This window comes from Miniopterus natalensis, chromosome 6 (genome assembly GCF_054644295.1).
Source record: "Miniopterus natalensis isolate mMinNat1 chromosome 6, mMinNat1.hap1, whole genome shotgun sequence".
NCBI classification, from domain to species: Eukaryota; Metazoa; Chordata; class Mammalia; order Chiroptera; family Miniopteridae; genus Miniopterus; species Miniopterus natalensis.
The window spans coordinates 36840739-36894851 of NC_142086.1; the positions used below are offsets into that span (position 1 = coordinate 36840739).

At 36.4% G+C, this 54113-nt stretch overlaps 2 protein-coding genes across 2 annotated transcripts; one reads left to right on the forward strand and one right to left on the reverse strand.

Annotated features, from left to right (window-relative positions):
- Window positions 1–327: 327 nt before the first annotated feature.
- ATG3 (autophagy related 3) lies at window positions 328–24962 on the reverse strand. Its single transcript, XM_016200211.2, has 12 exons — window positions 24713–24962; window positions 21831–21872; window positions 18178–18227; window positions 14994–15064; window positions 13595–13702; window positions 9784–9833; window positions 7198–7279; window positions 5539–5573; window positions 5129–5284; window positions 4287–4414; window positions 2251–2319; window positions 328–597 (listed from the first exon to the last, which is right to left on the reverse strand). The coding sequence occupies exons 1-12, from the start codon at window positions 24782–24784 to the stop codon at window positions 516–518; spliced, it is 945 nt and encodes a 314-aa protein (XP_016055697.1). The 5' UTR covers window positions 24785–24962; the 3' UTR covers window positions 328–515.
- Window positions 24963–25320: 358 nt separating this feature from the next.
- Window positions 25321–44815, forward strand: SLC35A5 (solute carrier family 35 member A5). The gene is made up of 7 exons (XM_016200212.2): window positions 25321–25537; window positions 26319–26465; window positions 30965–31063; window positions 32409–32542; window positions 35035–35102; window positions 41253–42033; window positions 43383–44815. Exons 2-7 carry the CDS (start codon window positions 26336–26338, stop codon window positions 43449–43451), a joined length of 1281 nt encoding a protein of 426 aa, XP_016055698.2. The 5' UTR covers window positions 25321–25537; window positions 26319–26335; the 3' UTR covers window positions 43452–44815.
- Window positions 44816–54113: the final 9298 nt, after the last annotated feature.

Below are 54113 nucleotides of genomic sequence, written 5' to 3' on the forward strand. Positions count from 1 at the left end.
AAACAATCAGGAAACAAGATAAGTAATAGCACTTAGCATATTTCCTGGCACACAATTAAGTGCTTCATAAATATTATTAGCAGATAGGAGTCTTGGGAAAAGGTAAGAGGAAGAACAAAGAGGAAGAGAAAGAAGGGAAAGTCAGTCTAGCATGCAGTATTTTCTAGACTTTGTTCTCACACTATCACACGTTTAAATACCTTCCTCATAAATATGAATCAAAAATATTTTTATCATCATTCTGTATGAGATACTTCTTTACTTAAAGAGTTGTTATGTAAGGAAAATACTGTACTACCTTTTGATAAGAAGCAAAAAAAACCCCAATCTCTTTACACTCATTTTTATTAAACAAATAAGGCTGGTAGTGGAACTTTTTTATTTAATGCATAAACGTATAAGTCCCTTTATTAGAGAAATTGTACATACTGGTGAATATGGTCAATGGTCACATCTAAGGGTTAATTCTTTAAAAATCAGAACCAATGATTAGGATAGACTGTATGCTCTCTTCGTTACATTGTAAAGTGTCTTGTGTAGTCATATTCTATTGTTGGAATGACAGCTTGTACAAATTTCAAGAAAATTAGGAGATACCTAAAGGTCTTTGCTAAGGAAAATAGATTGGTAAATAGCTCTATGATTTAACCTAACATTGTAATTATCTATATTATTAAGCAATAATTTCTCAGAAAAAATACAAAAGACGAAATCTTAAATAAAGCATATTTTAAAAATTCACTCATGCAAGCTTGTGTCTAGTCCACATGAGGCTCTCTATAACTTTCCATTCCCATTTAATATTTGAATGTGAAAATTATTGATGAGTAAGAGTTCAAGCCCAATTATTTTGATATAAAAATAAAGACAAGGTTGTCCATGTTTAAATGACTAAATCATGGTCCTTTTACTGCCTATAAATTTGCTTGAGTATGTTAGAAAATGAGATATGGTAACGAATATAAAAGCACTGAAGCAAAAGGGAAAAATAATTAAGTGGAAACCCTCCATAAGAACCAAGTCTAGGTTAGTGTATATATATGTACTTGCCATAGATCCTGTTAAATTGGACTATCTTTTATAAAATCCTGAATTTTTTCGTATGTTCCATTGTACTTAGAAACATTAAGAGCTTAATTTCTTACTGGGGGAATTGATGACTCAATTTTAAATTATATATGGAGTCTTCCAAGTTGCTACCTAGCCTCTTAACAAGAGATGAATACTCAAATTATGCATAATAGGATTTCAGGAATAAATCTGGTTTGGACCAAAAGTTCTTGGTTTGTTTCAATACCAAATCAGTTCAATTTACCTCTGAGAGATACACTTTATTTGCAATGCTTAGGTTATCTGCAGTTCCAAGGCAGGATGGACCCCTTAGTCTACATCGAACACCAAGGGCATGAACCACCACATCTAATATCAATCTAGCACCAAACTAATTCAAGCTCTTTGGCATCAAAATCATTGACTTTGGCTGCTTTAGATGAATCCATACTATGGGGAAATGTATTTCAGGATTCAGAAGTTTACTTAATTTAATCATTGTGATAACCCCAGAAAACTGAGTTAATCCCAGAAGACAATCATAGTAAGATACAAGAAGGGTGCTCTTCCTGTAAAAAATGAAGAAGAAAAATGAAAAATGGTGTGGGGGGAGTGAAAATACTGTATTTTAATATCTGAAATATGCTTCATGTGCTTTACTTTTTAAATAACCTATTTAAGTTGAATTTTTGCTTCAGAGAGACCTCAGACTGCCACAACTCAACTCTACTTTTATCTGAGGGGAAAACACATTTTTGATATCATGTTAAATTGGAAATATGCTTAGGGAAAAGGTACTCATGTGTTATCTTCTAAATTAGTAGAGTACTCATCTTTCATTAATAAATTATGCCCACTGAGTTTCTTTTTCATCAGGAGCAATGGCTTTTTATTCATATACTCTTAGCCATTGCCTCTTCAACAAACAAGCATTTGGCAAACTTGTTTCAGTCTCTGTAACAAGGCAGAGCTAACTGGTACACACAGGGACATGTATTAATAAACTGAACAAGACGGAATAGTCACAATATGACATATTCTAAATAAATTACAGACTCCCACTAAGACTTACAGATATGAGAGGCTGGAACAAGTTATAGGCACTGTGCCATTAAGGTTAAACTAAATCTATCCCCCCCCCCCCAAAAAAAAAATCCTAGGAGCCAATTTGCCACTAATCACATAAACAGGTAAGGATACATATGAACACCAAGTTCTCCCCCTCCTTCTGCAACGGTCTCAATGATTTTCTTCATCACCTCAGCATGCCTAAAAGCAAAAGAATAAATCTTATGAATATAGATTAGACCAAAATATGAGTTTTTGTTTATAAAGAAATCTTATTGTCAGTGAATTAGTTTTAATATATAATAGTTACATTATAAGACATTCTCCCTACTCCCCAACAAGTCAGAATGTTGAGTCATGAAGATAGTTTTATTGGAGGGGGGTAATATTAAAAAGCTCTGGTAGTCACAAATGAACACAATGGCACAAGTTAGCTTTCCCATAATGGGGGCAGAAAGCTGGGGAGGCTGGGGGAGGAGAAAACCAGAGAAAGGAAAATCATGCCAGGACAGAACTGCAGAGCAAGGGCTGTCTGCTGAGAAACAAAAAAATCAGACCATGTATGGTAACAGCTGGTCAAAAAAAAGGGAGAGATATTTATAATGCTGTGATTTTCACTGTTTAAATATTTAGCTGAGAATAAGCCAAAACTAAATTTTAAAAAAGCTAATTGGTCAAGAAGTGTATATTTTTTCTTTGTCCTCATTTGTACTGTAAAATTTATCTGATTCTATTAAAAAATATTTTTGGCTTTCTATAGAGAATGATATTTATCTGAAGTTTTTGTCCTATCCACAAATCTTTTCATAGCCAACTGGTGTGCTATACAAAAGAGTAATTGCCTGGGCACGTAAATGGAGAAAAGGACAATACACAAAAGTAATGAATGATCTTTTATATGACCCTGGCTTAAAAAAATGATGCTTCCAGTTTTATGAATATAACATTCATAACAGAGGCACTGAACTTAGAAGATGAGAGTAAATGTATTAACTCTGAAGCTATGAAGGCATAATGTGAGGTGAATAAAGGCAAAGCCTAAAATGTCCTTGAAGTCTCATTTTACAGACCCTGAGATTTTTTTGCCATATTTACATTTTATTCCATAATATAGTCATTAAAATGTTTAAAATTAATTTCCAGTTAACTTACTTATCTCTTTTACTGAGTAAAATTTACACCTCAGAAAGAGACATGTCTCAGTTTAATAAGCACTATTCTAAAACCTCAAACTAAAACTCTCAAAAATAATAATCTTTTAGGTTAAATAATTCAAAACTAAAACTAATGAATCATGAATGCCTTTTCACAGCAATATTAACATTTCTTGACAGAAACTAGAAAAATGTACTAGACTTTCTATGGGATAAAGTTTGAGAATAAACAGGCTGTAAAAAATGAGAAGAAAATATTAAAGAATTTTTTAAAACAAGAATGTTGCATCAAATGAATCAATGGACTATCAGAGTTTTCATCTGAAAAATATTGTTGCAAGAATTTCTCAATTATTTTGTAAAAGTTACCCATTAGAAACAACTAACAAAGAAATTAGCACATAACACCTTTTTTCCTTTTTAAGGAAACTTCTGAACAAATCATGTACATAGATTCAGCTTCACTTATTTGGTTCTGTGAAAACACATTGATATAAAGAAAATCCCAAGTTATAAAATGTACTTGACTTGGTAGGGCTGAAAACTTCTTAACTGAAGAGTAAATGAGACTAGAAAGTTCACATATATAGCTCCCTTCACTAATCGATAAAAGGAGATAAACAGGTCACTTAGAAAAAGCACAAGGTTAACTATACTCCATATTCACAGAAAGATACATCATAATAGAGAAAACCATGTCTAAGTAATATTTTTAATATAAAAAGGATTGTCTAAATTATTCTTGGGAGTTAAAAACAATAGTAAAATCACAAAGATCTATACCATAACTAAACACAAGAACAAAAAAAATTCTTAATGAATTTTGTAATGAAACTTAAAATAAATTTATAAAGTTTTTTTCTTACATATTTAACTAAGTATAAGAACATTATAAGAACATTTCTAAGAAAGACAGAAGAAATTTTCTTTGTATATTCAGTAAATTTTTTTTGTTAGGGCACTACATTTATAAACTCTAATAAATCCATGAAGTACACACACACACACACACACCTGCATGGGTGAACTGAACACATAGGAGGTGGTGGGAGATGAGGGTGATTTTCAATGGTCACTGTTTTCTTCACATGATCTTGACTGATGTCTTCATACATATGCTCAACTGTTAAAGGCTGCCGTTGCTGAAACCACAAAAAATGCTTTGAAATTACCATTTAAAACTTGCAATTCAGAATTCCAGACTATTTAGAATTACAAGATTATTTGGGGGAAAGTTTATACCAAGAAAGGAAGATGGATGTCTGTCTGTCCATCAAGCTATGTGACATCAACCACTACCTAACGTAGTAAAGATCCCACAAAAAGGCAGGTTCACAGTTATCCAAACATTTTATAACTATAATTCATCTTTTAGGCCTATTTTGTTTTATTTTCTTGTTTCCTATTTATAGTCATTGGAATGACAGGATAAACAAGTTAATTTTATTTTAGTTATCCTTTAATTCAATTAAGTGGATGAGTCAAAAAAAAAAGTTTTCTGTCTTAAGGAAAAAAACCACACACGTGACATGATCATTCTGTAATTGCCTACATATTCAATAAATTTAATACAACAAAGTTCAATTTCCCTCACATTTTGAAGAATAAGCTCAGGGACCAAGCAATAAATATGTAACAGATTATTTATGTTTAATTTTTAGTAGTGATGTTGTCACATTGAATAATTCAGAGTTTCTTCAAAATAAGAATCAAGTGCAATATTAACCATAAATTGTAAAGCAAATGATTTCTAAAATTTAAAAGGCCACACTATATATCCATAGACCTAACGATAAAGGAATTAAACCCAAGAATTGAAAGTATTTACATTAAAATAAATTTTTCTTTATTTTTACCTCGTCATAGCCGAACAACCATAGTCGTGGCGTCTGATAATACTTATCGTAAGTGATATAAAGGTCATACGTTCTGGTTTGCAAAATAGCATCTTCGCCTCCAGCATCAGTTTTAGCTTTACAAGCTTCTACTATTTTCCTTGTGTCTAGGGTAGCCTGTCAATAAGAGAGAAAAATTTACAGTCATTAATATCAGTATGAATGTGACACTTTAGAAAAAAATCTATTTTTCTCAACCTATATATTTCTTTTTCAAAAGCACCTATAACTTAAAACTCAAAATGTTTTATGCTATAACTAATGTATACATATGGATAAAAACTTATTTAAAATATAAAGATATTAATAAAAACACTAACCCCCCAAGTTTATTCATTAAAAATTAACTGAAGAAAACTCAATTTACAAACCTCATCTGTTTCCAACAATCCACTTTCTTCATATTCTGTTACAAAAAGCAATAAAAGATTGAGTTCAAAATAATTTCATAAATCAAATTATATATTACTTCAGAGTATCAATGAAAAACTGGTTTTTTGCCTTTGTTTCTAACTGAAGATAATGAATAAATATAAGTGAGCTAATTCGATACACATTTCTAAAGCAGCAGATACTTTACCTGGCAGAGAGCCAGATTGGAGAAAGCATATTAAGGCTTGGTCTGTGCTACAGTCCATTATTAATACCAACTGACTTCATAACATACATAAGGCTATTTATATAACTGCATAAAACATGCTCATTAAAGTCATCAGTGACTTCTACTTTGCTGAATCCAGTGCTATAGCCCCAGTTTTCATCTTAATTGACATCCCTCGGCTTTTAAGATACTGTATTTTCCAGACTTTCCTCTCGCTTCAGTAGCTTTTTCTTCACTATCTCCTATTTGGTTCTTCTGCATCATCTCGACCATTTAAAAACCAAACCAAACCAAAACAACTCTGCAGTAACGAAGGCTCAGTTTTTTGGACCTTGTTCTCTTCTCTATCCACATTTACTCCTTGATAATTTCACTAGTCTCAATGGATTTAAATGCTGATGATTCCCAAATTTATTCCCTGACTACAGGCTTGGGATACCTAACTGCTTAACTTATGGCTTCAACAAATGACTAAGGGGCATCACAAATATCACATGTCCAAAACCAAGCTCCCAACTCCCCCTCCAAAGCCATTCAGTGCTAAAATTTTCCCAATCACAGTTAACGACATCATTCCAGATGGACAATGAAAAATCTTGTAGTGACGCTTGACTATTTTGTCTCTTTTACGCCACATCTATTCCAGCAGCAAATCTTTTGCCCCACCCCCCCACAACCCTCAAATACATCCAGAACTGTTTCTCATAACTTCCAATGTTACCACTTGAGTCTAAGCTACCGCCATGTTTTGCCTAGATTATCAAAATAGTCTCCTGTCATCCTATCCCCCTTTAGTCTATTCTCAACACTGCAGTCACACTGTTAAAATGTTAAATCTCATTATAAGTCACTCTTCTACTTAGAAAAGCCCTCCAGTGGCTTCTCATCTCACTTCTGAGTTAAAGCCAGGACCCTACATGATCTGCACCCAGGTTACCTCTCTGGCTCTGCCCTCACATCTCTCTGAACATAGGAGCCTTCTCACAATATTTTATAAGCCACACATGCTCCCATCTCAGAGCCTCTGCGTTCCCTCCTCAGATATCCAAATAGCTTGTTCACTCACTTCCTTCCAGGCTTTACTCAAAAGGTGTATTAAGGCATATTCTCAATGAGGTTTTTTTGACCAACCTACTTAAAAATTATAACATTCATCTCACTCCCAGACTCCCTTATCCTCCCCTTTATTTTTCTCCCAAACAATTATAACTACTGCAGCAAGTGTTTTGCTTATGTATTGTTTTTTTTTTGTTTGTTTATCACTTTATCTCCAGCACCAAAAGGTATCTGATACATAATGTACTGCTCAATAAAAATTTGCTGAATGTTAAAATTTAGAACTGAACAGAGAATTCTTAATCTGCATAAATTACAAATACTTCCAAATCAATATTCTAGTGAGATTAAAGCAAATCTGGAACACAGATACCTTCCATATCTGCAGCTTCTCCTTCCTCTTCTTCTTCCTCCTCCTCACATAATGCTGAGCAATCTTGAAGTTTTATACTGTCCTTTGAAATTAATTATACTCAAAGTCACTTAAATATGTTCATTAGTTCAAACACTGAGCACCCACATGCCAGCACAGTGCTAACCAGTGAAAATAAGAGTGATAAGATAGCTCTTATCCTCAAGAAACTCCTCCTAAGAGATGACAAACCCAAAAAACAATCATTAAAAGTGATGTGCTAAGTGCTATGACTGAAAAGTATAAGAAGCATTACAGAAGCACCAAGAATCATCTAAGCTAATCACGTAAAAATAGCTGCCAGTGTACTTCCAATAAAACAGTATTTTTAGTTAACCAATTCATTAGTATTAGAAATCAGTTCTGTTAACTTAAACACATAAAGGATTTATAAATCATAATATATTCTAATTTATGAATACACTGGCTGAATTAAGCAATTACAGCTATTACAACACATAAGATTTGTTAGATTTCTTAACTATATTATCACTAGAATGAAAGAATAATGCTAGCCAAAGATAAGCCTAATATACATTTATCATTTTCACAAATAAATATTCTAAAAATCTGAAGTCAATGTCGTAAGCCAAAAAATTGGACCTCTTGCCCAGCCAGTGTCTCAGTGGTTGAGCATCAACCTATGAACCAGGAGGTAATGGTTCGATTCCCCGTCAGGGCACATGCCTGGGTTGCTGGCTTGATCCCCAGCAGGGGGTGTGCAAGAGGCAGCTGATCAATGACACTCTCTCATCATTGATGTTTCTCTCTCTCTCTCCCTCTTCCTTCCTCTCTCTCTGAAATCAATAAAAAACATATTGAAAAAAAATTGGACACCTAGTTTCATCTAATTTACAATTTTAATTAGGGATGATTTTATTTATCACTAGAAACTTAGATCATATATGTCATTATTACACCAAAAATGTGAAACCACAGAAAAAAGCATCTGGGTAATTATTAGACGAGCCAACTTCTAACAAACTGGTCATTAAGGGAAACTTTAATCATGTTGGATGTTCATAGTTAATACAATAAAATACAGTGGAAATAAGAGACAAAGATTAATATCTGGGGTCTCGATGGCAAGTATTCTAAGCACTAAATTATAAAAAAATAATGCAAATTTTATATTAAATAGGAAATAACAGGAAAGCTATATTCTAGCTGCAAATTGTTCAAAGTATTCATTCTTTAGAAGGACGTAAAGATGTTAAGTGGGATACCAAGTACCATATTAACCACTACTGCATTTATTAAAAATTCTTGAAAGAACTCCCATAAACCTATCAAAACAATGTTATCCAAAGTACTCTACCATTTATCATTCCCAAAATCTGAAGCATATACACTAATGGCTGGAGTAAACAAGATGACCTTTTGAAGCAGCAAAGCCATTTGTACAATTTCTCCTTAGTTATCCAGATTCTCCAAAAAGTAGCATTCCAAAAGGATAAATACTCAGGCTGATGAACTGCACCCTAAGCTAGCATAAAAGTCAATTTCTAGCAAGCATAAAATTGTACACTGAAAAAACACAACAAAGCAAAAAACACACCTTGTTTTAGTTTTTAACCCTTTCTGTTAAGCCCCAGTTATGAATACCAAAAGGTTCAAATGACAAAAACACACAAAGAAGAATATCTTAAACTACTAACTATTGTGGCTGAATGTTTCATAAGGAAAAAAGGCATGCAATTATTCTGTCTAAATATTCTACTAAGAGACTTGACTGTTAACAAAAAAATTAAGAAAAGATTAGGGTAAAGGCATTTTGTATTATTTTTTCATATAATTTCAAACATCTAAGACATAAAAATATAAAGACAACTGCAATCACTCTCTCTTTAGAAATGAAAAGCTAATGTAGTTTGAATTAAATGAAAACTTTCAAGCAGAAAAATTCCACCCAATTATATATTTTTACCTTCCCCCCAAACTGTACAATAAAACCTAACTTAGCTATCACTCATGATTCAAAATGTCATGATTATGAATGATGCTAAAGTTTACCTTTAAATTTTCAAAAGCAAAAAACCACTCATATTAGCAGTAAATTAAGAAACAAGAGGTAGTGAGTAAATTGCTTAATGTTTAAACTACAAAATTTAATCATTACCATCTACAATGTAATGATTAGTCAGCAAGTAGATAAAATTACTTCAAAAGCTTCTACTTACAGAACACTTGGTACTTAGACTTAAAAATAAAAAGCTATTTCTTAAAAATAAGTAAATAAATAAATAGCTATTTCTTTTAAACTAGCCTACAAGCTTTCTCAATTAGTAAAAATAGTTTTTACCAGCTACAATATCAAAAAATGTTTTTCTTAACCATATGACAGATTAAGGAAAAGAAGAAAAACACTGGAAACCAGTGTTTGGGTATGCTGATACATAAAAATGAGAGGGAAAAAGGTAGAATATAAAAGAACTTGATAATAAGTAATCAGTTTGAATAAGAATGATATGCATAATCTTAAAAATATATATTTATATGCAAATAACTTGGTCGTTGAATTTAGGAACATATCTAATTAACCAGTACCTTGCTTTCCAGTGTAATCTCCTTAACTGCTTCAGTTGTTCCTGTAATACCTGTTTAAAATTGTGCAAAAAAGAATAACTTTAAGTTGTAAAGATTCTCCTGATTCAAGCAATGAAAAACACTTAAAGTTATCTAAATTTTCACAACTGACCTGAAATGAGGAGGCAATGCAAGCAGCATTTTTACAAATGAATTCTAATAGGAATAAATAATCCCAAAGGTACTTCTCAAATAAAAAAGATAAAAAACATACCAATTCGATATTTTACCATGAATTATCCTATTCCATCATTCCTCATTCATTTACTTTCCTTGTGAGACTCTATCAAAATACATATCCATCCTCAGAAATGAAGAGATTAAGACATAGGACTAACATTTATATTTTATTTAAATCTGCATCAAAATTTTCTCAACAAGGTATTAGTTATATTAATATGTCATTTGCTTCAGAAACCTAGGACACCCAGAAGTACTAATACCATATCACATTTATGTGGGGCTTTCTACTTTACTTGTTTCCACATCTTATTCAATCCTTACAAACACTGTCTTATGTGATAATTAGGGTAATTTGTCCCTACGAAGAAATAAAGTCTCCAGAGAGGTAAAGTAACTTGCTTGAGTCTCACAGCCAGTTAAATGAGATACTGGGATTCAAATACACACATTCTGACTTTCGGTTGAATGCTCTAACCACTGCACCTGATTAAGCAACTACCTCAGAACTTACTTGACTCAATGAAGGTGGCATTAAGCACATATCAGAACAAGTCGGCTAAACAGTATTTCTAATTCAAAATATATGTCAATGTTCTCAGTTCAATAAGGATGAAAATACAGAAGGAAAAAACCCTACATAAAAAATATGCTTTGCTCCTTTGTTATCTTCTAAAATCTTGATATATCTGTTCAGTATGTCAAAACCAAAACATGACTCACTTTCACAAATGGAAAATGCTACAATTCACAACTCAAGCACAGAGCTTTTACTTCATAATATTTTTTCTAAAACTTACTATATAATAAGTATGATTACTTCATAACAGCAAAAACCAAATCTTAACATATTGTATTGGTATTATAAAACAATTCACTGAATCCAGTATATAGAAACAAAGAAAATAAACCTCTTCAACCTGTCTAAATATGATGTAGTATTCCATTAAAACAAACTTTTCTAAAAGTAGGACATATTGGAGAAAAAAAAAAAGTACAAGTGACTCTAACGAGGATAAGGGCTATGATGGTTAATTTGATGGTTAATTTTACATCAACTTGGCTAGGTTATTGTGTCCAGATATTTGGTCAAACACCAGGCTAAATGTAGCTGTGCAGGTTTTTTTTTTAGATGTTATTAACATTTAAATCAGTAGATTCTGAATAAATCAGATTACTATCCTCCATAATGTGGGAGGGCCTCATCCAATAACTTAAGGCCTTAAAAAAACAAGACTTGAGTTCCTCAGGAAGAAGGAATTCTGCCTCCAAAACGCCTTTAGACTTGAGATGCAGCAATCAACCATTCCCGGGGTCTTCAGCCTACTGGAAAGCCTGCCCTATAAACTTCAGACTTGCAAACTCCCACAATCACATAAGCCAATTCCTCAAAATAAATCTATCTATACCTATATCCATATCCACATTCTGTTGATCCTGTTTCTCTGTAGAACCATGACTAATACAAGAGCTAAGAGAAATCAAAGGAACCTGAAAGAAGTGAAGCACAGATGAAGCAAAAACACCCTGAGGTGACAAGGAACTAGGTATCTGACCTTGTGAGTCAGTAGAAGCACTGTTTTAATCAAATCAGGATATAGTTTAAACCTGAAATTCTAAGGGTATCTCTCATAAACATTAGTTATTTATTACGCATATCATATTAACTGCAGTAGAATACTAAGTTGTTTTCCATACATGAAAACGTTACTTGTCGCCAGCAGAGCAACCATTTCTTTTCATTGTCAATTTTCTGTAAAAGATTTTTGTCAATCCAATCATAATGACACCTACTTATCTCTGTAATGAATGCTTTTGTAAATATACAACCAGATTTTAGGATAGTAATTACGGAATAAAATACAACTAGACAACAGAGTAACTAACTCATTAACTTTACATCAGAAATATAGGGCTATAACCGATGGCTCTAGTCAGTCAACAGATAATTTCCTATGGATGTGCTGCCCAAACTTCCAGTCAGGGGAAAACTAAAGCAGAACAGCTGAATGATTTTTGGAAATGATGGAAAATAAAGAAGTGGGCAAAAGAGGATGATTTTTGAAATTAGTTTAAAAAGTTGTTCAACCTGCTATTTTCTTTAGGACTTGACATAACAACATCCAACTCATTAAGAAACAAGTGAGTTTCAAATCAAGGAGCCCAAGTCCTAAACCTGTGCCTGTTATCACTATGAATAAACAGATAGCAGTGTCCCTTATCCAGAGTAGAGGAGAAACTGACATAACAAGGTTCTTCTTCCAGGGCAGATTACTTAGCCTCTGTGTACTGCAGTAGGTCTCAACTAAGGGGAGCAATTTTGCCTTTCATGGAATATTTGGCAGTACCTGGAGGCACTTTTGGTTGTCACGACTGGTAGAAATCTACTGGCATCTAGTGGGTACTACCCAGAGATACTGCTAAACATTCTGCATTGTACAGAAAATACTACAACAAGGAATTACCCAGCCCAAAATGTTAATAGTGCTAAAGTTGAGAAACCCTGCTCTACCACTACTTTTGGTACACCTCCCACTCTCTAGGGCTTAGAGGGAGAAAATTTATTTTTAGTATCCTAGATTTAAACTCAGAACATACTTTCTTCATTAAAACTAAGTCATAAGTGGTAGTTAGCTATAGCAGCACATAATAATATGGTTTTACATAGTTAATATAAATACAGTGGTAAAATAGGTTTTTAGGACTTGGAATAAAAAAAATCATATTCAGAGTTCCAAACAACTTATACAAACATACACTTATGAATGGCTTAAATTTAGTCAAATCCTTTAACAAAAATTTGTTCAACAACTTTTATTACCAGATACTATATAGATACTGAAGATTCAACAATGAATCTCTACCTTTATGGTCCTTATAGTCCTTACAAACCTCTTAGTAGTCATTCGACAAACAATTATTAAATACTTTTAAATGCCAACTGTTTGAGTAAAGTGAATATGAGTGGAGTATGGTTCCTGTCCTAAAGCTCATCATCCAGCAATGGAATGACATGTAAACAGGGACTCAAAGCAAAGTAGTATGCATACTTAGTCTTTCTTTTTCTTTTTTTCTCTCTTCCTATTTCATTTTAATTGATTGATTCTAAAGAGAGAGGAACAGAGAGAGGGAGGGAGGGAGGCAGGGATGGATGAAGGGAGAGAGAGGGGAGAAAGAAACACGATCTGCTGCTCACCCATCTATGCATTCATTGGCTGATTCTTGTAAGTGCCCTCACTCGGGATTGAACCCACAACCTTGGCATAACAAGATGAGGCTCTAACCAACTGAGCTATCTGGCCAGGGTCGTATACTCAGTATTTCTAATTGGCTTTCTTTAGAAATAAAGACAATAATATGGTATTTTTCAAATTGCTACTTAAGAAGCAGTAGAGTACAGAAATATGATACGCTCCAAGAGGATTTTTTTTCTAATTTGTCCTCCTGCTTCTTTTCTTGTAAAAGTCTACTGTGCCTTATATATGCTCTTCTTTTTGTTTTGTTTTGCTTTAAATCAAAGCTGTTAGAAAACATTGCAAAATAATTTTAAAAAATTTTAAACTAAATGTATGTCATTCTATTCGCCTCTTACCTGTGTTATGATAAGTATCTACCCATCCTCCATCACCATCATCTTCTTCAATGATAGCTTCCAATTCATCTGAATATTCCATCTGCTTGCACCGCTTGTAGCATGGCACTATAAAAAATGGCAAATACAGTTAGAAGCACATAACCTGCTTCCTATAAATCTATTTTTTAAAAAGGTAAAGTTTATACCATAAAATATATTTTGGCCACCAAAATATTAAGAGAATATTACACTTCACTTCTAATGAAAATGATTAATTAAAGAGTTATATTCAGCCCACAGACACATAATTATTTGAACACACTTAACTTTCCCTAAATAGCTTGTTTTTAGAAGACAAGTAGAAAGGCTCTACTGGAAGTGTTCTGTAAATTCTTTACCCTGATGGTCTGTGAAAACTGCAAGCTGAAGCCAGATATGACATTGTTCAACTTCAGGCTAATGAATAATACCTTATTTTAATAGCTTTTACTCTTAGAACATGAAGGCACCACCTGTCACTCTCAGAGGTGGTAAAGGTGACCTCCAGCTATTCATAATGGATAAAACAGTGTAAAATTCACTGCTAAATTTTATTCTATTATACAATATTGGTATCAAGTTTCTGATATAGCAACTGTGTCAATTAAGAAGTAGTATTATACATATAAACCTAAAATTGAGCAATTATAAGGTAAAAACATTATGGTGTATGGTCAATAAATTGCTATACATACCCTGATTTTTTTAAAATAAAACAAGCAGGATATAAATGATTAATCCTAATAAAAAATATACTGTAGGAAAGAAACTGGTATTTTATACATATTTTCCATTTCCTATAATGGGTAAATTAGAATAGAAATCAATGTATTGTTACATAATTAGATAGGGAATATAACAAATTTTTTGTGTTGTTTTCAAATTAACTTCATAAATAAAATACCATCTGTTTTCAAAACATTTTTTGGACCTATAGGCAATCTTTCAATGGCATTATGGATAATAAAATATTTAGCTTTGAGCTTTTCGATGTCAAAGTTAGTATCAATTTAATTTTCCTTGAAAAAGTTAAATTTAAAGATCAAAGTTAAACAGCTACAAATATTATACAGTCAACTTAAAAAAATCCAATTAGAAGAAGTACAACTCTGCTTAGGGCCCTTTTCTTCCATATCTTAAAACTAGACATTTTTGGCAAAAAAAAACAACACACAAAACACCAAAAAGGAAGGAGATGAAAATCAAATAAGAAAAAAAATACCTCAGCAATAGAAAACCCAGAGCTTCATTAAATTTCCAAGCACAGCTTTAAGCACAAATTAAGTGCTAAGTGGTCAGTAAGTGCTAAGGTTTTTTGTTGTTGTTTTAAAATATATAACTATGCAAAATTTACTGATATATACAAAATAATTCTTACCATTTTTGGTGACCAAAAATTGTTTGCCTGTTGGTAGGTATGCCTTCACTTTCAATTCTTCCCCTGTAGCCCTTTAAAAAGAGTGAAAAGTACAAAATACAAAGAAGAAAAAATTAACAGCAAGGACAGAACAGAAGATATCACATGTAAATCTCAAAACTACACAATCCACACCTTAAAAAAACTATTTTAGGAAGGATATAAGCCAGGGCATCAAAGAACATAGCAATATTATAAATGAAATGTACTAAGAGATGCAGACAGCACACCCAGGAAAATTTGGATTAAATATTAGACAAAATATACAGAATATAGAGAGACTATTATGTTTGCCTCTCAACAAAAAGAAAATGCTGTTTTTAGTGAGTATACTCTCATTCAAATTTTTAATCCTAAAGTATTGCTCATCTTGAGACCAAGAGGCTGAAAAACAGCTGCATGACATTACGTAACAAAGTAGGTGGTTAGCAAGATCCTTGTTTCTACCACTCCATTAAAATTGGAACTAAGATATAAAAAAGATACTTTGAATCACAAGATGATAATGTTGAGAATAACTGAAAACAAACAAAAAAACTTTTACTGAGTGCTTATTAAATATAGAATTTAGAACTCTAACATGCATTATTTTCTTATCCTCATCCGAGGATGTTTTTATTGATTTTAGAGAGAGAAACATTGATATGAGACATAAACATTGATCAGTTGTCTCCCATATGCAATCTCACTGGGGAACGAACCCACAACCTAGGGATGTGCCCTGACCAGGAAGCTAATCTGCAACCTTTTGGTGTACGGGATGACACTCCAACCAACTGAGCCACTGGCCAGGGCTAACCTGCATTATTTTTATTTAATCCTCAGAACCCTAACAGGTGGGTAACACTAAAATCCCCTTTATATAGGTAAGTAAACAAGAGTTTTAAAAGATTGCCCAGAGTCACAAAACCAGAAGGTGGAAAAGCCAGGATCATGCCAAGTGAGGCCAGGGCTCCTGCTTTTAAACACTATGCCCTCTGTGGGTCATTTCTGATTTTTTTAGTGATTCTCTGGAATATCTCCTTAAGAATTTGCTCAAAGAATCTTTTGTGGGTCACCTACTGAAACTGGCGAGAGCTGGGGTGGCATATGAGGTCTATCACAAACACATGAGAATAAATTTGGAGTCCTGCTGCCTTCTCAAGCTTCAATCTAAACTTCAAACCATCTATTTGAATACAAAATAAAGCCAGATAGCCTTCTAAGCATCCTTGGAACTTTCCCAAATGTCAAATTCAACAATGTCATGGCAATGCCTGAATTTCTGAGGGAAGAAGACATAATAAAATCATGATAGCACCTGTAGACATGAAAGTACAGCATGGAAATATTCTGTTTCAAGCACTGATTTAAAATAAATAGTTCATTTGGCCTCAGTAGTTCAGCTGGAAGTATGGACAATGGAGTGGGGTATAACTAAGTTCTAAGTTAAAAATGAAATTATTTCAACCATCACAACTCATAAAGTAGAACTATAAACTACCATCTGCTAAAAGAAGATCCTGTCCATACATATAATCCCTACAACAACACTATATATCATATGTCTAAATTAGATAATTAAGGACTATTAGAAAGAAATATGAAAAAAAGTTTATCATATGGAAGAAAATCCTAAATTAGTTACCTTTACAAAATGAATATTATTTTACACTTTATATACCTATTTGACTTTTAAAATTATATGAAATATAGACCAAAACTAGCTAAATATAGTTTTACCTTATAATTTAGGATAGAGGAAAGAAAGTCAACCACTCTTACTAAATCAGAGAGTGTTTCTATAGTATTAACTCAGTTTTAAATAAGGACAGAAATACATGTAGGAAAGTCAAGGACATAAAAATAAATAAATCTGACATTTTGGCCTTGATACTTAAGAAACAATGCTCTAAAACAGGGATGGGGAACATCTGGCCCACAGGCTGTATACGTCCCACAAAATCATTTGATCTGGCCCTGCCAAGGCAACTGCAGGGAGGATTTGAAATTCAATAAATCTAGGAGCTTTTTTCATAGCTAATTTTTAAGTTGATAATTTTGTATGGCCCTTGAATGATGTTATAAATATCCAAATGGCCCTTGGCAGAAAAAAGCTTCCCGACCCCTACAAAAGATGAAGAGCAACTGATAATAAGCATTAACAACTGTTTGGGGTATGTGTTAAATATAAAAATTAAGGGGAAAAGAATAGGCCACAGATGAAAGAGAGTTCCAATTCTGGTTTAAAATATTTTAATTCTTTAAGCTCTTTAGATATTAAGGAAAACATTATCAACTAGAACCTGGCTAATTCTAGAAACCCTTCTCCCAAATCAAAACTGTGCTTTTCAACTAAAATTGAATAAGTGTAATTGATGGAAAAAAGATATAAAAAGTTGAACAATTTATATCCAAACAAAATGATAATTCCAAACAATTCTAGAACAATTAATATAGTTCTTCCGGTATTGAGATCCCTTTTTCAGCAACTGTCTGGTGGCTTTACCATGAGTACTTGAAAGTAATGAAACTGCATTTTTTTAAAAAGCATTCTGTTACTATTCAAAGTATTTAAAATACATGAGATCAGCTAAGTTGCTTATATTACTTTTATAATTAAGAGAAATGTTAATAAGGAAAATAAAACATTTTAAGTCTATTACCAGCAGATTTCCAATGACAATCTTAATCATTATTATGAAACTTTTAAACTTTTGAGTTAGTTCCTAAAAACTTTAATAAAAGGTCTATGGTTAAAGAACGTAAGACTCTGCAAAATCTCTGCGTTAATTAATGTTATAGAAATGTTCAATAAATACCCATTAATTTGAAAAAAGAATGAGCTGATCAAATTTATAATTTCTTGAATATTATTTTTAAAAGACACTATAAAGAAAGGGAATATTAGTAAAGGAAGTGAAGGCATTTATCTTAAAAATACCCATCTTTTGTGCTAACAGAGCACAACAAAGGAGGCATAATGCCCAATTTTTCTTCCTTTATTTTACACTGAGTATCACCAGGGAGCTGTTTAATAGAAAATCTACTAAAGAGGATTAGACTGGTCATTCTAATTTTCACGTACTAACCAATTTTTCAAACTACCATAATTATGAAGTCATACCTTTTACTAACTGTCTATTCTTCACCCAAGATTACTTACCATTGCCATGTTGGACAGTGGTGAACTAAGTGATCTCCAGCTGCCACAAACTATTAAGGATTTAGAAGGAATATGAAAAAAGGGAAAAACAGAAATCGAACGTTACTGAATGTAAGGTGGCAAAATACTAAAGTGATCATCTTGGGTACCTTTGATACCCAATAATCAACTTAAATGCAAACAGCACCAAATCTGCTCTACCAGCCCAAAGATTTTTTATTATAATTATTAAAACTGCAAAATTTTTAACATCCATAAAACTTTAAATTAACTTTGGAACAGTTTAAATTAATTTTTATTCTTTAAAATCAATTTTTATCATTTGATTAAATAATGCCAAAGGCATAAATATCATGAAATGTATAAAGTTGACATTACATGACTGATTCAAAATGTCAAAAATCATTCCTAGTGGCTGAAAACTCAAGATCTTTGAAAAAAATTACTAAATAGATACATGTCTGATGTAAGAATGGCTTTTACAACACATTTCTTCCCCAACCCACCTCCCTCTCTTTTTAAGTTTAGCTAACAGCCAATTTTGAAGGTTTTTTCACACTCTTAAAGGAATATTAACAACAGTGAGAAATGTAGTACCAAACAATGGGGGAAAAGTTAGAAGCTTTTGGACTGACTTGAAAAACACCAAGACAATTAAGAAACTGAATCCTCTAACAAACTTTGGACTTTCTGGGCAGACTGGACACTGAACAAGTTTTTGTTTACTGGGTTTTGGGGTTTTTTTGTTATTTTCAAAAACAAAAAACAGGCTCAGGAAGAAACAGTTTAACCTTTTGAGAATTTCCATTATACATGAACATGAACTGATCTTACTGCAAGACAGAAATTCTGCTTATTCTTGAGAGCAGAAAATGAAAGTCTGTTAAGCAGAACTGCAGTGTCCCAACTCAAGCAATATGCACACATACTTTCCCAATTACTGTTTCACAACAGCTCTAACTTAAAATCATGTATTGTTCATGGGTTTATTACACAGCAAATAATTACAATGCCTTTAATTTTCTAATGTCTTTCTGAGAAAAGCTCCTCTATATATAATACTCTATTTTAACTTGAGAGAGTAAAGATCTATAAAGCAAGCATTGAGAGTAATTTTCCAAAAAGATACAATAACAAGATTTCACATTGTATTCCAAACAGCAAATGTTTATGTTCTTTTATTTCACCTTTACAAATGTTTCTGTTCTTTTATTTCAAAGAATCTTTTTTATTACTTAAACTGGTCAAAGACAAAAACCCAAGTGAAAACAATACTCTCTCCCCCAGGTTTTCAGCATTTTAGGACATTGCGAACAGATGTTATATTTAACTCTGTGGGTATCATGAACTAATTTATCACCACCAAAAGAGTAGCAATTTAACAAAATGCAAGCAAAATAATTAAAAATTAAAAAAACTTCTTTGATGACAGTGCCTTGATGTAACAAGATTCTAATATTTTATTCCATGTAACTCTGGTGGCATCTATTTAAAAAATAACAAAAGGACTAGAAGGTAAGGAAAACTATAAAGTACATACATAGAATTGTACTGATGATTAATACATATGTACATTTGTCCTCACTAGCAATGGCCATTATTAAATGCTTCATATGTTCAAGTGAAATAAAATGTAAGACAAAAACTCAAATTTCTAAATTTTCAACATTTTTTGCAGTAGCTTTCTTAGTGACTAAATATTACATAATATTGAATAACTCCAACAAGATTGAATCAATATTAACATTTTGGTGAGCAACTTTATTTCTGAAGCAACTCTCTATTATAGTATTCAATCAAGTCATATACATGTTGTACATTATATTTAATAGACAAAACTACATTGGATAACGCCTGACCCTCTTTTAAACACAAGACTTCCACACCTGTCAATGAAAACAAAAAGATATCTGGAGGCTGACAGCCAGAAGCCTAAAAACAGTAAGAGAAAACAAAAAAAACTTAGTATGGTATTTATCTAAATCAAATTATGTCTTATCATTTTCCTCCTCTAGACTCATTCTAATCTAACTCAATTCTCTAATTGTGCTCTATACCAATCCAGCATTACGTGCCTGGGACGCAGCTGGACTAGTTATGCCTTGCATTTTTCTAAAAAGCGGAAAATGTATTACCTACTTCATGATACAATTAAGTGTAACAGTTATTCAATCTAGGGTTAGTAGCTGTTTTAAAACAGCTTAATTCTATCCAATGACCACTGATATGGATCTCTAACTCCATCTATTTAGTAATTAGTCATCTTTACATAGAAGAGATAAAACCAAAGAGCCAAAAAGAACAGCATACTTCCATCTCTGCTCTTGACTTCAGATACTTAGTTTCAAGAGCCATGTCTACATTACACCTTTGTTGGACAAGAACATTAAGACCTTTAAGATCAAAACTTAGTTTTATTTGGCATTCAAAGTATTAAACACATGATGCCTAAGGTGGAATGGGTCCTTCAGGGAATGTTTAGCCATAACCCCTCATTTTATAAATGAGGAAAATGAAGCCTATGCCTAGTTAGCTTAATTGATTTGCCAGAATCAGAACAGGAGAAATTAGAGAAAATGGGTCTAGAAGGCAGATCTCCTAGGTTCTTTCCATACCTCCATGTGTCTTCACTAAAAATAAAGACAATTTTAGATAAAAGATCATCATTCTTAGAACTCATTCTTAGAACTCACAAGGATTTGGCACTGAAGAGATTCCATCACAACTGAAAATGGAAAGATCAGTTAATTCTCTGGCTTGAGGTGTCAGAATTTAAGCAATAGCCAGATCATAAAACAAGGTTTATTTCAAAAAGTTTCTCTCAAAACAATGAGTAAAGTTCTATTGCCAATGAGTGGTACTTTTAATGAGAGTTAAAGGTGAAGCTTAATAAATTCTTTGCCATTTATTAAGACTAAAAAAATAAGTCTGATGCAACTATAACTATTCATAAAACTAGAGTCTAAAAGGCCTTTTAGACCAGTATTCATTTCTCTAAGGATGACAAAATACCTAAAGGAAAGACAACACTTTTATTATACAGATTTGGTGAGCAAGTAAAATGACTCCTTAAAACATAATTCTACATTAAAAGTTCAATAAAACTCAATAGGACTCTAAAATAGCAATTAGTTTCAGCATTAAGCAGATTCAACATTACTTGGTTAGGAGAAAAAGAGAAAGAATGGTGAGGGGAAAAAATCCGTGCTAATTATGTAGAAATAAAATATTTATACAGAGAGAAAACTTAATATCCAAGCAGTGAACCAAAGTCTCCAAACGGAAAGCCAGGAAAATTCATGTTTGGTTAGACAAAGGCAAGACAACAAAGACTGCAGAGTCCACTGCTCACTATAACATGAATATGAATGAAGGATAAGCGACCACAGATCTTCTCCATTCCCTCTCCCACCCTCCCTTCTAAATAAAGAGGAACCACAGAGAAATACGAGAAGTGGCAAATCAAGGAGGAAGTTACATCTTCTATTCCATGGGAAGCAGAAATCCCCATAAAACTGCTAATGTAGTCAACAGAATCTACTTTTACTCAAATCTACATTAATATTAAAGATTTTTTTCTTACATAGCAAAAAAGCCACCCAGTTTAATATAATTGTAAAATATAACAGCTTCAGAATACTTTCAACACTCACCTCTTCTGGGGTGATAACACCAGTTTCCTTAAACTTTGATTCCTAAAGAGAGCAAAAAGAATAACTGTATTATACTACATTCGCTTTCAATTTTAAAAGTCTGTGGGCAAATGTTTGCCTGGCACCCTTTTAGGCAATGGAGCACATAAAAAAAAGAATATATCACTGGTACCTGACCTCAAGAAATATACATGTCTAGCCCAGCCGGTGTGACTCAGTAGTTGAGCACTGACCCATGAACTTGGAGGTCATGGTTCCATTCAGGGTAAGGGCACATGTCTAGGTTTTGGACTTGATCCCCAGTTGGGGGCGTGCAGGAGGCAGCCAATCAATGATTCTCTCTTGTCACTGATGTTTCTATCTCTCCCTTCCTCTCTCTGAAATCAATAAAAACATATTTAAAGAAAAAAAGAAATATACATGTCTAATGGAGAAAACTGACATGAAAATAATTACAATACAATGATTTTGGGAAATCACCAATATCTTTACAGAAGAGAAAAAATGTCTTAAAGATGTTTAGACATATTACAATTCAGCCAACATCTCATTTAAATAGAATAATATTAGAAACCAAATCTAGAAGTCATTAGTCATTTCACTTTCCCATTAGTCTCATCTCCACCAAGATACTAATGCAATATTATCGTCACTAAAGCAAGGATGCTATTTACCAAATATTTCTAAGTTTTTAAGATAAATGCAAGATTTTGTGGTAGAGTCTGAAGAAATGCAAAAATTCATTTATAAACATTATTCATTCAACAAATATTGACTGAGTAATTATGTGCCAGGCACTATTTGAGTTAATGGGGTATAGGAGTAAACAGAATAGAGCAAACTCATCCTGTCCTCATAAGAACTTTAAACTCTAGTGGAGGGAGAAAAGTCAAATGGTAATGAATACCATGAAAAAAATGAGGCAGAGAGGAAACTGGTCTGGTCAGGGGTGGAGGGAGGAATGGCTATATAAAACAGGATGGTCAGAGAATAAAAACTTCACTCCTAGATGATTACTGAACAGACACCTTAGGAAAGGAACCAGCCACAGGGCTGTCTGGGTGAAGAGCATTTCAGGCAGAGGGAAGGACAAAGGCAAACTCCCTGGGCAAGAGAGTGCTTGATGGAGTAACAAAATAGGTCAGGCTGGCTTAAGCAAAAATGAGCAAGGGACAGTGTAATAGATAACAGTCGACAGGACTCTCTACCGATAGAGTAGAGGCTTGAAGATCATTGTAAAGACTTTGGTTTTTACTGTACCTATGTCTTCCAAACCATGGCTTTTCTTAATTTTTACTTGCTGGGAGAAGTCATCATTTCTTTCCTAGGGATTTAGTTTTTTTTTCTCCTTGCCTTCCCATGTCTAGTAGGAAATTATAAGTATTCTCTGTGTGAACCAACAGTTTGCACAGGGAAGGGCAAGGAGAGCCATTAATGCTTCTTCCCTTATTACTAAAAATATATACTGACAACACTTCCTTGTGAATTTCGCGAACAAGTAAAATGATTTCCCAAAACACAGTTCTATGTTATAAATTCAATAAAACAGAACTGGCCAACAAAATAGCAGCTTTATACTTAATTTGTGAGGTCTTTTTCTCTTGCTCCTTTCTCCCTAAAACTAAAAAGTTTTAACAATCATGTATTATTTAAATGCTCTACACCCAAGGTAGACAGTTTTCTTAAAAGATGACATAATATGCAAACGAATCATTTCATTCAACTGTCAAAATGATTTTCAAGTTCAAGTTGACTGAATAATCTCGACTAAGATGGTTTCACAGGAAACGAATATAAGCATAGCAAGAGATGAAATTCTCATTTATAACCTTTCCTGACTTTTTTTAACTTGGTCCAAATCAGTTTCAGAAGTAAATATAAAATGTGTCATGGAAAAAGAGCAAAGTAACACTGTCCACTATTTTTCTTAGCATAGCAGAGTAACTTATTGAATAAAAAGAACGAACCATTTCCAAGGATACTTCATCCCCACACTAAGATTTGTAAAATTTTAGGTGAAAGCTTTAAAAAACAGTAAACAAGAACTCGCTATTCATTTACTACATCATTGCTCGCTTTTCAGAAAGGAAAAATACAGTTGCAATATAAATCCTTACTCTAAAAGAATTACATAATAAAAACAAATACACTTCTAGAAATTTATCTTTGAAAAGAAAAAAACCATCAGTCGCTCCTGTAATAGCTAATGTGCCACAATTTTTGCTTTGAAAATGCTGTATTGCCAACGTAAAAAGTTATATAACTGGTCCAGCTGCTCCTTATGATCACCTAAGTCCAAGATTAACAACGAGTTTCAGCTATTTAAAAAACTTGGGAACGGGAGGCTTTGCGTGTTAGCTGGGCTCAATGGTGCTGGAAATGTTGCCAATGTCACCTCGTTCCTTTGAAATCTACCAAGTTGGGATCTCAATCACCACTTACTATTTACTTCGAACTCCCAATTATAAAAAAACACTTAGGAAATTTCAAGAAGAGTGACATGTCATTTTAGTACCAAACACTGGTTTCATTTTTTTAAAGGTAGGCAAAATCTTTGTTTTCAAAGTTCAAAAGACTACCGACGCTAGGCTTGGACGTTCTGAAATCGACTCATCTGCGGACCCCCTTCCAGCCCCACGTCCCCGCAGCCGCGCCGCGTCCGACGGCGAGGGCGACACAGATACGCACGGGCGTCGCTGCAAGTTCACCCAAGAGCCGGAGAGCCCGAGAAAACAGCTGGGTGAGACCACAGGTGGTGGCTGCTCCTTTCCCAGGGTCCCACCTTGCTACACCTTCCCGGCGACTCCCCGGGAGCCCGGTCCTCGGTGCGTGCAGAGGGGAGCGTGTGCCTGACAGCCCCTGGCAAGCCCGGCCCGGCTTACCTTGAGGACCGGGGTCAGGTACTCAGCCACTTCCAGTGCCTTTCCCTTCACTGTGTTAATCACATTCTGCATCCTGGGGCCGGAGGAGCGGCCGGCCCCGCGACGGGGTGGGAAGGGCAGCCGGGACGGGGACCAGGAGTCAGAAAATGTCCCCGCCGCTGCCGCCGCCGACTTGCATCGGCACGCGGCCGACGGCACCCGAGGGGACTGGGCGCGACGGGACGGACGGGACGCGGGGGAGGGGCGGCTGGCGCGGCGCGCGAGGGCAGAGCGCGCGCTCCTCGCGCCCCTCGCGCCCCGGGCGGCGAGCGGCGGACCGGGCCCGGCTGTCACCTGGCCGCGAGGGAGGGCTGCAGGGCCCAGGGGTGTGTTCGGGGGGAAGAGCGGGCGCACGCGCACCCCTGCCCTCAGGAACTGCCTTCCCTTTGCTTCGCGCGCGCCCCTTCCGGCTTCCCCTTCCTTCTCACTCTCTCTCGCCGTAGCTCGGCCGCCACCTGGGCCTCACGTGACGCAGGACTCTCCGGACACGTGACGCGAGAAAGGCCGCGCTGGGGCGGAATCAGGTCGCTTCTCCCCGCCCTCCGGAAGCGTAACACTGAGCGCGCCTGCGCAATGGGTGCCGGGTCCGCTCCCCATCTGGTCTTTATTGTGCTTTTTGGATCGTAGTAGGAGGTTCGGGGGCAGAGGCGTTTTCGCCTTTCTTTCCCTCCCATAGCTTCCCGGCGTATGGACCTTAAACGCTGCTTTTGCGGAGCTAGTCGGTTACTGATTTCAGCTCTAGGATGGGAGCTCTTCCACTAGAAGCTCTTCGAGGGAGGAACTGAGGTAACCGCGCCGGACGGGCCGAGAAGTGCGCGTGCGTATGAGGGTGGGCGCGGCGGAGGAAAGCCCTACTGCGCAGGTGTGCCGGAGGCGTCCCCTGGCAGCGGAGGGAGATGTGTCCTCCTCCGGCGAGCGTCTCGCTGGCCCTGTGTTTTGAGCCCGAGCGAGCTGTCGCTCTGGGGGTTTCATACCCGCCTCGCACCTAGCCCCCCGGCCTGTGCGCGCTCCCTGCACTGGGAGGCTTTGGACAAGTACCTGACCCGCCTGGAGTTTAGTCCTCAGCCGATCAAAGGAGGGCTTTAGAGTCATTGATTTCTAAGTTCTGTCCTCCTCCCAGCACTAGTTCAGTATGTTAGCAGCTGTGTAACGAAACCTTCCCAAGCAAGCTCTTTTTCCTCCTAGGGAAGAACTGCAACGGAAGAGAGAAAAGCAAATCTAAAATTCTCGCCTTCTAGAGCAAAGTCGCTGATAAAAATGAAAGTTAAAGAATTGCTTTTCTGCAAAATCTTGCAATCCCAAAGTGTCAGTTAACCCGCTTGCTGCCTCTGGCAGCACTTCTAATCCGGTCCTTGCCTTTTCTGTCTCTAGAGTTACCCTTCCTATCACATTTTTACTCTCTCCTTTCTCCTTAGTTTCTCTTGTGTTCCTCAGCTTTCTTCATTTTGATCATAGACACAGCCAGCAGGGTGGCTGGGGAAGATTTCTGTTCTTCACAAATGAGTGGCATTTGCATGATCCTTAATCTGCCGGCAGGGTTGCTCATGGACTTATTCTTGTCTTTTAGGCTATTAGAAAACTGGAATGGAAAGCAAGTGCTGTGGTCATCCCAATTTATGCTCCTTGTCAACAATGTATACATTCTTGCTAGGGGCCATATTCATTGTTTTAAGTTCAAGTCGAATCCTGTTGGTAAAATATTCAGCCAATGAAGGTAAGTTAAGACTTGGAATATGTACGGAGCACTTCCGTCTCATCACACATTCTTTGTCCTGTCTTTGGTTTCCTTGTGTATAAAATGGGGATAATACCCTTTCAAGTAGTCTGCTTCATGTGAATGATGAAGAATGTTTAAATTTGATTTTTTTAACCTTTCATTCGTTAGCAAGAAAAGTTTTTGATCATTAGTGAAGTTTGGGTCAGCCGAGTCCAGGATCCAACCCTTTAAAGAACAGATAACATCTGCCTGTTGCTTTATTCAACCAATGTATCTGGACCTATAGCGATATGTATAATTATAACTTATTTTTAAATAGGCAGGAGGGTATATTTGGTCACTTGGCATTTCTGATCTTACTGTATCAATGGGACAATACAGATTATTTGCTCTGATAAATATGTGTTCAAGAAGATCTGCATTTTTTTTAAATGTAAGAATTTGTATTTAAACACTTCCACAGAATTGTATTGTCCACGTCTCATGAGTTACTAAGTACACATAAAATTATGAAACCATGACTTTTTTTAAAAAATATATCTTTATTGATTTCAGAGAGAGGAAAGGAGAGGGAGAGAGAGATAGAAACATCAATGATGAGAGAGTCATTGATCAAACCCACAACCAGGGCATATGCCCTGACTGGAAATTGAACCCCGATCACCTGGATCCTAGGTCAACGCTTAGCCTTTTAGTCACGCCCGGCCGGACGACTTTATTTTTAAAAAAAACATATCTTTATTGATTTCAGAGAGAGGAAGGGAGAGGGAGAGAGATAGAGAGAAACACCCATGATGAGAGAGTTGTCATTGATCAGCTGCCTCCTGTGCGCCCCTGACTGGGGATTGAGCCTGCAACCCAGGCATGTGCCCTGACTGGGAATTGAACCTTGGTCTCTTGGATCATAGGTCGATGCTCAACCACTGAGCCACGCCTGGCCAGGTGACACCAAGACCTTTAATGTCTGCTTGGGAAGTCAGATGTGTATATAAGTCTCTACTTCATTAGCATTTATCTGCCAGGCCCCAGACTAAGTATAAACAGGGTTTAAAGTGCCTAAGGCCTAGACCTAGTTCTCAAGAACTCTGTTTATTAGGAGAGACATACATGTAAGTACATCGTGAAAATACAATACAAAAAATGCAGTTCTAAACCAAAGATGAAGAAATAGTTCAGAGTAGAAAGTGAGTATATTATGTCTGGGAGAGGATGATGTAGAGTGCAAGGGGATAAGGGAACACTTCCTTGATAACGTGACATTTGATTCACAAGAATACAAGGTGGTCAGGGATATTCAAAACAGAGTCAACAGCCTGTAAAAACAAACAGATGCATATAAAAGCAGGATCGGTTGTGAGAACATGTAGTTCAGAATTACTGAGCAAAAATTTTAAGGACTCAGAGGAGAGTGAAAAGGAATGCTTGGCCGGAGAGAGAAGCAGTGATCAGGTAGTTAAGGACTTCATATGCCATGCTTAGGGTCTGGGACTTGATTCTCTAAACCTTAGAGTCTGGGGAATAGGGAGTACTTGAAGGATTATAAACAGAAGGGGAAAACGAAAAAGACTTAAGCTGGATGGAGGATGGATGAAAGAGGAAGAGACTGGAAGCGGGTGGCCAGTTACGGGGTTATGGCAAATTCAAGCCACAGATGATAGAGACTAACCAAGGCTTTGGAAGTAGGAACAGAAAAGAAAATAGATTCAAGAAATATTCTAAACATAGAAAAGATGGATTTGGAGAATATATTGAATGTGGAGATTAAAGGAAATGAAATGCTGGATAGCTCCAAGTTTTCTGTTTGGAGTGCTAAGTGGATCAGTGGTGTTCTCAGTTGAGGTGAAGACTCTTAGGAGGAAGAACAGGTTGGACAGAGTTCAGAGAGATTACAGAGTTTTAGCTATGTACCTTCCTTGAGGTTGGTAACTGTGTACTTGTTCATTGCAATATCCTGTAGTGTCTAGCACATCACACATGTGAAGGAAATACCAATTAATGAATAAATACAAAGTAGTTATTCATATGCATATGTTTAGTGATCATTAAATGTTCCAGAATACAGCTTTGGAGACATTACTATTATATTTAAAACCCTAGAAGCAGAGGGCTCATTAAGGGTAAGCATGCAAAATGAGAAAATAGAGCCAAGGACAGAACCCTGAGGAATGCCAACATTTAACCAGCATGCTGACACTCAGAAGGATGTTAAGAAGGAATTGTTAGCAGAGAACTAAATGCACATGACTCATAGATGGAAAGGAACAAGTTTGAAGGCAGGGAATTGCAACATCATAATAAGATAAAGATTGAAACATGCCCTTTGGAATTAGTAATTAGAAGATATTTAGTAATCTCAAAAGTAGGTAGGTTGAGTGCAGTGGTGAGATCAGAAATAAGATTGCTTGGGGACAAGACCCAATTGGAAGTGAGCAAAATGGAGATAATGAATGTTGACATGGTTTTAGGGAGAGAAGGAGAAAGTATGGTAGTTAGAGGGGCAGGAGCTTATACAGTGTTTTGTTTTTTGGAGGAGAGACCTTTGAACATATTTATAGGCCAAGGGGAGGAGACCAGTTAATAGAAAGATAGAAGATAACTGAAGCCAGAGGAATTACTTATTGGAGCAAAGTCCCTGAAGATAAGGGAAGATTTTAAAGGGAAGAATGGGTTAATAGTGGGGCTATGGCCCGTTCTTGGGGGGACTAAAGGGAAACCAGTGAGGATGGATGTAATGTAGATAAAGTATGTGAGTGTGGGCAAAAGGTAAGTGGAGGGAGGTCCCACATGATGCTGAGACACAGTTTGGAATCCACCATGAGAAAACTACAAGAAAATAGAAACAAGAATGAATTGAAGAGCCCAGCCAGGCATGGCTCAGCAGTTGAGCGTCGACCTAAGATTCAGGCGATTGGGGTTCAATTCCCGGTCGGGGCACATGCCCAGGTTGTGGGCTCGATCCCCAGCTGGGGGCGTGCAGGAGGCAACCGATCAGTGACTCATCATTGATGTTTCTCTCTCTCTCCCTCTCCTTTCCTCTCTCTGAAATCAATAAAGATATATTAAAAAAAAATTTTTTTAAAAAATGGAAGAGCAGTGACAAGAGTTTAAGAGTTGTGTTCCAAAGCCTGTACCTCCACCCCATTCTTATGTGTGCATGTTTGCTGGTGTATATCATTATAGAGATCAATGCAAGTGTTATTGGAGGAAAATAGAGTGTGATTTCACTCTAGCTTAGAGCTCAGAAAAGGGAGGAGGAAATCTTTTAACTAGGCTTTGAATTATGTAAAAATTTAACAGGCAAATAATGAAATTCAAGTTAACATTTATTAAGTGCCTACTAAGTGCAAAACACCATAAACTACCAGGTATATGAAGATGACTAACATGGTCCTTTTCTCATAAGGAGCTTATATTCTAAAGATAAGATACATGTATAAAAAATAACTTTAATACAATGTGATAAGTACTGTTAAAGAGGTTTATAGGTGGTGCTACAGGATCAGAGATGAATAAAGAATTGTGCTTATGTTGAGAAAGTCAAGGGAAACCACAGAAAAGAGGAAGACAGGGTGTTTGGGGGAAAAAGAATGTCAAGTTGGTGTTTTTCTTCTGTACTTGGCAGTTTGGGTTTTTAATATGATGACCAAGGGAAACAAGAAGATGTTTTCAAAAGGGGGAAAAATGCGTTCCTGAAAATAGAACCTAATCTGTTTGTCGTTTGGCAAAATTATAGAGCAAATTGTTTGTAAGCATTTGGAAAAGACATAGGTAACAGCTAAGACCAAGGCATGTGTTAACTAAACTTCATTTCCTAATTAGATTGACTTGTAAATTCAGTGCCTCAATGGGTTCTTGGATGTGTCAGAGTATTTTCTTTCAGCAGAGTAGCCAGCACCCTGTACCAGCTGACTCTTGCCTCAAATAGCTTCCTTCTTTTACCCCAATGTACCATTTGTTCCAGAGTGCCAAACAAATACTGTCTATGTGTGCCATGATTTAAAACAGAAAGGAAAACTCTTGGTTAAGGCAATATCACAGAGTATACCTTGAGCTGGGTACAAGGCTAACAAGTCCCACAAGAGGCACCATGAGCTGGATAATAATTCAGCCAGATAAATTCATAGCTGTTTGAGGAGTCAGGCCCTGAATATTGATTAATGGTCAATTTAGAAGGCAGTCTCTAATGCCATTCCACAAAGCTTTTATTGCCCATAGCCCTAGCCTCCTCAACATATTTATCAGCAACTTGGATAAAAACATGAGAGGCATATATATCAAATTCAAGGATAATAAAATGCTGAGTAGGGTAGGGACAGATAAAACAGTAGGTGAATTGATTTAAAAATCCAAAAAAGCAAAGCAATTGGATGTTTAATATAAACAGTATTAAAATCCAGCTTTTAAGTTTAAAAACAACTCTAAATTATTAACTAAATTATTATACAGTTATGTAAGCATTGTATGGAACAATTAAAAAAATTTCTGTTACATTTCAGAGAACAAATATGATTATCTTCCAACTACTGTGAATGTGTGCTCAGAACTAGTGAAGCTGGTGTTCTGTGTGCTTGTATCATTCTGGGTTATAAAAAAAGGTAAGTCTTGAAACATTGCTATATATGTATTGAAAATCACAAAAGCAAAAAATTTTAGAACTGGCTGGAACATTTTATAGCATTTAGCCCATTAATTTTATATATGAGGATGCTAAAATACAAGCATAAGTATGATTATCCATATTTTGCAGGTAGAGAAATGGGCTCAAAGAGAAAGTCTTATGCAGTTCTGGGTAGCAGAGGGCAAAGCCGGGACTCCAACCCATGTTTTCTAGTGTCCTGTCCATTGCTCCACCTTGTAGCTTGTTCTTGTAATGGGTCATACATTGAGTTAGTTATTACTCAAGTTCAAGATTTTTTAAATTACTCCTATCTGACTTAGTATGTAGCACATTGCAAAGCAGTCACTGATTCCTTCACTGGAGGCAGTAGAGCAAATTGGAGTCAGGGAAACTGTATTTTGGAGCAGATTACTTTAATTTTTCTGAGCTCTGGTTTCATCATCTATCAAATAAGGCTGTTAATCCTTCCTCAAATCTGAAGTATCTAGCCTTTTGTGGCTCTTAATACGTATTAATTCTTCTTGTACATTTCCCAATTATTGAGCCTTTTCTCTCTACTACTTTGATCTGCCTTCCCAAAAGAGGTAAACAGAATTTATTCAAGGGCTTGTACAAGAAGGTGTCTTGTCACACTCAAGGGTTTCAATCTGTGCAAAGTTTCCAGTTAGTGAAATACATTTCTTAATCTCTTGAAATTCATGCATTATTCACAGGGCTTAAACTTAAATTTTCTATCTTTTCATTTTATTTTACATTCTCTCTGTTATAGTACCTTCCTTAGTTTTTGAAAATCTGGAAATGGGACAGTAGCTCATACTAGGATTAGTAAAAGTTAAAAAGTTAATTTTCTCTACTTCCCTAGATATAAATTTTCACCTAGTATCTCCCTTTCCTGATCCCTCACTCCCAGGGAGTGGGCTGGGGAATACCAGCATGAACACTTGAATTTTTTTTCCTACTTATTTTAATTTGTTGATCTCTCTCTTGGTTTTATGCTCTCAGAGAACTAAGAGAAACATACGTATATCCTCAATTGCCTTAAGTGATAGTTCTATGTCAGGTTAACAGGAATTAGGAGAATCAGTAATCCTAAAGTGTTGCTAATTGTCAGTGATGAGGCACAGTGGTGGGGTGCCGAAAGACAATACATAATGAAATTCCACATTGTCTTTGATTTCTTAAGGCTTATAGTCACTTATGAAAGCAAGTTCATGAAATGTTTTTTAAAGAATTGTGTCAAACGTCAAATACAATTTACTATCTATAAAAATATGTGCATTCTCTCCAAGATCATTTATTTGTTGCTGTATTTCTTTCTTTAGAAAATCATCAAAGTAGAAACTTGAAATGTGCTTCCTGGAGGGAATTCTTTAATTTCATGAAGTGGTCTGTTCCAGCCTTTCTTTATTTCCTGGATAATTTGATTGTCTTCTATGTCCTTTCCTATCTTCAACCCGTAAGTAAATATGACAAAGAAAATAGCTTTGGGAAAAACAGAGAAATGAATTTCAGGACTAATTTTTTAAATTTATTTTTTAAATTTTCCTTGGCATTGTTAGTTTCTCATTGCCCTCCCTGGCCTTCCTGAGGCTTGACCAGAATCATCTGAGTACTTACTTACCAATCTGCTTGCCAGATTCTCTCATTTAAAAGTTTGCTGTATTAAACTGTGCTGAATATTTTGTGGGAGTTGCTCCCTGGCCACTGAATCTGGATCCATCTCTCTTTGTGTAACCTTAACCAATCTGCCTGTTTTCTGAGGCATTCTATGATCACCAGCCTCTAATATCTCAACATCCAGGTCCTCCAAGGAGACTTAACTCAGAAAATTATACACTCAGTGCACTGCTCTTTCTTACACCTGCTTTAATGTAGTTTATATGTATTCTTTTTGTACGATTTTCTTGTTGTTAGTCCTGTCATTTAACCAGTAAGTACTTTAAAGGTAGAGATTGTATCCTCTCAACTCTAAACACTACCTATAACTGATAATACTAGGAATATTTCTTATCTCTCTTGGCATTCTCCAGGCCAATTTAGAGAACCATTAGTAATCAGAATTAAAATTTGGTCTTCTGTTCTTACCTATTACTCAGTTTGAGCCATGTGTGTATTTTCCCCTAATGTTTTATAAAATGAAGATTTCTGTTGCCATTGTTGCCAAAATGTGTTACAAGTTTTAAAGGATAAATTCAAGCATTTCTATCATAAATAAGTATAGCCTCTTAAATATAGCCAAATTAGTTTGCGAGTAGGATGAAAAGGAGGGACCAACAGAGCACTGTAGTAGAAAACAGGAGTTTGATTCCTTTCCACAATTTAGAAGCTGTGTAACTGGGCAAGCCCCAACTACTATGTCAATTGCCCTTCTGTAAAAAAGAATTACCACACCACATCAAAGGCAGGGGCCTGTGCTGGGAGATCACCTGAAGTTCCTTTCATCTCTGTGACCCATGTTATTAGTAAGTGCCCGTTCATCTAAAATGTGTCCTCTCCTAAATTCTTGCTTCCACTCTTTCAGATCTGAGAATTCTTGTACCCAGTGACATAATTATTCACATTCAATAAGTATATATTTGTTGTATTTTATTGGTATCCAATAGATTAGGATCTAAATTATCCCATTCCTACATCCTCAGTACCAAACTAAGATTACAATTTCTGCTTTTCTTCCAACTTACTGCTTTGCTCTTCCTTCCTGATTGTGTACAACCACAAATACTACAAAATAAATCACATGACCTATTGTGTGTATTGCTGTGCCCAAGTCTAATGGGAAAGAATTAAATAGAGATATGTAGAAGTTTGGGGGCAGAGAGCTCTGGTGTTTTGATTATTCTATACTATTGCATAGAAAGAGTTTTCAGAATCCATCAGCCAGCCAGGATGCTTGGTTAGTGCATTTACACTGCCCTTACTGTGACTGGTCAGAGCCACCACTTCCGCACCCTACCACCCACATTCCTCATCTCCTCTACTCTTCTAACTAGTGGTTCACAAGCATTCACCTATGGAGAAGGACAGAGAAAACCTGAAAATAGTACCCATAAAAATTCAAAAGAAAATGTTGTGTCCTTGGAATTTTTGAAAATTATTTTTGAATTTACTCTTATTTCTTTAATTCAGCTGCATATTAGCCATATGTGCTGGTTGTATAAGATTATTGATACTCTTTGGGGTTCAGTCATTTTAAAGTGACAGGAAGGAGGATTTGTTTTTAAAAATGATTAATATTGTTAGATCCAATTATGAGGGGCAATGATGAAATTCCATACTTTCTAGGTGAAAATGTATACATGTTCAGATTCACAGTTTCACATGTGAAATATGAATGAATTTACAAAACCAGACCTTCATAAAATTTGGCCAACACATTTCTAAGTTTTTAGAACAATGTGAATAAATCCAAAGGACTGTTAAATATGAGTTTGGTAGTGAATCACTGGTATTGAGTCACTACAGTTCAACCAGGAAAATTGATTCAGTTCCTACAACAGTAAGGATACTTAAAAACCTGTATCTCAATTATCTTAATGTATAAATGGGCCTAAAAGAACCTGCCTTCTCCTCACCCATAGAAACAGTATTAAAGGTCTATAAAGCACTTTGAAAGCTTGAAAAAGTATGCTTTAGAACCTTGGTAACTGTTATTTCAGACCTAAACCTTTAGAGTTTATAAGTATTTCCAGATCTGCACATACAGATTATTTACACAGGCATTTGCTGAATTTCAACACATTTTGAAAGCCTGCACAATAATTTGATCATATCTGCATAAATTTAACAAGCAATAAAAATGGAATTTAATCCTCTAGTGAAATAGCTGCCCTAATAACCCCTCTGGTTTTTGACCAAAAAGCTTTTCTTGTCAGGTGAACCACCAAGCTGGGAGATTTCTAAGGTCAGTACTTTATTTGGATTGTAACTCTATCTTTTCTTTCTTTCTAGGCCATGGCTGTTATCTTCTCAAATTTTAGCATTATAACAACAGCTCTTCTATTCAGGATAGTACTGAAGTAAGTATCTTGTTGTGAAAGCATATGTGGTACTTTAAAACGGCACAACCTTGTTTCAGGTGATATACCCAGAGCACTGAACCCTCCAAATCCCATGGCCAGGATTTTATTCCTAATTGGCTTTGTGTGTTGGCAAGTTGCTTAACTCATCTGGAAAGCAGCTGCACTGCTAGCCTGTCTAAGTCCTCTGTGATTCCATGTTTCAGATGTTTTTTCTTAGCATCTCAAAAAAAACCAACAAAATAATTGACTGGGGTGTGAGTATTTTAATTTTTAGTGCCAGATTTTCAGCAAAGAATTCATGAGATGTTTTTGTTTGTGTGTTTGTTTGTTTGAAGAATCTATTACAGTAATAGGAAACAAAATGTTCCTAAAATGAATACACATTTTTTGTTTGGAGTTTGGCGATGATAAAGAGTAGCAAATTGTTAGTTAAACTGCGTGAGATGAGTACATGATTTAAGTTCTAACTGGCAGAGTATTTGCATGAGGAATCGAGTCACATTACAATTAATAAAAATGATAGATTTTTAGACTTCAAAATTCTATCACCAGTTTTTCGTGTCTCCAGGAAGACCTTTGAATAAAATAAACATGTTTAACTAAATAGACTGCTGCAAAGCAAAGGTCAGAACATTCTAAGTTAAAACAGGATCTGCACACTTCAGTTTGATTTGTTATTTAATGATGATAAAAATAAAATTAACTTCTTGTTATATTTGTTGTGATTGGTTTTCTTTTATAATTTTGCATTCACTTTCCCTTTTTAATTTCTTGTGTTTTTTTTTTTCAATGTCCCATGTCATAGCTTCTACTTTATATGTACAGAACAATGAATGGCTTGGTATATAGGTACTCAATAAGTATTTGTTGACTCCATGATGCCTTCAGTACATAAATTACATGGAATTCCTAAAAGATTTTCTTTTATCCTGAGGAAACATTCAATTTAGTGGTTAATGTAAGATAGAAAAAAAGAAACATTTCGTGTCATCCAATTTAAATGTTACAGTACACCGAAGTTTGCTTTTGCATCTTATTTTACAAATTTTTTTCATTTTATTTATAATTGTGAAAATAATTCAACTAGCATATTGAAGAATGCAATTCCAAAAATGGATCAGCATGAAAGCCACTTTGTAGGATAAAAAGTTGGCTTCTGAGAAAATATATATAAGCAATAATATTTTATGTTGATTCCTGTGATAAAATTAGAGATGCACTTCCATAGAGGGAAAAAAGTTATCTCTGACACATAATAAAAGGTTCACTATATAATAAGGGAGCAAAGTTCTCAAAAACATGTTCTTTTAAAATGAAATTTTTTTCCCTCTGAAATGATAGTTTATGAGCACACATGGTATTATACTTGTTATTATATAATACATAATATGTATTATGTCACTGTATTGTGTCAAAATTACATCAATTTAAAACTAAATTTATCAAAGAGAAGATATAAAGTATGTATTGCCTAACTTGAAATTGGCCAGTAGTTTGATTCTAGGGCATGAGCCATGGCTCTGAAGCCAAGATGAGGGGCCACTTAGACCCTACTTGCCCAGAGCCGATTCAACTGTCCTGTAGGCAATGGGGCCAGGGAGGTTCTCAGCCAGGCAGTGATGATAAAACATTAAGGACTCAGGGCCAAGGACTGCATTGAGGGCCTTTCCACCCTATTTTGACGTAACCCTACATTGACCCCATGTGGCAGATATAGCCATTGTCCCCATTCATCCATAGATTGATTGATCTCAAGCTGCGCCTGTGCTTGGAGCCCAGAACCACTGCATTTTGCAGTGATTGAGTGACTCCCTTTGACTGTAGAGGAGAGAGTATCTGGGGTGGACAAGGCTGGGGACAGAGGGACCAACTTGAAATGAGCTGCCCCTTTTCTGGCAGAGAGCATGGCGGCACCACCATGGGCAAAGATAGGCCTGTTAATTTTTAAGCATTTAACATTTTATATTAACAAAGTTAATTCTAAATGTAACCAAATCCAGATCTATACTGGAAACTTTAAATATTTGCTTTTAATACTATTAATTACAATATTATTTGTGTTACTGCTAGTTTTAATAAAAATTAACATTCTTATAAACTAAAGTTTAAAATATTTTTTTCACATATTTTACCTCTTGATATTCAGAGCAGTGATATTGATTCTTAGACATGCATTTGCTTTGTGGTTAATATCTCTGTTTTGATTCCTTGTAAATTATTTATATTAAAGAAACAATAAAAATAACTCCATTTTTATTATTTCCACAAGCACTAATTCCCAGCTACTCTGAATAGTACAGCTACAGTATAATAGTAAATCTAATACTGTCTTTTATGAGAATACCTTTTAAGTATTTCCTATTGTTACATTTTAATATCAACTTAATTTTGTTCTGTTTTGATAGTTTGTTGTTGGTGGTGTACGCTTGTCTGTGTGTTATTTCCTGTTTAATCTACTCTGTGAATCATTTGATGGTCTTTTGCCCTGGGCAATAAAATTTTGACTTAAGAGTAGCAGCTTGAGTTCTGTCACATATTTTTAATTTGTCATAAATGACTCATTTCATTTAGAATATTATAGCTCTTCACTCTAGCAGAGTCATCAAATACCCTTTCCATACAGATAAAGAATATAAGGCTACACAGGTAGGAAAAAACAAGAGTGGTGACTAATGCAAGAATTATTTGGAAGAATTCAGAAGTGGGAGAAGGAAAAATCAACATCCAAATGTCTTACTATCTTCTAGAAAAACCCCAGTGAATATATAGATTTGTTCTTTGAAATATAGACATTGGTTCAAAGTAGAAACTGGTGGTAGGCCTCAGAGCCTTACTGGTTTGCTCTTAAAGCTTGGCAGAGTTGTATAATCTTGTTTGTTTAAGCTTTTGTAAATAATTTCAACATGAACATTGAAATTTGGGGGAGGGAGGGAAAAGATAACTGATACTTGTTTTCACCTAAAGAATGTGTATGTTTCTCTGATTTCTTCAAAGAGAAGCTATGGAAAAAAATTACTAAAAAACACATTTTGAAACATGATGGGTGTCTTGAAAGTTATGGTAAAGTTTACTTTCTGAACCAGCAGAAAAATAAAAATGCAACTCAGTAGGCAAGCATTTCTCCAAAATCACTCACTTGATAAATCTTTTTATAATTTCTCATTATAAATCTGCCCCTGGTTACTCTCTTTTGCTACTAAGAAATATGTTATATACAGTTTTTTGTAAAAACTCTTATGTAAATCTTTCCACTTTATTTTCATGCTCTGCTTTGGTTTGCTACCACCAGATATGGTCCCGATGCCCTATCTGACACAATTTAGACCTAATTGAGTTTCCCCTCAGTTAGTTGAGAGGCAACTCGAAGTAGGGAATTACAAAAAAAAAATACTTTAAACAATTTAACTTAAGGTATGTAAATGTCTATTCTTTTGATGAAAAGCTAAGGTCTTTGAGTATGTGTAGGGTTTGCTAATTGGAGTTCTTTGCCTTCTTTCTTCCTTGAACCTACATGCATTGCACATCATAATTTGTGGTTTTAGTTTCTTAAAGTGGAGCAAGTCCTTAAAAGTACTTTTAAAGTAGATTCTTCTAGATTTTTATTATTCATTCCCTAATCATAAAATAAGCTCAGCTATACCTAAATTGCAGGCAGTTTTTTATCTTGTGATTTCCTTTTAACTAATTTTCCTAGAGCATTCAACTTAGTTTTCGTAAAGACAGCAGTTCTTTTCTTTACTCATAATTCATCATTTATGTAATCATTAAAATATATCATTACAATAATGAGGTCACCGGGCAAAAAATACATTAAGAAACAGAGATTGTGAGCAAACAGTTCACTTGGGAGCAGAGGCCCTCAGAGCAGCATTCTGGCTGCAAGTGTTCAACTCTGAGCGTCAATCTGAATGTTTTACTGGGACAGTGCAGAGTTTGAGTCTTTACTGTGCACCCACTAAGCTGAGGAGCAAACTATTCTATGCACAATCGGTCATCATTTGTAAGAGGGCAGATTTTCAGCTGACTTTACAGGATAATTTATTAAACTTTATTGTCTTTGCTGAAAATCTATTTTCAGCCTGATCCTTAATCATTTTTATCTTCCTAAGAAAATAACCTTGAATGAGTAATTATTTGCAGTAAGTACTGTTTAGCTTGTTTAAGGCTTTATTTCCTTAGATTATCTTTTTCTCAAAGTCAGTATTAGTGGAAAATCCATAGCTATCAGAATTGAAAGCGTCTAAAGGAACTGTAGATCATCGCCTTATTTGTCTTTTTTTCCTTTTTTTTTTTTAACTTTATTTTTATTATTGACACCATCACAGATGTCCCCATCTCCCCCCCCCCCGCCCATCTCCACACAGCCCCTGCCCCCCTTTCCTCTGGCCATCACCACACTGTTGTCGGTGTCTATGGGTTATGCATATATGTTCTTTGGCTAATCTCTTCACCTTCTTTCAACCAGTCCCTGCCTCATTTGATTTGACATACAGATTGGTTATAATGATTTTTATAAATTGGGCACCCACTTTTTGTCCTTTATTTTCTGTTTCCATTTAAAGCATACCAGCTGCATCCTCAGAAATGTATGTGGCTAGTTCACAGTTTCTAGCCTCATGGCCTAGGGCTGCACTAGCCTCATCACTGTATGCGTGAGAAGACATGATCGTGTGCACAGGTGTGTGCTGTCTAGGCTGGTCTGTGCATTTAACAGTTTTATAGCATGAAGCTCTATGGAAGCATTGGTGAAATTGGACGTATATACATCTTGAGAACTCTGAATTACTATGCTTAAGAGATGCATTGGTCCAGAAGGAAGACATAGAAAAACATGGCTCAGATCCCTTCCTTGCCCTTTCATAAATACATGACTTTAAAGAGGTCAGTTAACCCCTCAGAACATCGTTTCCTCCTGTAGAACATTAATTGCTTGACCCATGGTCTGTGCTCAATAATGCTCCTAAATTCTTATAACTCCTAGTTCTTACCTGTTACTTTACACTTCTGTCTTTGCTTATGCTATTCTCTTTCCCCCATGCTGGTGTTCCTTTATTCATCTGACTAATCCATCTTCAAACTTGAAGATCTGCCTCCCAGAGCCTCCCTGTCAACCCCAACCTGAGTCAGCTATTCCTCTTAACACTATACATTCTTGTTGCCTTTGCATAGACTCATCCCTCTGCCTGGATATATCACCAGCTCCCTTTTCACATGGCAAACAAGTTATTTTTCATCTTTCCACTCAAGGATCATTTCTTTGAAGCAATACCTGACTCCCTTACAGGCTCAAATGTTCCTTCTTCACTGTACCCCAGTTCTGTGTACCACTTGTCACACATTATATTGTCATTTAGTTTCATGGCTCTCTCCCTATTAAAGTGTAAATTCCTCGAGGATGGACATCAAGTCTTTATCTTCCCAGGATACCAGGCACATCGTAGCTGCTTACATCTGTTAAACTGAATGAATTCACAAAACAGGATAATAATAATGTATATCTTCTATGTCCCACAAGTTTGTTGTTAGGCAAAATAAATAAAGCACTGTTAAGACTTTAAAAAATTAAATACTAAAAACATACTTGCCTTGCCTTATCAATTAGTTTGCTATAAGTATGATTAGATCATGGATCTGGGAGTCAACTTCCATAAATCTTTTTGGGGCTGTGAATACCTTTGAAACTTGACAGAGCTTTGAAGGGTCTCCAGGTTGGGGGAGGGCTGAGAATTCACCTGGATAGATGTGTCATGCACTGCAAGGATTCACGTATGTGAAGTTCATCACATTCTGGTTCATGAAAACCAGATTGAGAATCTCTTCTATAATTTGCTTTATAGTAAGAAAGTTTTTCTTCCAAAGGTCCAAGATCAGCTCTGGAGGTAGAAAGGAAGTTTAGTTAAGCCTGTAGGCTCAAAGGAAACGTAAATAGGTGAAGTGACTGAGTGGTCTTAAGGGACGTTTATTATGAGTGAACAAAAATCTCGATTTTAAGAAGTGGAGACACTAACTTGAATTGTGGGGGATCCTGCCAAAAACTGGGTACAGTTTATTTGACCAAGTACTCAAGTGTCTGAGTTTTCAGCAGAAACAGTTGATACGGGAAGGGAAAAACCCAATAGTAAAATCTTGTTTTTCATCTTTGAACAGGAGGCATCTAAACTGGATACAGTGGGCTTCCCTTCTGATTCTGTTTTTCTCTATTGTGGCCCTCACTGCTGGGACCAAAACATCACAGCGTAACCTAGCAGGGCATGGATTCCACCACGACGCTTTCTTCAGCCCATCCAATTCTTGCCTTGTTTTCAGAAATGAGTGTCTCAGAAAGGACAATTGCACAGCAAAGGAGTGGACTTTTTCTGACTCTAGGTGGAATGCCACGGTCAGGGTGTTCAGTCACATCCATCTTGGCTTGGGCCATGTTCTTATTATAGTCCAGTGTTTTACTTCTTCGATGGCCAATATCTATAATGAAAAGATATTGAAGGAGGGGAACCAGCTCGCTGAAAACATCTTCATACAGAACAGCAAGCTCTATTTCTTTGGCGTTCTTTTTAATGGGCTGACCCTGGGCCTTCAGAGTGGTAACCGTGTTCAGATTAAGAACTGTGGGTTTTTTTATGGCCATAATGCATTTTCAATAGCCCTTATTTTTGTAAATGCATTCCAGGGCCTCTCGGTGGCTTTCATTCTGAAGTATTTGGATAACATGTTCCATGTCTTGATGGCCCAGGTTACCACTGTCATCATCACAACAGTGTCTGTCCTGGTCTTTGACTTCAGGCCCTCCCTGGAGTTTTTCTTAGAAGCCCCATCTGTTCTTCTTGCCATATTTATTTATAATGCCAGCAAGTCCCGAGATCTGGAATATGGACCTAGGCAAGAAAAGATCCGAGATCTAAGTGGCCGTCTTTGGGAGCGCTCCAGTGGGGTAAGTTTGTGAAGATACTGCTTTTTGCCTGTTCTTCCCCCAGTCAAAGCATACTTACACAAGAATAGAAATAGATTAGTGCTGATTTATCAAAGGATGTATCAGATCTCTCTGACTTTTAAAAATTTATTCAACAAACTTACTGGTTTTCTTATGTGCAAGGGCTCGTGATAATGCTATCAGGGTTCCGGGGAAAATATAAATCACAGTCTTAAGGACCTTATGTGCTAGTTATATCAGAGTATTATAGAGTCACAGAACTGGAAGATGCCTCACAGATTATCTTGTCCAGTCTCCCTAGTTTTACAAGTAAAGAAACAGACTCAGAGAGGCTAAGAACTGGTACTATACCCATGAGGTCTGACTCCTACCTCATTACTCTTTCTACTCCACCACTGTTGGGGAAATAAGCCTCATTCATAAGAAAATTTGATCTTCAACATTAGTAAGTCTTACTAAACATACATGGAAAAATACTGGCTCCTTAATTTTCCCTGTAGTCACAGTACACCAGATGGACAGGCATTGTTCATCTCACCAAAGCGGTGGTTGTCAAAAGCATCTTAGAAGAGAAAAATATTTTCTAGAAAAATACTGTTGCAGTTATTTTGAATAAGGATCATTCTGCCAGTTGCTTATTGTTTTAGGAGAGTCTGTCAGTCATGTTATTAGCAAATTAATAATCTTTTGGAAACGCGAGAAGTTAAATATTTGTTATAAATAAAAGATGAAATAGACTTCCCTAACTTTAAATTTACAATTTTCATGAACACTAAATATGAAATATTTTACACAATGAAAATTTTATTCTGTGAAAAAATTGATCTCTTTCTTATTAGAGTTCATGCTGGAGCTTTCCTCAGTATTGTCTCTGAAATGGTGATACAAGAGATTATTCAGATGAAAAAATTAGAATCTTGAGTCCCAAATGCCATGATCTCAGCCAGAGTATAGATTCAAAAGTCCTGTGTTCTTTTCCAGTGGTCTGATAATACTGCTTGCTCTACTTTTTAGGTAAAAGAATATCAATTTAGGTAATAAGGCCTAGTTCCTTTCTCTAATCTTTAGTCATTTCCCTTCAAGACCAGCAGAGGGTACTCCTTACTTTGTTCATGTTAACTTTGAAATTCAAGTACTGAGTTTTAGTTCAGTTTTTCATGATCTCATTAGACATCTCAAATTAACTTTCCAGAAACTTCAGTATTTATTTAATTTCAATTGACCAGATTACGTCTATAGTTTAATGAAATAAAATCCATGATTTGTTAGTGAGCTTTCTATTTCATAATCATTAAAACATTACATTTCTATTTTGTTTTAATTAATTACTGATTTCATTTTTGCTTTAGGATGGAGAGGAACTGGAAAGACTTACCAAGCCCAAGAATGCCATCGAGTCAGATGAAGATACTTTCTAATAGGTACCCAAATAGTTGGCAGGTCTCACAACCTTGTTTTCTTTCACATTTTCAGCATGTGTAATTTTCATCTTTTCACTTCGATAAACCAAGAACATTTCCAGAGCAAAATGCTCTGTGCATATATCCAACTACTCCCTAAACAGTTCTACCCAAGGCTCAGAGTACTCAAAGGCTAAAAAGGTCTAAGGAACTTGATAAATCAACAAGCTATATTCATAAATTATTTTCCTTGTTGTCCAAGGTTCCAAAAACCTTGTAATAATCACGGTAGCTGTATCCCGTAAATATACAAATAGAGATCAGTTGACTAAATATTTATAATTATGTAGTTCTACTCTGTTTGCCAAAGTCTTCACTTTTTTTTATCATTATAAACATCACCCAGGTTGCCCCTTGAATTTTAAGGCCCTGGAGATACACATTTTGCCATTTAAAAGCAACATAACTTTTTCTAAAAAATTTTATTGAAAGACTGTTCCATCTGGCTACAGCATCGATTTGAGGTTAATATATCCTATGCTAAATATTTTACCGAAGAAGCAATTTTTCAGAAACAAAATCTCAGAATTTTAATTTTTAGGAATTCATAGAGAATTTGGTTTTTAGTGATTATCTTTCAATGTGCTACACAAATAAGCTTCAGTTTAGGTGAAAATTGGTTCCCAGTTACCAGTTATCACTTGTATTTTACAGCACTTAAGCTATGGTGGGTTTTTTCCTTCTCAGACTGACCTTATTATTTTTGTATTATTATATTTTAGAGAACTAAGAATAAGCTATTTCATTTTATTAGCTATTAATCAGAACTTAAGGTAATTGTATATCATATCCAGTTCCTAAGAGTTGAGACACTGGCCTCAGAATCATTCCAGATTGTCACTAAGACTAATGCCTAAAAATTCTTTTTGAAAGGGTCACTTTGCAAACAAATGACTTTTACTGAAATATGAATAGTATTACTTTAAAAAGAGGAAGGCCAATACTAAATAAACCACTTTATAGTAATAATATTTCACATTTCAATTGCATGGTATTTTTCAACATTTTTGCATGCAGCCAATTGACTCTGAGGTAGAGAAGTCAGGTGATAATTAAAAAATGAGAAAACAAGTGACTTGCCCACAGTCATGCAGCTGGATAGTGATGGGGCAAGAGTTAACTTTAGCTAATAGGCCAGTGTGTTTACAGAGCAGGACACTGTGAATGTGAGCCTTAAGGTATCATTTTCATGCGGTCGATTCTTCTTTCCCCTAACTTTTATACAGATGAACATAAGATAATACTATTATATAACCCATCTGTGATGTGCAGACTAATATGACTGGTGAGAGTTGGTGGAAATTTATAAATAAAATAATTATTACACCCATGTCTTGTGTCACTACTCTGTCATATGAGGTGGGATGTGGAGTACTTTTAATTTTAAAAAATGGAGTGAGGCAGAGACCCAAACAACTCTTTCAGTAGATCTTGACTTCAGAGAATAGCAAACTGTTCACCTAATAGGCATTCCCATTAGAGTTGTGAAACAGGAAGATTACATTACTATAACAGTTTTAAAGGTAAGGAAAATCAAGTATAGGAAGACCTCACTCTAAGGAAATAATGCATGCAGAACATATTTACCTTACAGAACAGGTAAAATTACAATATTATTTGCAAAGGTATTGCCTACAGAATATATTACATAAAAGAGTCCACTACTTCATGGAGTTTGGTTTTCTTATTTACAATTACTTCCCCCCCTTTTTGGAAAGCATTTATTGCTCAAAGTAAGGCTTACTTGCATTGACTTACCATTACTAAGAGACAGAGGGTGAGCTGTAGCTCAAGTGTGAAGTTCTGATGTGGGTGCACTGGAGTCCTTTCTGGGCACCACTGTTTTAAAAGGAGAATAACTGAGGTGAGAGGTCTAGAAACCATATCCTGTCATCTCAGGTGCTCTGGGAGTCCTGGTGTAACCTAGAGAGAACAGTTGTCACGTGGAAAAAGTAGGTTTCCTTCTTATTCTAAAGAACCAGACCACAGTGAAAGTTACAGGGTGGTGGTCATTCTTTTCTTATAGGGAAGACTATTCCTAACAAGTGATACTTTCTAACAGTAGAAAACGTTTTCCTGAAGAGTAGTAGAGAGAAGGAAATAAATTCTCTATGACTGAATTTTTTAGGGAAAGACTGTATCAGAATATTTTAGAAGAGATCCTTCCTTGGTATAGATGTTGGAATAAGTGGTTTCTAAAGTCCTTTCCTATTTTTAAAGCCTCTTCTAAGTTTAAGACCTACAACTAATGTACTAAGTCTGCCCCTTCATGGTTTCTGAATAGCCTTTGGTTGAACCACAAATATGGCCTGCAGTGACCTGTCATTGGTCCTAGAACCAAACTTCTATCTAGCAATGAGCCTAATCCTGAGGGGAAGCACAGAGTGTGGCTGGAAAGGTGGCTTAGACCCAGGGTCCCAAATCCTTGGTCAGCTGCCGTAGGTTTTCAAGATCCATGTGCAGAGGAGATACGGAGGGCAGAATTACTTTATAACTCTGAGGCTTTTTGCCTCTGAATCCCCATGTGGAAGTCCTGTTGCTTGTGCACTGGATTGGACTGTGGAGCTGCAGGGACTCCTCTGGCTCTTGCACAGGCCCAAACAAGCTTGACAAAACAGTCCCCGTCCTTGGCAACTCTCCCATTTCCTTACGTCCAGATTTTTCCCCATAAACTTACCATTCTAGTGTAAAGGAGAAGAGGCAGAGAAAGGACAGAATTGTTTTCCTTCTCTAAAGCCTAAGTAGTCTTTCTAAAATTGAGTAATACATATCCCCCCTTGAAAGGAAAAAAAATATTCTCACAGATCTCAGTATTGGCCTTTTTTCTACTTCGCAGTTATTTAAATACATACAAACATAATGTGAAATATAAACTTCTTGCTTATCGCTTTTATATGGAAACCAACACAACTTTACAAATAAAATACAAGCAAAGCCCTAAAACTAATAAATTTTTTATCCAAATATGAATACGGTGAAGTGATATTTTCCTCAAGTAGAATCACAGTAAATCCTCAAACGGACCTGCAGGGCTTCCGTCCTGTCTTGCTGTTTCACTTGCTTCCAGCACTAGCCTCTCTCTGCCAAGGTAAAGGAAACCTGCTGACATGGCTGGTCATGCATTTAATCCTGCTGGGATTTATCAACCCGTGCCCCTAACAATCCCGTACGGATGTGGTGTAGGTCAAGCTGCCAACTCTCATTGGCCTCGGTTCCCTGAGAGATTTTTAAAAACGTCAGCTTTATGTGTTCCCTGAAGTTTTGAAAGAACTCACCAATAAAATTGCCTCAGCTTGGCACTTTTTAAAGGAGTGCTTCCCCCTCCCCCACCAACATTCTCTCTTTCCCCTTTATTCTCTTCTGGGCTTACTCTGGGTTATTTGTGTTTTGCTAAAAAGTTAACCATCCAGATTTTCTAATTTATTTGCATAGGAATTTATAAATCATTCTCATAATTCTTTTTATTTCCTCTTTTACTGTAGTTCTGTTTTTCTTATTTTGAATTATGTGTATGGATGGTTTCTCTGGTTTTTAAAAATAGGTTGAGCAGTTTCTAATTATTTAAAGTTTATTTTGTTCTTTTTCTATCTTATCTACTTGAAATAAATTTATTTTCTTTCTTGTTAATGAACATGCTTATAACTGGTAGAAAATTTCCTTGGAATAAGTACACCTTACGCCAGTCCTCAAAGACTTTAAAATATAGCATTGTTATTACTGTTATTTTCTAACTATTCTGTTTTGAATAAAGGGTAGTGTGATTGAGGTTTTTAGTCATACTTTTAAATTTTTCTGGTTTTCATACACTTGGTTAGAAAATGAGATCTGTACTCTTTCTATTGTTATTTACATATTTTTGTGTCTGTAAGTTTCTTGTAATATTTGAGATTTATTCCACTCACATTTCTAGTTTCTTTCATTACTAGTAGGTACTTTTGTATTTTTAAAAGTAAACTTAGGACCTTATTTATAAATGTATCAACCTCAAAAATTAAAATACCAGTCATTGACTTCTTTTTCTGAGAGATGAGGAACTTAGGATATTATGTGTCCTCCCAACTCCCAGTTTTTCTTAATAAGCTCTGAGAACTTTATCCAGGTCTGCTCTCACACTCATATGTTTTTATGTTATCATCTGTGAAATTGGGATGTTTTAAGCCAATGGCATGTTAAAATAGCTGCTGCCTCACAGCAGTAACGATGAAGGTAGTTGTCTTTGATTGTACATGCAGGCATTTGCTTTGACTAGATAACTACAACTTCTTGCTATTTCATTCAACAAACCACTTAAGGACCATTTGAGAGGATAAGAGTCTTCTTGGTTGTTGTCTGAAAATCTTTCATTGATACCTCCTGGGTAGATTGAGAACATGGCAAGCATCACTTTTTACAAAATGAGTGTCAATAGCTTGGGGAAAAAATGCCTGGAGACTACAGAGAAACTTTCTTAAGAAATGCTGCATCGTCCTGGCTGGTGTGGCTCCGTTGGTTGGGCTGTCGTCTTGTGCACCAAGAGGTTGCTGGTTTGATTCCTGGTCAGGGCACATGCCCAGGTTGTGGACTCAATCCCCGGTAGGGGGCGTGCAGGAGGCAGCCAATTGATGTTTTGCTCTCACATGGATATTTCTCTTTCCCACTCTCTGTGGAAAACGAGACATCTAAGACTGCATCAAAAAGTAATTCAAAAGATTCTGGCTTGAAATGGGAGGATGTTTTGAAATAGCTCAATTCATTTATTTAACTTATAGTTCCCTCTTTTGTGTAATCAGAGAATATAAAAGTAAAGATTCTAAGTGATAAAAAGTTATGTTTAATTGACTGTGCTTTTTTGGTGAGACATAAAATAGTGGTGACTCTTAGATTTGATGCTGAGATAGTTATGGTGAAATTTGGAAGTTGATTTTGTAAAATTTGTATATTATACACTTTTTCTTTCTAGAATTAATAGTTTGCCTTTTAGTTTGTGATCCCAATGATCATAGCTAATTAAACTTAATTTGTTCATGACATAACTTCCTCATTCATAACTTTTTAATGCTAATTTATCTCAGCTGGGAGCTGTCTTAAAACAGATTTTTTTCTCATAAAAGGGTTTTTGGCTGATGTACCTTCTGAGGTTTTGCATATTTTTTAGTATCTAATAACTATTTATTAACTGTCAGTTTTTTCTAGTCATATTGCTCAAAGAGATTTTGCACTTTTTATTGCTTTCTGTAGCCGCTTAAATATAAGTGACAGCTTGTCTGGAAAATTATTCTCAAGTCACCCTTTTTTCCGAAGCAGAAATATCTTTTTTATCATTTAGTTTACCAAGAAATGAGATGTTTTTCTGCTATATTACGTGTGTGTGTGTGTATGTATATTTGTATATATCTACATATAGATACAGATTTTTCCCCCGTTGTGGGTGAGCTGTGTTTTAAGCCTAGGTGCATGAATACCTTTTGTATAGGTTCTTTCTTTTAAGATTTCTGTGTCCCCATCTTTACACAAAATTTAACATTCCAATTAGGCCTAGTGTTTGCCACAAAATGATGCCGGGAGAGTCTCCTTTATCTAATTGCTCTTTGCCTGGACCCTCAGTGCCATCTTTGAAGTTCTGCTAAACAGCTGGAAGCTGCTTCAAGGAGGTGGAAGGGAAGCAGGGACCATAGAAAACTGTACTGAAGAAACTTTCTAGATGTGTGCTTTTCCTCTACAGTGGTTGAAACTCCTGCTTTGAGGGCCAGTTCCATAAAGACGGCTAACACTGTCTCCTCTTTGTGAAGCGGGGCTATCACTTGAGATTTAGTTTGTTCCTTGTTTTAGATTGAGCCCCTGCCTGGATTAGAAGTCAGGTTAAGTGAAGTGTCTTGAAAGCAGCACATGAGCTTTCTCTACAGCTGTGACATTTGCTACTAGGATTTTTATATTGTATACTATGTACTTACATAATATTTTATATATTCTTATGTTATATGCATTTAATCCACTGTATACAATATTTTAATAGTTCTTATTTTGTAAATTATTATATGTACAATTTACACACATCACCCTGCAAAGATTTTCCAAGTTCATCTGTTTAAAAGGCTCACCAGCCCGGCCGGGCATGGCTCAGTGGTTGAGCGTCGACCTAGGATCCAGGCGATTGGGGTTCGATTCCCGTTCAGGGCACATGCCCGGGTTGCAGGCTTGATCCCCAGGTGGGGGCGTGCAGGAGGCAGCCGATCAATGACTCTCTCATCATTGATGTTTCTCTCTCTCTCCCTCTCCTTTTCTCTCTCTGAAATCAATAAAGATATATTTAAATAAATAAATAAATAAATAAATAAATAAATAAATAAAAGGCTCACCAGATTTCCCAGAGCACACTCACAGAGACTTTTATTTAGACGCGAAAGACAGTGCAGCAAGGAGAGGAGAGTGCAGACATTGGGGGTCTGAAGGAGGTCGCAGGTCCAAGCGCCCCAGGGCTTTTATTTGTACACAGACTGTGCTGTCACCATGGTGTCGTCACTTTCTCCAGCTCAGACTACCAAGAACTGTATGAGGGATCTTGACCTTGGGAGACCTCAAAGTGGAATTTCCCAGGATAGTTATGCCTCTCTGGCCATGTAATTAGGCAGGTTTACTTAATTTATCAGGCCAGTTGGGTGCCATCATTAAATTAACTGATGCTGGGGATTACCAAGGTAGTTTCAGACTTTAAATGTCACATCATAAATCCCACTGCCCTTATCTTGACCAAAAGTCAAAAACCAAATATCCTCATGTCCGTAGAGATGAAGATAGAGCTTTTCCAGTCTAGTTGTAAACCAACTCTGTGCTCCACATATAGGGTGTCCCAAAAAAATGTGTACACACTCTGAATAATTATAAAGGCAGTGTTTATTAAAATACCTTTCATTTTCAAAATTGAGCTATCAGCTGTTAAAGTGTGTATACATTTTTTTGAGACACCCTGTATGTATATGTACCCTTGTCTCCAAACCTCCCTCCTTCAGTTAGGAAGCTAGGTGGATCAAAAGGGGTATAAAAAGACAGGCTATAGCCATGCCACCTCTCTTTGTCCTCTCAGCCACAGCTGATCCTTGCATGAACAATAGATTACAAGTGTATGATCTTTCTTAGCAGTCAGTTTTCCCAAAGTTTATGCTGCAAGACTAAGACTGTTCCTTAGTTTTAACCTTAATGCAGTTTTCTTCTCTTATTGTTCACTTTGGTTTATTTCAGGGAGGGGGGCGGTGTTTATGAATGAGTTAATACTAGTACCACCATCTTTCCATGGACATCTTAAATCTGGGAGAGGTAAGAAGTTGCCCGGGGAAAGAGTGCCAAAAGCCACTGACCATGGTGACAACGAAATCAATATGAGGGACTCGCTCAAATCATGTGGAGCCTGACAGGAAGAGCAGTGTAATAATCCTAACCTCCAAAAGATTGAAGGACTATCCTCACTCATCTCTCCCTGGTCCCTTCCTATTACCCAACTTCCAATAAGGACCTGCCATTGATTATATATACCACCTTATAATTAACTGTGTCCATGACTGTTCTCTACTAGTCTGTACAGGGAAATAAATGTCTTTTTCAGTTTTTTTTCCTGGTTTCTAGCAGACTACATAGAAAATAGTAGAAAAACAATAAATGTTTGAATCCTCGTATAACTTTGCGTCTAACCTGCAAGTTAGTCACTTGGATTAAGAAATGAAGTGACCAGATGGTTCTTTGCACATCAAGGCTTTCAGCTATTTCTATCGGGCCTTGTCAAATTTGGGCTTATACCTGCCTCTGCCCACTCTGTTCCAATTTGGCTCTCTAAAAAGTGTTCATGACAAGAAGCAGGCCAAGGATGGAAAAGAGGACTGAAGGAGACAGAGTGATGGTCACGTCTGCAGGAGGAATTTACTTTAACATTTTGGGGAAAGAAAGTGAGGTTTGCTTCCCGGGGTTGGCAATCGTCCAGAAATGGCTTGCCAAGCTGTTCCCTCCCTCCCTCCTTCAAGGATCTCCTTTTGCACTGTAGATATCCTTGGAAAGAGTGGCACCTTTGGCCTCTCAGTTACACCTAATCAGTTACAGCCATCTGTGAGCCAGAATGGATCATGCGAGAGGGGCCTGGGAAAGGGGGAAACGGTCGGAGAGAGGAAAAGGGTGCTTAACGGGGGAGGAGGGAAGCCAAAGAAAATTTTGCCCAGGGTCTGTTTTATCAATTTAAAATCACCCCATCTCTTCACCCAGCCTCCTTAGCACACGTATCCACCCATAGTTTGGAGGATAGAGGACTATTCTTTTGATTTCTAGAAAGAAAGTACTAATATTTAAGGCCTCTGCAGTCTGCCAAGGACTGCCCAGTTTGTCCAAGCTTCAGGATATCAGATAATGCGTGTGGTCACCAAATTACAAAATTGTGAAGAACGAGCCTGTGCCTTGTTGGAGGGACTCCTTAAACGTTCGGGATGCTCACGGTCTTTGCCAACCTGAATGTCCTTGGAAGTGCCAGTCTGGCCGCAAGGAGATGATGAGGGTTTCTGTGTGTTAGAGGTGATGACCTCATTGATCAGCTGCTGCACTGCGCTATGCTGGGAAGAACTCAGTGAAGTTATTTAATACCTTTCCCCAACCCTCTCAACATCTGGAACTGAATTTGGAACTATGAAGTCTGGATTCCCTGAGAATTCAATTCAATTGGACCACAGGAAACCTCTGAGCGTAGCATTCTACTCCCTAAAGGTGAAGAAGGATTCATAAATGTCACTGAGTTAGACAGAATCTTAGATCTCTAGTCCTACTCTCTTATTTGGAAATGAGAAACTGAGCCTCAGCGGTAAAGTGACTCATCTCATGTCATGCAGGTAAGTACATGTCAGGGCAAGGACCAGCAGTTTTCCCAAGTCCAGTGGCCCTTCTAGGACACCCATTGAATCTGCCCCTCACCACCTGTAGTGTAAGTGCCTGACAATTAGCTTTTTTCATTTGACAATAGCTTTGGCTTGCCAAGGCGTTCCTTTCAAAGACATCCATCTCAAATAAACATATTGCCAACTACATAACTAAAGAAAGAGCCAGCTGCCTGCCCATGAAGTTCCCATTTATTTATTTATTTATTTATTTATTTATTTATTTATTTATTTATTTTTAACCATCTGAGGATTTTTATTAATATTATTGATTTCAGACAGAGAGGAAGCAGGAGAGAGGGAGAGAGGGAAACATCAAAGTAAGAGAGTAACATCGATGGATTGCGTCCCATATGCACCCTGAGTGGGAATCGAACCCACAACCTTTTGGTGTATGGGGTGATGCTCCAACCAACTGAGCCACCTGGCCAGGGCTGAAGCTCCCCCTTGTAGAAAGCCCTGAATGACCTAGATAACTGACCACTTGGGCCACGCTTCCCGCACCTTAACTCCTGCTCTTGTATTTTAAATTCACCAGTAAAGAGTGAACCCATGAAACCCTAGGAACCCCATTCTCAACCCCAATAAAGTCAAAACCCCTGGTCCGCTCTGTTTCTACCTGTGACCTAGCTGTGTGTACCCTCCACGACCTGTAATAAACTTGTTTTTTCCATCGCTCCATGAAGGTTGTTGCTGAAGCGCATCTTGCACTCACAGTAAGGACAAGACCGCGACGTTGGCTCTGCTCAGGGAAATGTCCGTGTGGGCTGCCACAGTAGGACGGGCCGGGTGAGTGCCTCAGGCTGATGGCATCACTATCATAGGCTGAGGCCAACACAAAACACCTCTGTAACCTTGATTCTTGAGCTCATATCTCACTTATGTGTGGAATCTAAAGAACAAAATAAACTGATGAACAAAATAGATCCAGTGACACAGGAGCATGGAACAGACTGAGGGATCTCAGAGGGAAGGTGGGGTGGGGGGGTGGGGAGAGATTAACCGAAGAATTTATATGCATCTATGCATAATCCCAAACGCAGACAATAGGGTGGGGAAGGCCTGGGGTGGGGGCGGGCTTGGGGTAGAAGGGGTCAATGGGGAAAAGGGGACATCTGTAATACTTTCAATAATAAAGATAAGAGGAAAAAATCTAAGAGAAAGATTCTCTAAAACAGCTTTGCTGCAACTCTGAGAGAACTGAAGAGAAGTGGTTAGCATTTTAACTGCTTCATTTTGTCATGAAGTTAAAAGTACTCACCAACTACACCCCACTATCCGCACACCCCAAACCATTGAGTGCAGAGCAGCCAAAGAGGAGAAAGGAAAGGAAAGCATTCAGCAGGGAAAGGAGAAATCGTGGTGGCAGAGCAATGGACACAGTTTCTTTTCAAGAGGCTTCTCTTTATCTGTAATCTCCATACATTATTGAGTCCTGAGCTCAACAATCAGGGCCTGCTGAGGTCACCATCCACCCTGGTCTCGAGCTGTTTTTATCCTGGGCACTCTAGAAGTTGAGAGAGTGTGGGTTTCAGTATTAACTAAACTAGAAAAGGAGACCATCTGGGCGTTGCGGACTCTACTGCACCTGAACCCTGTCTCTAGCAGGGGAAGGATCTCTCTGCTGAATTTATATTCACCTCAGAGCCTGCAGTTTCTCTGGTGAAAAACAATTCTTGGAAATTCATGGAAGGGACTTGTGACAACCAGTAACTTTGGCAAGGCTGTGTTCTTTTCA

Bases quoted from the DNA above. Each gene is read 5' to 3' on its own strand.
- ATG3 (XM_016200211.2), bottom strand. From the start codon at position 24,784: ATGCAGAATGTGATTAACACAGTGAAGGGAAAGGCACTGGAAGTGGCT. The intron at 21,873-24,712 runs GTAAGCCGGGCC...TGCTCTCTTTAG, and splicing joins ACCTGACCCCGGTCCTCAAG to GAATCAAAGTTTAAGGAAAC. The intron at 15,065-18,177 runs GTAAGTAATCTT...CTCTTTTTAAAG, and splicing joins CACTGTCCAACATGGCAATG to GGCTACAGGGGAAGAATTGA.
- SLC35A5 (XM_016200212.2), top strand. From the start codon at position 26,336: ATGGAAAGCAAGTGCTGTGGTCATCCCAATTTATGCTCCTTGTCAACA. The intron at 26,466-30,964 runs GTAAGTTAAGAC...GTTACATTTCAG, and splicing joins AAAATATTCAGCCAATGAAG to AGAACAAATATGATTATCTT. The intron at 42,034-43,382 runs GTAAGTTTGTGA...TTTTTGCTTTAG, and splicing joins TTTGGGAGCGCTCCAGTGGG to GATGGAGAGGAACTGGAAAG.